We start from the raw sequence: 51,393 nt of genomic DNA, 5'->3' as shown, positions 1-51,393 counted from the left end.
GTTTTGATTACTAAATTAAGCTGTTCAGCACCCAAAATGGCGGCTTTGTTAAGCGAGCAGAAGACATCTACAGCTATTACTTGGCCTGCGAAAGATTTAACATGAAAGTCAGTCGAGATTTCGTTAAACATCGGAAGCGAGAGACCCTCATTTAAGTCATATTTCCATATCTACAATGCGTGGAGATGTTTGCCGTTCGGCTATCAGATGAAAATGAGCTCTGGCGAAAATTCCTCCCGGCACGCTTTTCAAGTCGTGTTCAATACCACCTGGACTAACAGTTGCATTTCCTCCATTTTAAGAACAATCTTTAACTTGTTAATGCAAATTCAACGGGACTTAAATCGGGTGAAAATGTTGTCGAGCACGCGACGTCGATACCCATTGTATCCAGCCACTGCCCCAAAACGAGGCGGTTTTTATTTAAAACCAATAACCAGATTTGGCAATGTAAATGGAGCGGCTAGTCCAAATTCGCGTGCCAATTTTGATGCCAAAGTTTGTGTTAATAAGGAACCGGAAACAAGATGAAGTATAAAGACTCAGCATACCTTCATATCCTTGAACGCTTTGGAATCGATCAAAGCGAAACTTCATTTCCCCAGGGGACTGGTTTCCTTGAACAGCACCTTGAGGCTCATAAGGCAAAAACTGAAAGTACCACAAAGGAATGCTAGGAAAGTTTCTTAGCATTTCTAACACACTTCACACCAGGTTCCTTCGCCTTGAGCTGGGCAGTGTTATAATCTATTTCACTGTCATCTAAATGTCATTAGACAGTACACCAGATGAAGGGGAATAAAAATGAGGAGAGAGAAATATAAAGCACCAACTAATGCGCGTCATCAAAATGTAATTGACGCGTGCTCTCATTTTACCCACAAAAAAAATAGTTCCTTTATTCGATCAGGCCCTTGTGTGACAGATGATAATAATGATCAAATGAATAAGTCTGAGGCCTTACGCGCCACTTGGCGTGAAGTAGCTAGGTGAAGGTGAATATTTCTGCAGAGACCACTACACGACAGGAAGCGAACGCTGAAGCAATTGGAACTTCAACTGAACAAGGGAAACCTCTTTCGCCTCCTTCAAAACGCCTTTCCTTCTCAAAAGTTTCCAAACAAAACGGGGACGCTTTTATAGTAATCTGAAGTGGAACCGCCTTCAAGAGGAACGACAATTAATTCAGTTTAAACAAAATTGCAATGAAGTTCTGACAGAAACACGTGCGTCCAATGAATGCAACATCGATCTGAGAGATCTAAACCCATAATACCCTGAATACATTTCTCTAGATCCAGCTGGTAGTGGAAGCCACAGACAGTGTTAACGTACCCGCCACCGGCGCATTGATGTGCTAGCAAATGATAGTAACGCCGTGTTACATCGAACAAAGCATTAACCTGCGTGATTATTTCTTTCGCGTTACATCGAACTGTATGAGGTGTGTCAACAGCGGTCCTGACCGACAGAGCATTGAGCTGCGTAACTTGATTTCTTCCGCATTACATCGAACTGTATGAGGTGGGTTACCCACCAGTTCTGATGGCCAAAACATTTAGCTGCGTGATTATTTATTTCGCGTTACATCGAACTTTATGAGGTGTGTCCACCACCAGTTCTGATGAACAAAATATTAAAGGGTGGTTTTCACGGTTCGGCGCATGTCTGTATTATTTGTTCGCCTGTGCTCGCTTTTTGGCACAGACCCAGTTTTTGATTGTTTATGAACCAATCTTAAGCAAGTAACCTAATTTCGCATGGAAATAGCTGTAAAATCATCAACCGTAGAATAAATTCTACGGGCATAGTTAATAGAGGTACGGGTCAGCACTAAATTCAACGGTCGACAGCGTCGGTAAAATCCACTAAAATCATCTGAGAATTTTCGTCACCCGTCATTCTGACACGACTAACTATAGCATGTGATTACTAAACTACATCAGAGAGGGGTTTTTCGTGAAACCCTCCCTTTAAGTTAAGTATCGATGTGAGCATTCTGACAAATTTCTTGCAGCTTTGGCAAGACCTCGGGGCAAAATCGACTGTCTCGTTCCACTAGCTGGCGGTTTCATTACGGTACAACCTAAATCGTTTACCTTTCTGTCATCCACCGGTGTTAATCGGTGTTCACTGGACGCGAATTTGCCAACGTAGTCGAACAATTTTAAACGCGCAAATGCACTATTTTCCGAAGATGACTTCTTTTCTAGCTGTTGGCGTAACAAAAACGCCAGCAAACAAAATGACGAAGCCACAATTTCGAAATATTCATTCATTGTAGGTCTTACAGTCATAACTCACTCGGCGTTTGCATCGGCCAGCCGAAGTGATCTTCTTTCCACTCGCACAAATTCATTGGGGAAACTCGACACTACTGAATTTTTCTTGAAGAACCGACCGGGGCGTGATCTACACATACAGCTACTTATGGCATACCAGTATTTGTCTGGTGCAAGTACAATACATCATCGTTGATGACGCGAGTATTAAAGTGCCACTGAAACGAAATTTTCGTATTCTCTTTTATTATCCCAATCTATAGTTGCAAACGTGCTTAAAGTAATGGTGAACTTTATTTCTGTGAAATCCCAACGGAAAGTGCTTTTTTAAGCTGTTGAAATCGACTTTTTGGAGCAAAACTGTGTCCGGGCTCTGGAACCGAGTTTAAGAACTTTGTGACGTCACTGGTTGTATTCACGCAAGAAGCGCTATAGATTCTCTCTTGTTTTCACTTGATTTATTCAAGTTTATTCTTCATATTGTCGATACCTACTAGTTTTCTACCTTGTAATTTCTGTCCGGCCTTGACAGGAAATACACATCATAAACGTTGGAGGGCGCCAGAGAGTGTAGGTTCACCAAAATAAATGCTACAGATTATAACAGCTCAGTATACTTTTCGAACATCTTGAGTACTCGATTGGAGATTTCGAAGACGAGTGTGGCAACTTTTATACCACGTCCTGAAGCCTAAACACGATATTTCGTCGTCTGTTTTCAGCCTGGTTCTGAAATTTGGATTCTCACGTTTATCTAAGGTCTATTAACAAGGTTCGAATATATCGTCGGCAACTTTACTGCATTAAAAGTCGTAAGCGCATCAGCCATCTGCACAATCATGAAGTTATTAACGGTCCACAAGCTTTGAGTCGAGTACTTCTTTGCACACAGAGGGCATCTTTTTATGATACTAATAAGTGAGAGTTCTTGTGGTAGACAAAATGAATCTTTGAAAATTGTGATCCGCAGCAGGGTTTGCTTAGTCGCCGCGTACGTATCAGCGTAAACAAAGCGGGAATTTCGCTTCTCTTTTACGCGTATCTCCCAATTGCAATATTTCACGGCCGATGGATTACTTTGAGTTCTTTAGCACATACTTATGTCTATGATCTTCATTTAACAATATCCAAGTTCAAAACAATTCGTTAAAACGTCACTAGTTCACACACTTTCGAAGGTTCATTAAACAGAATTTGAACTAATTTGCATATATGACCCTTCGCCGCCGACATTGTCACGCTTTCTCTCGTTTCCTGAAAACATACCTGTAGGGCCATGGCAGCTTAGTTTACCTTTATAGTTTAAATTCACTCCCTCATATAAAAGAAGAGGGTTTCTTAAATTGCTGTTGTGATAACTTGTAGGATGTAGCAGATACAACTGGACTAAAGGTCACTGTGGAACAATCTCGTCCGCTGTGAAACTCACATCGAAGCGTCCGGTTTCCTCGAAGCGAAGCGACTCGAAAACTCGAAGCGTTGTTGCTGCAATTCGTGCAGCAGCAGTTCGGATAATATTTTCAAAAGCCGCTTTCTCTTGTTTTCATGTCTTTTTTACTTTATGAGTGTAGATATTGTTTAATTGAGTGCTGGCCATTTCACCAAGAGTCCCGATCATTTTGGATCTAAGAACTCCCACTCGTTTGCTTGCTTACATAAAATATCCTGCAAATATCCAATTAAATAGACTGGAAAGCCCCAGGATCGACTCTCGACCTCTTCATGTCTAAGGCTATTGTTATTATCTGCTTTACAGCTCTGAGATGTCCTTAAGATGTTTTTTTGGGGGGGCTTCGAACAGTAATCTCTTCTCCCATAATCACTCTAAATTTTCAGCACGGCATGAAAGTAATACAACCAGTGACGTCACTGGGCTGTTTTGACCGCGCCAAAATGGCCGCCAATTTTGGGCTTAACCAGCCAACTTCGAACGGCTGAAAAAGCAGTTTTCGCTTACCGTATGCGAAAAAAAAGTTTGCAGTGTTTCCAAGTAAGGTTGAAACTTTGTTACTAAGCAAAAATCTCACATACAAAAATTTCGTTTCAGTGGCACTTTAAAAAGAGCGCGAACCCTTTCTTTGGCGCTATCGCAATCCTGTTTTTCACCACAATGTCTCGCGACGAGATCTTACGTAATAAATAGATGAGTTGGACACAGATCTGACAAGCAAATCTCAGAGGAAGAGTAAAAACCGACCAACACTTTCTATGTTAGGAACTAACGCCATCGCTAACCGCAGACAAAACTGTCTGCATAAGTATAAGCGATACTTCTAGTTTTCGCCACTTACATACATACATACATACATACATACATACATGCATACATGCATACATGCATACATGCATACATGCATACATGCATACATGCATACATGCATACACGCATACATGCATACATGCATACATGCATACATGCATACATGCATACATGCATACATACATACATACATACTTTATTGGAACTCCCTTTAACAGGGCTTTTCAGTCACAATAAACTAACTATTAAAAAATACTAGGAATTAAAAAACTTATTTACTTACGTCCCCTCATGGGGCACTCATACTGTACTTCTCAGCTAGGGCCCTTTTAAGGCCGCATTGGTCGCAGAAAACTTGGTTGCAACTCAACGTCCGTGAGTTGGTCGACGTGGCAAGACAAATAGGACAAGATTCTGTGACAAAAGGGGGAAGAACCAACTAATCTCAAGCCAAAGCTCAACAGCCCCCCTTACGCAGACGTTCTTATGGCTCGTCATGCAGCCCTCCTAACCCGGGGGGTACTTCCTTGTATAGGTTATATAGGTGTGTGCGGCCCGAAAGGGTATGGTTTTTCAGCAGCTCTGGTCATAAATAGAGTATCGTATTTTGGCCATTTTGGTCATAAATAAGCTATATTATTAAAAGCCTAAATTTTTATTCCCTCATATCCAGAATATGATATCGGATTTGACAAACCGACGAGCGCGACGGTCGATTTGACACGGCTAAAACTAGGGACTCGTCAAAAATGTAAAACTGTGGCAGTTTCTCTGCTGGTAATATAAACCCTGCTATCGATCATCTTTGGTTAAACTGGTGAGTCAATTTATTTTGGAAAACGATTTCGATCCCTTGGGCCGGTAGACTGGTTTGGTGATCGAAAGACCTTGAACTGGTTGACGACAATAAATTCAAATGTGTTTGTCTGTTGAAATAACTGCTACACAGTTAACACTCGAACTTTCGCCTTTCCTTCCCAATAAGGTATGGTTTTCGTTTTCTAGTCTTAATGTGTGTATGTTTTTAAGAAAAAGCTACTTTCTCATCATTATCGAAAAGAACATCAACATTCGACATCACTTTTCTATCAAAATAATGGTGGTCAGGCGTGACAATCGATTTAGAGCGGATCGTACGTGCTTGAGTAATTCAACTTCCGTTCGTGCTTGTGAAAAGAGTTTTTCATGTTAAAAATCGTCCAAATTCTCTTCCTCGTTTTGACCTCCCGCCCCCCTTCGCTAGTGTTGAAATACGATGGATCAGCAATGATCTAAATTCGTGCAGCAGAGCTCAGCTGCGGAACAACTTACCTATAGACCTAAGACAAGTATCTTCACTGATCGATTTCAAATCTAAATTAAGTCGCCACAGTTTAAAGTAATATCTTAATTTTAAGTAAATTTTTAAACACGGCCTCCATGAAAAGCAGTTTTAGTTTTAGTTTTTTCTTTTTTAATTTAAATCGTTATTAATTTTTATTGTAGTTAGGCAGATAGGTAGATAGTCCAGTAATTTTGCTGACTGATGGAAAAACCTGTATAACTCAGAATGAAATTATCTTATCTTATCTTATCTTCCTGGATAACAAAGAATGGACGAGTTTTGACCGATGGGCCTGATTTATCAGTCAGTTTGAATAAATCGCTTGTGATTTGGTTATAAAACAATAAACACTCTACAGACATATTTTACGTTGTCACGGTTTTATGAATTGGACAGTGATCATGTAATCCCGACATGATCTTCAAACGAACCTCTGATTCCAAGTTGCCAGGGAAGGCGGAGCTGGGGAGACTGGGGGGGGGGGGGGGGGAGGGGTTGCCCTCCCATCTCCAATTTCAAGCAAAAATACATAAAACAATAATTTTACATCCTACAAGTTAGCGCTTGTAGCCCCCTCCCCAATCCAAAATACGCTCCACCATCCCTGAAAGCTATAAGAATTGTTATCCTCAGTATTAGTTTTTCTTTCAAGTTCTCTGAATATTCTTTCCAGGTTACTGTCCCAGTAAGGGAAAAAAAACTGAACATTCTTTCTAGTCCGAAATCCTTTAGATACTAATTTCAATGAGCTGCGGATCTAGTCTTATTAAAACCATGCCTCTCCTTTGTTTTTCATTCAACAGGATGCTGATCTTCGATTCATTCTTAGCTTGCTCTTTATTTACTTAATTTCTGATATTTTTGCTACTTCCTCACTACTTACTTTTGTAGGTAATTCCGAGTCTTTTCACTGTCAGTATAAATGGGCTGCCCAAGATTGAGGTTCCTGTTACTTTGACAGACACCGTGAACTCCCCAGCAGTACTTGGTCTATAAGAAACAGTGTAACGGCCGTTCTTAGAGTCCTTAATAACAGGTATGATGTCGTGTGTTCCTTGTGACACAGATTTGATTTCAACGCCGACTTTATCGATTTCGCTGTAAGTTGTCCGTCCTCCTGAATCATTTGTTATAACTGTGAAAGTACAGTCTTCGCCTTGCAAACCTTCTGTCAGGCCTTTTCCTTCTGCTAATGATAACGAAGGCTCAGTCTTTGACGTTGCTAACTTTCCAGGTGCGTCCCTTAGAAACGAAACATCGTTTGGAATGTATTTGACCTCAGAATAATCCAGTGTCGGCATAAATTTGAAAGTGGTTGATAGTTCCTCGAGCCTCTGTTCAATCATTTCTTTGACGTTCAGAATTTCAGGTAGATTTCTTCGATCAAGAATTTCTTTGCTAAAAGTCACACTGCTTTCTATTTCCGCTTGCTTTCCATCCAAACCAGACAACTGGATTGCAAATGCATCTTGAATAGCTGCTTTGTCCTTCGCTAGCTTCTCAGTCACGCTTGCTTCGTGTTGGCGCATCAGTAAGATGCAATGTTCGGTGACTCTGTGAACTTCATTTATCGCCTCGTCAATGCTGTTGTTTACCTTTTGTTTCCGTTTTTCCACATCTTCTTTGTGATTTTTCAAACGAAGGCCGTTTGCCTGAGCCCTAAGCATTTTGGTCTCAATTTCGGATTTCTTCTTATCGACTCCTTGATCAATCGATATAATGTTATGGTCTACACCTCTGTGCTCCAGAAATGCACAGTCACGACAAAGGCAAACGACGCATTGTTCGCAGTAAAACCGAAGCTCATCGTTGTGTTGATTACAAACGTTTGCGGCTCTCCGAGCGTAGTCTTGTGCATCGCTTGACTCGAAGTTTCTTATTTCTTTGACGTGGTGGCCTCTAAAATCTTTCCAGTTCTTGTGAAGTCCCGCGCAGTCTTCGCATAAGAAGCAATTACAATCGGAACAATAATACTTCAATGGCTTCCCTTCATCGCAATTTCCACAGTGTGCTGTATCTTCTTGTCCTTGTCCGCTGTAAGCCTCCACGATTTCCACTATGTGCTTGAGATGAAAGTTCGGTTGAAGTCTGTCAACATTATTGTCAGGACATTTAGTTATTTTATGACAGCGGTTTGGGCAGCTGATCACTCCTTCCCGATTCTTTTGCAACCAATTCTTCAGGCAGGGTTTGCAAAACGTATGAAAACAGTCGAGTATTTTAGGCTCCTTGATTTCACTGAATTGTTCCTCGCATAACGAACATTCAATTTCTTTCTTAATATCATCAAAAAAGCCCTTACTCTGAGCCATGATCTCTAACAAAGAAGTAACATTCAACAACAGCAACACCGCGATAGTAATTCTCGGAAAAATCGATAACATTTAATCAACATCGAGCAGAAATCTGGGTGCGAGCGTAGCCTCGACATAAATGGTGTCGGCCAGAAGGGAGGGGGCGTCTCTAAACAGAACGTTGATTGAGTCAGCACTGCCAGTGTGACGTCACGTTTGGCTTGGATGAAATTCAAAATGGCGCCCAATGGGTGAAGTTGAAGAGGTTCATAAAAATGCAGAATTTCGCTCGGATATTCTGCCCCATTTGCTTAGATTCGTTGATATTGTGGTTTATGTTATATTGAGGAATCTTTATTTGGTACTTTTTGTAAGCCAAAATATTCAACAGGTAGATAATTTGAGCGAGAACGTTCTGTTTTGAAGCAAATTTGTCGAGCAAAACTGTTAGCAGATTGACCTTTCGAGGGCCAATGTATGGCGAAGCAGAGTCCTTTTGACACACCAATAGGAGGTTCGACAGAGGGTATATCTGGTTTCGTGTATGCCGGTGGAATTTCAGTTTTTCAGTGCTCGTGGTTCATCACATCAATCCCTTCAAAGTGCAAAGAGTGGTTGTGTGGAAAGAACGGCCATGTACTTTCCATGTTTTGGATATCCAGATTAGGTAAGTTTTCACCTTTGTCGTACTACAGTTTACATTTAGAGCAATGTACAGAATGTGGTTAATATTTATGGATTGATTAGTGATTCGGTTCTGTTTTATTTTGTTTTATTTGTGAAAAGAGAAGTCTCTTTCTATATGTTAGGTCTGCAACAAACATTATACTTATAGTTGTGTCATTCACATGAAAAACCCAGCCTAGTTCCTGGCCGGCGGCCTAACTGTGATCATGACTAGCTTTTCCCTGATTTCCAGTTTGGAACTGGATATTTTAAAAATTGATGAACGCTGTTAATCCAAAGGATCCGTCACAATCTATCGATTTGCAAGGTCATAATCAGCTAATACTTCTCTTTTGGTCATCGAAAAAAATGTATCCCACTGAAAACAGGTTATTAATTAATTAATTTATTTAGTTAGTTAGTTAGTTATTTATTTTTGTGTTTCTTTTGCAGGGAATGTGACTGGAAGGAACAGTCATATCATAATGCACAGATTCCCTTTCACAATGACACACTGGGAATCACTTAGGGATTCTGATGAACATTTACCCTTTGAAGGCTTTTGCCCCCTCCCCCCCCCCCCCCCCCCCCATAGATGATAAACCGGCATGGTGTTTATAACTCACCTTAGTTTAGATTTTTAAAAATTTCTTTATCACCTGTCAATACATGCATATGAGAACTATATATATATTTTTTTCATACATTGTTCAATCATGCTGTCAAATGTACAGATTCTTGCTTCATTTTTGCGCCCCTTAAGAGGCCCTGCGCCTAAGAAACGACCGATGATTTCCGGCTAAAAAATAAAATCGGCCGATTTTTATCTCCCAAGCAGAGGTTACCGAATACTATTTAAAAATGAATTTCTTTTGTTTCAGTTTCGCTTTAAACCAAAAATATTGAGCCGCAAACTTTTTCCGTCTGATAGCAGCAAAATCAGGCGTGACAAATGACGTCAATGGCCGCTGTCACGCCACGACATTTTCCAGATTCAACTTTCGTTAGCAGATGGTAATTTCGAGTTATTTTCTTTTTCTGCGTATTTTTCATCTTCCTTTCTCTTTTAATTCTACGTTCTTCTACTCAGGGTGGTCTTTGAATGCCTAGCAAGGTTTAAAGTGGCGTTTACCACGCTATCCACGGCCGTATTGGCAAAAGAGAAGTGCTTCGCCGAAGTAGCAGGATAACGGTAAACACGGTAACTTTGAACGCTTTGTACAAAGTCAATATACTTTGGCCGAAAAATGTTTTTCTAGAAACGTGATGTATATCCCTCCAATGTCTGATTCATCACTGTGATTCCTTTCAAAAGCGTTGAACTTTTGAGAAATAATTATTTTAAAATCAGTTCCAACACTCCATCTAATTTAGTATGCAATATTTGAAACTTTATTTTTTAATCGCTTCGGCAGTTTTTTTATGTTTATCGAATGATATTGCATTAAAAGGCCTTTTTCTTCAACACTGTGTAGTTTTCTCATTATTTTGCGTTGCGATAGTAATTTCTGAACAGTTTTTTGCGGGGGCTTATTTTCAGCCTGATTTTGCTGCTATCAAACGGAAAAAGTTTGCGGCTCAATATTTTTGGTTTAAAGCGAAACTGAAACAAAAGAAATTCATTTTTAAATAGTATTCGGTAACCTCTGCTTGGGAGATAAAAATCGGCCGATTTTATTTTTTAGCCGGAAATCATCGGTCGTTTCTTAGGCGCAGGGCCTCTTAATTAAGCACCCTCCCACACCTCCAGTTACAGTAGACTCCCCCTCATTGATTATGGAAGCCCGACATATTTCCTTTAAAGGCACAATTAAAGTCATGCAAAGGCTTACCTCAGCTTGATTGCCAGTAAAAATCAATTGACAAGTTTAATAATTTGAGATCTGAAATCTAAGACAGTTACACTTTGGTGTGAAGGTAAAAAATGTTAAGTTTCTGTTACATGAACAACTAAAATAGATGTCACCAACCTTGTTGACTTAAATACCATACTGAAGAGAAAGCTAGCGTGGTGAAATTCAATCATTTTTACACAAGGATAGAGGGTTGTCCAATACACACAAGCAGAGTCCAATGGAATGGCACTCAGTCCATTGGTAATCCATTGGTGAAATGTCTCCACATGGGGATTTATAAAGACTTGGAAAATTTCCGATGGCTTCAGGTTGAGAAGGGGTCCATTCTACTCGTGTGGAATGATGATGGAATGGAATGAATGATTCTACTCGTCCATTGGTACCAGTGGTACGATTGCTACCAATGGAATTGCACTTATTCGATTGGTGTTCCATTGGCGAAATGCATCTCATTATAAAGTCGTAGAATATTTCATATTGTTTCTGGCTGAGTAGGGGTGCATTCTACTCGTCCATTGGTACCAATGGTACGATTGGTACCAATGGAATTGCATTATTCGATTGGTATTCCATTGGTGAAGCGCATGTCATTATAAAGACTTAGAATATTTCCGATGGCTTCAGGTTAAGTAAGGGTCCATTCTACTCATCCATTGGTACCAATGGTACGATTGGTACCAATGGAATTGCACTTATTCGATTGGTGTTCCATTGGCGAAATGCATCTCATTATAAAGTCGTCGAATATTTCCAATTGTTTCTGGCTGAGTAGGGGTGCATTCTACTCGTCCATTGGTACCAATGGTACGATTGCTACTAATGGAATTGCACTTATTCGATTGGTGTTCCATTGGTGAAATGCATCTCATTATCAAGTCGTAGAATATTTCATATTGTTTTTGGCTGAGTAGGGGTGCATTCTACTCGTCCGTTGGTACCGATGGTACGATTGGTACCAATGGAATTGCATTATTCGATTGGTATTCCATTGGTGAAGCGCATGTCATTATAAAGACTTAGAATATTTCCGATGGCTTCAGGCTGAGTAGGGGTCCATTCTACTCATCCATTGGTACCATTGGTACGACTGGTACCAATGGAATTACACTTATTCGATTGGTGTTCCATTGGTGAAATGCATCTCATTATAAAGACGTAGAATATTTTTTGTATATTCTTTGTTCTTAAAGCGTGCGAGCCCAAACACACGCTAAATGCAATGCCCTACATACAATATAAGAAAGAAAAGGCCGCGCGAAATCCTCGCCTCCAGAATTTCGCGCGGCCATTTCTTTCTCGAGGTTTTCTTTCCAGTCAAGCACGACGGACTAAGCGAAAGAGGGACTACTCATAGTCGGCTAATACAAATCAGGAACGTATAATAAGATATCTTGTATTTAGGGTGTGTTTGGGCCCGCTTTAAGTACGAAGATTATACATTGTATTTAGCGTGTGTTTGAGCTCGAACGCTTCAAGAACAAATAATATACATTGTTTTAAGCGTGTGTTTCGGCTCGCTTTAATAACAAAGAATATACATGGTATTTAGTGTGTGCTTGGCTCGCACTCTTAAAGAACGAAGAATATACACATTGTATTTAGTGTGTGCTTGGGCTCGCACGCTTTAAGAACGAAGAATATACATATTGTATGTAGGGCATTGTATTTAGCGTGTGTTTGGTCTCGCACTGCTTTAAAAACGAAGAATATACATTGTATTTAGCGGGTGTTTGGGCTCGCACACTTTAAGAACGAAGAATATACATATTGCATTCATTTAGCGCTTTCGGGATCGCACGCTTTATGCAAATACAAATGGCATACTGATCGGCTGTCTACTTTTCCATTGGTACCATTGGTACCAATGGTACCAATCGACAAGTAGTTTACGCGCGGCCCTCGGTTGTTAATATGTGCAGTTTACAAATGGTGTACCAATCGACCAACTACTTTTCCGTTGGAATCGATTTGTACCAATGGTATCAATGGCACCAATCGACAAGGCTACTTTGACGAATAGTGATCATTTACCGATGGTACGATTCGTGAGGGTGTTTTGACGATTGGTATCTGTTTGTGTATATTGGACATGTATGCAAGGATAACTGAACATCGACCAATGAAGACACAAATCAGGGTAACTAGGGGAAATTCTCTGGAGCTAACATCAAGGTTTTCAGCACTGACTGCTATCACACTAACCACAAATAAAACCACTGACAATGGATCAGGCAGGGCATGTATGGTCAGATATGGTCAGAATGAGAGCGTAGCAGGACCCCATTAATAACAGTGCTTTGTACTGAAGGTTTATCCTGGGTAAATATCCAATTATTATTATTATTATTATTATTATTATTATTATTATTATTATTAATAGAATGAGGAACCTTATCACATTACTATTACTTGGATTAGAACATTGCTTTCCTTTGAGATTTTATGGTCGGTACACACGTGTGAGAGGTTCCAGAACACCTTTCCACAAAGTTCTACAAGGGGATTTCATTGATGACTGCCGCTTAAATGTTAGTCAAGCGTGTGTGTGCTAATTTTAGAGCACACTTTTATTTTAATTTAGGAGAAAGTACTTCTCGCGTACAATCGATGACACAAACTGCAAATACTTTCACTACGTTTCTATGACATTTTAAGTCATTCCAATTCTAAGGTTTTCTCAATTATATTGATTTCTGTAACTGCATTTTGCCTCCTTTTTAACAATTTTTATACAATTATTATTGCAAATAGTTTTGTGCTGTAAATAATTATCATGTTAAGTTTTCGTGAAGAACTTTAATGAGCTCAATAAAATTTTTATTTTGATCATCATCATCATCATTATTATTATTATTAGCTGCTAAGCACACTGAAGGAGAATAAAGCTTATGGATCTTCAGAGTCTGAGGGAGAAATTGATTCAGTCAATCAATCATTCTCAGTCAATCAATCATTCTTTTATTTGGTAATGCAGGTTTTATGAAAAGTAGCCTTCATTCGGTGTCCAAAAAATGGCATATTTATATAATATTTTTCCATGGACATTATCTGTTCCATGAAGAGCAGGAGATGATCATAAAAGCACAATAAATAAAAATAACTAATAGGCATAGAACTTGTTTAAAGTAATAAATATAATAATATTATTAAGAATAAATGTCTGATTATCTTAACAGTATTTCAGCACTCTAACACATTTCTTAGCATTTGCTGTCATTTATTTTGAGTGCTATGCAGCAAATATCTATCTGGTGACATTTAGTGAAGGATTATTTTTTAGTTGGAATATGATGAGAACTTTAAGGTATGAAAAGACTACAATGCAGCCTTGAAAATCTTGGAGGCTTAAGAAATAGGAGTCATTACAACATGGCAATGCAGGACAGTTGCAGCATCATTCAAGTTGTGGCGTATGACAATCAAGAGATAAATCATAAAGCAAAATTGATGTCACCATAAAAGTAATTATTTAAATGCTAGAGTTTACACCAAAATTGTACACCAAAATTGTACACCAAAATGTAAGTGGCAAAAAGAAAACCAAAAACAGCTTACTCAGGCAAACTCTAGTTTGAATTTTTTTGTAAATTTGAAAAACACAACACTGAACACCACAATTAAATAAAACTGGACGCTTTGCTGCGTGTACCCAGGCAGTCGTTATACTTAGAAGCGCTAGCTATATTGCAATTGAGCTAAATGTTCTGCATTTGAAGTTGTACGAAATTCAATCGAATAGATGTGCTTAAGCTCTTCTGCTTTTGATTGCATTTCTTGGAATCGATTAATAGCTTATTACACGTCTGCAGGTCTTTAGGGCGTGAAAAGAGTCAAGGTCTTTATATCAGCCTATAAACGTTTAATTTCAGTTTATTTTCCTCAGCCTTTGTCGTTATTTGCGTTTCTCAAGCAAGCGAGACATTTTGAATTTCCGAGTTATGGCGGTGCGTGACATAGACCTACGAACGCGTTTGTCGAAAAACATATACTTATGTCGTGATTTTTAGCCCAATCAGCAGTTAAAGTACTAGGAAAAGTGCTAATGTAAATGCTTGCTTGTTCAGTACAGATAATCAGTCGCCTAAATAGCCAAAGTAAGATAGCCAAAGTAAGCTCCAGATGTTTACACTATTTTCCGGCCGCAATGTTGGCGTACCGCGGAGGTACTGGTCTCTGTAAATTTGTGCAAAATATTTCGACGAATATCTGAGCTTGGGAAAACGCACAGACTTAAAAATTAGCGAAGTGTTATCTTTATTACTCTCCTATAACATCATAATTTCTTGAATTAATCCACTAAATGGTTGTCGAATAAATTTTTTATTGCGTCAGGATTGCGTGACAGTGCAAGCCAAGAATTGTTTTGCTGGGGTCAACATACATGTACATTAGTTTCTTTCAGCTTAAATGTACAATAATTCGCTACATGGGTTTCACTCTTGTAAAGACACATAACTCTGTTACAAGAAAATAAAGAGAAAATATCGTTTAGTTCGAGATTTTATCTTTATTATACTTAACGAAGTTTCTCGGAGCGTTTCACTTAGGTGTACTCGAACAGATACATTCGTAAACAAATTTTCTAACCTTTCTGCTCTTGTTGCCCAGACGTTCTTGAGTTCGTGCTGGGATTCTACTTGGTTCACGATCATACGATGACGCTTCTGAAGATGCTTTTTATCAAGTTGAAGAGTTGATAGCCCCGGTTGATGGCTCCTTTGGTATAACATGATTCTTGATAAATTCACTCAAAATGTTCGCTCGTAGATTGATCTCTCGTAAGGCTTGCAGACCGACCCGTTCCGAAAACGCTTAATGTCCTTTAGTGTTGGTCTACCTCGAACGGTGTGTTCGTTTGTATATGATTTCATTGCCCCAGAAACCATGGAATCAGTGCTAACTTTTCACGACGACAACTTCTGTAAATCTCATGTGCTGTACGCATGCACAGGTGACGCGTGCGCTTTAGAGACCAGACGGCGATTTGTGACTGAACGAGGAAAAAAAAAACGGAGCCGAAATTTAAACCCAGGCCTCACTACCTGGGTAAAAAGCGTTATTTAAAACTGAAAGACCGATCAGCGAGGTCCGGGAGGAAGACGCTGGTATAAACCGATGATCAGTATCTATAAATTACTTGGTAAAAAACGATAATCAATCAAACAATACTAAAAAAAGAAAATTGCAGTGGACAGCAATAACGGTTGCGCCTAGACAGGAAAAAAAGCCAAGAAACCTTCACAACGTAACAAAGGCAAACAAATATAAAAGCTGCTGTAAATTTCACCATACAGTGGACACAATTACAACACAAAAGGCAAACGAAGTTTAAACACAAAGAATTGAATTCAAAGGCCTGATAACTACCAACAAAGGTGCTCCAAAATAGACAAAAACCGATCACATCGCAGGGAAATGTTGGTGGAAATCAAGCAATAAACAACATCCCAACACTCAAACGGATTGATGAGAGGAACGGTTGGCTCAGTCGACACAGAAAGACACGCGGATTAAACGTTCATGTATATTATCAATGCATAAAACATCCTATTAGCAAGACTATTAGTAAGACATTTAAGAGAGAAAACGCGAACGTTCTTACGTTGACTTCTCTCGTCCCATTTTCAAGATGGCGGTCCCGCCACTTACCTGCGACAAAATTCAACAAGAATACACGATTACGAGCGCACAACAAAACTAAAACAGCTAATGCACACAGACAAAAAGCAACAACAAACTGTACACACCTACACTTAGTTGGCGAACAAAAACGATATTAGGCCTGTTTTGTTTTGTCTTTCTTTTCTGTTGTCCTTCTTCAATGGCGTAATAGGCTACTAGAAGCGCTCACTCGTTGCTATGTGACGTCACACTAGCAGTGATGAGTCGGTCACGAATCATTACCGGAAAACAATAGAGTCAGCCACTCCCTCCTGGCGTCGACATAGATTCGAAAAAATTCCAAAATTCCCCAAGACACTCTGTAAGAACTTAAAGGTGGTGCTACATGGGATAACATGCAAAATTGTACTTCGAGTGAAGGTGACAGCATCGGATTGATGGCCGGGGCATACCATAGGGGAAGATACTAGAAGATTACCAGTCCAGATCCTCACCATATCCCCAACATACCAACGTTAACTGACTGACAATAAATTGAAAGCCCATAATACCCATAAGTAGAAATTAACAAATTTCAGTTTTATTTTGTTAAGATCCATGATAAAAATCTCCTGAATTTGCACTCACTGCAAAATTCAGCATTTAGAAATTCAAATGCCTTTACACAAGACAATATGGAGGGTCCATAATAGGTTTGGCGGGATGCGGGATTTGGCATATTTTCGCCGTGATATGCAGGATTTGAGCTGAAAACAGGGGCGGGAAGCGGAAATTACAGTTACGAGCGGGAGCGGGATTTCGTGTTTTTGTGGGGTTGGGATGCGGGATTCGCAAGGGGAACAGAGCGAGATACGGGATTTCACTTCTTACGTGACCACATAAATACCGCAAGCTGGCAGAAACGAACCTATTGTGCGTATGGCTGTAACAGGTTTCAAGTAATGAATAGCAACGGCTCTGTACCCTGTCAGGTTCTGTCAAACATATCCACTATCGATAGACTACATAGTATCATGGGATTGTATGAGGTATTTGAGTCCTATACAGTCAAACCTGTATATAACGGCCCTGTATATAGCGGTCACCCTGTGTATAACGGTCACTGAACAACTTCCCAAAAATCGTCCCTTATATTTACTGTTGAGTTGACCTGCATATAGCGGTCACCTGTGTATAACGGACACGGTCACCCTTTAGACTTCCTGAATCCACAATTTCATTATCTTTTACCTGTATATAACGGTCACGAAATGAATGAGTTGCCAGTGATCGGATACCCGTGTTTGCGCAAAGAACTCTGGAATCGTCAGGGGGCAAACATTGCTAGTCGCTAGAAGGAGATGTATGGTGAAAAGTTGTTTCAACGCCCCAAAACATGGTTTTTGAGAGAGATCAACGCTTTTTCGCCGTTGTTTTATCGCAAATGGATTTTGACAATGTTGATACATGGAAAATGTAAGTTTTTGTTTGATTAACCGTGAAATAAGTGATAAAATTTACCGATAAACTCCCTTTTGCTTGTGTGAGGTTTATTGTGAAACTGACATTGAAGAGAATATTGAAAATCTCAATACACGCCTGATCTCGAGAGGCTAACCGGAGCAAATGGTAGAAAAAAACCTCCGAGAAGTTAAATATAAAGACAGAAAAGAAGCTCTTAAACAAATCGAAAATTGCAGAAGGAACTACCTTTGTGTCGGGCAATTTCACTCAACAGTCAATACCAAACTTTGGAAAACATAATCACGCACAAATGGCACTTTTAAATACAAATACTCAGAGATATATTCAAGGAGCCACCCTTGATCTGTTATGGAAAAGGAAAATCACTGAAATACGTGCTTGTAAAAGCAAAATAAAGGCTTTGAACAACACAGTAGCTACATAGCATGAGTCGCGCGGACTCATTTGTCATTAAATCAACCCCAGACAGTACACTGATCACCGCCGGGCTTATTTCCAATATTATTTGTATGACTGAGCTTTCAAATAAGCCAAAAGTAGCCCGTACACAACTTAAAAGGCTTTACTGGGTTATTTCCTCTCGATTTATACCTATTTAATTTTGTAATATTTTCAGACCATTACGCGATGTAAATTTCACAATAAACCTCACGCAAGCAACGGAGTTTATCGGTAGATTTTGTCACATATTTCACGGTTATTCAAACAAAAACTTGCATATTCCACGTATCAACATTGCCCAAATTCATTCGCGATAAAAACGACGGCGAAAGAGCCTTGATCTATCTCAAAAATCGTTTTCTTGTACCTCGAAAAAACTTTTCGCCATACATTTCCTTCTAGCGACTAGCAATGTTTGCCCCCTGACGATCCCAGAGTTCTTCGCGCAAACACGGGTATCCGATTACTGGCAACTCATTCATTGAGTTACGATTAACAAATAATAACAAGCTTCATTCTTCAGCTCGTTAAATAGCAGCCACCAAGGCAGGGTTCTCACAAAAATACAAATATTAGTACCAAACACAACTACTTATACAGGTCATGGCCCACGTCCGACACCTGCTTGCGGCAGGTAACATTAAAGTGCCGACACTTTCAAACAATAGTTATTGTAACTGTAACAACACAACATTGGACCAAGACAGCGCTCGGCATCGGCTCGGCTGAAAGACTATGGACATCAAGAACTTGCTTTCGCACTGAGTAAAGTCAAAGACATACTACATGAAATCAAGCTTCGAGCTCCGAAATATCAGAAAACTATAACCGCTTTCTTTTCTTCTTGAAATCCATATAGCTGGTTTTCACATGACGTCACTAAAATTTACACTACAAAACTACTGATCTTCCTTAGATTTTACTTTAATGATGTATAAGAGCAGCTGAAAACTAATATTCATACAAATTTTCGCTCTGATTGGGTTCTTGGTTTTGTGATACACTACGCTTGAATTTCTAAGCTTTTGCGTGACGCGGCATTTACATGACGGCCTAGAGAGCTGTCATGATGGTTAAAAAAGTGACTCATTTCGGAGAATTTGGCTATTTGAACAGTTCATGTCTTAGAAAAAGTATTATTCTAATGTTTTAGAGTTCCTCGAGGGATAAATTCACGCTTTTGTAGCAAAACTCAGTGACAGATGTTTATGTGGGTTTCCGGCCGCCATGTTGGTGCCCATTTGGATGGGCACCAGCATGGCGTCTCCATAAAAATCTCTATAAATTTGGGTACAAAATTTCTCCGTATATCTGGCATAAGAAAAATTGCTGTGACCAGAATCTTGGCGAGAGTCTGCATATTTACCTTCTTTTATTTCCCAGATTCTGGACTTTATCTATTGAACGGTTTTGATTTTTCTTTTGATCTATTTTGAATGGCGTGACACTGAAAACCAGCAATAATACATCATTCGGCCTTGATCACTCATATAAAATAGTTAGATACGAGACGTCAGACAACTCCAAATCCCCTCCCCAGGGGAAAAAATATCAATAACCAATTTTCAGACCTATAAAATTAGTAAGCGGCTCTAATATATGACCGCCGCAAACCAGAAAAAGGCCCCATCTGTGTAAACATTTGAGAAGGGCTACAAATTTGCCAATGTTAATGCGGAAATAATCGGTTCTTTGTAAACAAAATACTCAATGCCAAGCCAGAGTGAAAAACACACCCTATTTCAGTCTAATGTGGTCAAATTTTACACCTTTTTCAGACTAAAACAGTTCAAAAAACATATCCTTTGGGGCCGCACATACCTCTGATAGCCCATACAGGTGAGTAATCCCAGCCTCTCCCCCTCCCGAGCCCAAAACACATAAAAACGCAGCTTCTCTGCGAGGGAAATTTCCGCGCGATGTTTACGGCTCGCGTTTGGATACTCTTGGCTTTTAGAATAAACATTTTTTGGCTTTTAACGTCTTATTAAATCTGTCTATTTATTATTCTTTTATCCATTTTTGGCAACGCGTGACAAAATCCTATCAATTGACCATCGCGTGACGGACAATTCGACATCGGACGCCATATTTACATTTCAGCGTGCAGCATGAGCAAGTAGAACAGCACATAAGCATTTCGCTTTAGCAAGCAAGGGACTGACGCTGGCAGGCTTCGTTACTTTTATGGTTGCTGTTTAAGAACAAGGGATAGGAACGTGGTGGATTATCTCGGAGCCATTAGTTGAATGTCAATGAGGAGATGATGTACTTTGCCGAGCTCCACGCGTCGCAATGGTTATCGTGTAGGATTCTGAATATACCAGTACTTAATGTTTGAATGTAATATCTTACAGAGAGTGAACTAAGCATGACTTTTCTGCCATAGTTTAAGCCCAAATACCGGAGAAATCAAATACAAGAAGACATTTCTACGCTCCTTTTGATTATCTGGTCACAGGCACTTGCCAATTGTTTTCGTTGCTAGCAGGTTATTGTTGTGATTATCACGATTTTAAGAGCGTTAGTACTCAGCGCTGATAGAAAGCCCGAAAATAATTTTTATACCAGGTTTTACACTGACATTTCCTCTTTCAAAATGTCAGAATCGTAATGAATTTGTCGATTGAAAAAGTGTACATAATTAAAAATTTTGACGAAGCGAATTTTAGTGATTTTAAGCGGCTCGTCGTGACCTTGGAAATTAACCCACAGAAGTATTATTGGCCTCAAAAGACCTGTTAAACCCCTCAACATAATATTTCCAGGCTCAGACTGAAGTGTTATTGTGATGCGGATTGAACAGAGCGAAGTTTATGATAATGTATTAGTCACTAAATTTCGCGTGTTTTTGACCAGACGTGGGACCGTAACGAAGTTTTGATTTTTGGCGGGTTTAAAAAATATTTTCAAGAAAAAAATCCAACCACATTTCTAGGCTTACCATAGACTATCTCTGGGAGGAATATGAAAAAAAAATTGATTTTTCATCATTTGCAACGACTGGCTTTACGTTAGTGGACATTCCCTCTTGAGGTAAAATAAAGTATATAAAAAAAAAGCTACTAAATATGAAAAAAAAAAACCTATACACTATATTTGTGTTGTGCCTTATCTTACTCTATTAAAAAGTAAAAGGTTTTAATTCTAAAAACTCTTAGCGTGTCAAAAGCACGCAGGTCTTTGGGGAGGTCATTCCATTCCTTTGCAGCAGCATACTAAAGGTTGACTGCCCCATAGCTGTTTTGTATCTCGGGAGATGAAGTTCCCTTCTGTCTCTCAGGGCCTTACAACGAAGTTCTGATCTCGGCACAAAATACCCTCGAAGTTGCCTGGGACAGTGATAATCATTTACGATTTTTTGCACTAATTGCACACTTAAATAACGGCACCTGTTAGATATAGTTAACAGGCGAAGTCTCTCTCTCATTGACTGTGTGCACGTTAAGTGATTTTTTCTTAAAATTATTCGCATTGCCTTATTTTGCAACCTTTCCAGAAATTCGGAGTTCATCTTACTGCAAAAACCCCGTACGGTGCAGCCATAGTCTAAATAACTTCATAATATTTAATTAATAAAATAAATAAAAATGAAATGCAGAATCATTTTAGGCAATAGCACCATATTAAAATCATCTTCAACTTGGATGCGTCTGATACTTGGTTGTGTTTCTCCCGGAGTATAATTTTGACAGTAAAGCAAAAATGCTGTTTGAAACATAATAAATATTTGTTTGAACCTTTTTCCAGGCATTCGGTTCGTGGAGAGTGTCAAGATTAAGATTACAGCAGTAGACAATTTTACCAACACCCCCCCCTTAAAAAAAAAAAAAAAAAAAGACAAGACAACAACAACAACAAATTCAGGGGACTTCACCCCCCCCCCCCCCAAAAAAAAAATCCTGCAAAGGCAGTGGACGTGAAAAAAAAATTCGTGCAAGCTGAAAAAGTACTAACCCACGCACTCCCCCCCTCCACTCAGATATCGTCCGCCAGATATCGTCAACTTTCGTAATCTTTGTTGGTAATAACTTTAGCAAAGAGTCAACACATGTGGTCTCTTGACCCTTTTGACACAGGAGAATGAGGAAAACGCACTCACGTTCGATTGTTTTTGATTCTGGACAAGACGCGCAAATGTAATCTGAGACACCAGTTGCAAGTCACGCCACTCATCACTTTTGGCGCGAATCGCAAATGAAAACTCTGCTAGTGAGACTGGTTGACTTCTCGCGACTTCGTCGCTCGCTCGGTCACTTCGCATCCTAAACATCGAAGCTCGCTTTGCTCACTTACCTATTCTACCCTGAAACTCATTAGATCGACTTGTGGCAAGTCTAGCAAATGTACTGAATAATGATTCATATCAAGCTATTAAGTCCTAAAAAGGCAAGATTGTAAAATTGAAGTGCATGTACCTATGTAGTTATTGAAGCACATCAATTGAGATGTTTCTCTACAAAATCATTTTTATTTGTTTTAAAGAATCAATTAGTTGGAAAGTAAGCAATTTGTGACATTTCTGTTTTATGCAGTTTTGAATTGCACAAGTCACAACCAAAAAGAACAACATAAAAGATTTTGCTCACCCCACTACTCCTCTCTTCTTAGAAGGCAAACTTAAAATGCAAAGAATGTTTCGATTTCAAGCAACATATATATTTCTAGCTTTACTCGACGCACATGCGGAACAGATTGTTATAGGCTTAGTGCTTAAGCCGTCCTGATGAATGTGCCAATTAGGATATGCACTCCACTTCAACAGACTTTCTCAGTAATTCTAACGATCTATAAATGCTATTTAGGTCCAGTTTCTATCTTTAATCTTAACTGCCCTATACGTCATGATCACCCAGCTGAACTGCACAGCAAAACAAGAGAAACCTAATATAGTAAAGTCTGGATACGAAATAAGTGGCCCATCCCGCAAGCCGGCACTTATCTCCGGTTTCTGTAGCGTGAAGCGACTAGGACACACAGTACGTTTGGCCAGTGTGAAGGAAGTCAGAATAAAAAAAAAACTCAGATAATACTTTTTGGTGCGCGGATTCCTTTAGCAGCCAATTCTCTTTTAACGTCCCGCAGGTAGTTTGGGTCGGGATATCCAGACCTTAAAAGCAAGAAGAGAAGTATGTAATTAAGGGTACAATTGGATTGCGGAGACAACGTCGATTTATGACAAGTTCGCCCAAGAAACGTCATATCGTAATGTGGCTCGAAAGGTTTCTTACCGACGTAACGTGTAACGTAACCTATTCGAAATTAGTGCTGTCAAAAATGCAAATAAATTTGATACATGTATGCAATTCTTGCAATCTATCCCTACACTACACCCTCAAGCAATTTGTCAGGTCGCCTTGGCAGTTTCTAGTGCTCATTTCTGCTATAATTTTGGAAGAAAAAAATACATTGTAAAGAAGATAACGCCTTCTGCAAGAACACAGCACACAGCACGACGAACTAGACCCAGCTTCAAATCCAGAGCCCTATTTCCTCAGACCAATGGAAAAACCTTGGACCATCTTGTCTCCCTACTCCCCATTAACACGAAAAACGCAGGGTCCGAAATTGCGCTTTCCTGGTCGCCAAAGCAACTAAAAGTCTTGCACTGGCGACCAGAATTTCACAACTGGTCGCCAGCGGGCGATTGACTATTTCATGCCACGATAATTACACAAACAACAACTTTGATTTTCAGCCAAATCGATTAAAATAAATTTCAAAGCCGCCCGCAATTGGTCGCTTCCTTTTTACCTTTCCGCCGCTTTTGAAGCATAAAACCGATATTCCTGTTATTATAAATCTACCACAACGTTTTACAGCTACGATCAGTGCGAAGCTTCGCCGCCATGTTTTTTTTTTAGCGGTTTCCCATAACATACGTATTGCGGGCGCAAGAGGCCCCATGCTTTCTTTGGCCATGAATATTTATTCAGGCGATGTGGTGTCCAAAGGTGTGCTAAAATCTTTCCGTAATTTATTACAAAGTGGAGACGGAACATCCGCGAAGAAATTAGATGAAGATTTAGATATTCTCTGGCCGTCAAAAGGTGGAAATGTAGATCTGTTAAAGTGGTCAAAAGATGATTCCAGCACTGGTTTGATTCCTGATTACATCGATTGCAAATATTTTGCCGGCAAGCACGTGGCGACCAGAAATTTTGGTTTGTGTTTCGCTGCAAAGGAAAAATTTTATTGACACTTTTTGGCGACCACATTTTTCCATATATGGTGACTGAAAAAAAAAATTCAGTCGCCAGTAAGCGCCTGCCAAAAAAAGTTAATTTCGGACCCTGAAACGACAAAATTTTTAACAGTTATTGTTATATTTCGTTGCTTTCGACTGTATTCCTGATGTTACAGTAACAATAATTGAAATGTCACGGTATTTAAAAAGCGCTGTTGTTCAAATAGAGGACACATAAACCATCAAATACGAACAGACATTCTCAAATAGTGGAAGACTGGCAATAACATCTCAGGAGAAATTGAACTCCAGACTACCGAAAAGACCAGCTAGTGGCAATGTGATAACAATTATACGTGATCATTAGGATTTGTACAAGAGACCAATAACTAAACAAAAACTTGCGAAATGCATCCCAATGTAAACTTGATGTATTAACTTCTTACCCAGAAAGACCTCCTTTTATGCAAGTCTTGAGATGAATGTCATTCCATATTATTTGATTTGAATTTCGTCCCACCGTAAACACCAAGCGAGCATCAAAGGCCCTCTTTAATAGTTGCAGCACCTCTCTTCCTTCCTGAGTATCTGGAAGGTAAGCAGTGTGTTTTGTGCCTTTAAAACGCACACCAGGATTAGGATGATCCTGGTCTTGAATTCCAGATGGAAAGTTATACTTGATGATGATTGTGCCGTAATCTGCAAATAGAATACTGGACAATTACATTATTTGGTAACTCAGGTCGTCATACATACAGTTATAATATTTGAAACTATAACTATGCTAGGCAGCCAAAGGTTGATTTGGATCTGCGGAGAGTAGGAGATGTTTATAGAAACAAACTAAATACAAACCGCCAATAGGCATAACTTCGTTCCCGAACGAGGTTGCATTCTTAGATAACAAATAACAGAAGTTTTGTTCCACGAAAAATAAGCATAATTCATTTCCCTTTCCCAGGCGAATTTCATTTAAAACTAAGTAACGTACCAGATTTGGGCAATGTAAATGGAGCGGCTCGCCCAAATTCACTTGCCAATTTTGGTGCCAAAGTATACGTTCATAAGGAACCGGAAACAAGATGGAGTATAGAGAAACACACAATAAGAATACCTTCATATCCTGGGACGCTTTGAAATCGATCAAAGCAATGCGTCATTTCCCCAGGAGGCTGGTTCCCCTGAACAACACCTTGAGGCTCATAGCATACAGGGCACTCATACTTCACAGCTAAGGCCTTTTTAAGGCATTGGTCGCAGAATACGTGCTTACACCTCAAAGTTCGTGGGTTTGTCAGTTGGTCAAGACAAATAGGACAAGTTTCTGTGAAAAAAAAGAGGGAAGAATCAAATAATCTCAAGCCAAAGCTTCCCAGTCCCCCTTAAGTAGACGTTCTTATGGCTCGTCACGTAGCTTAGTCTTAAGCAAACCACCATGGCAACGGCAACGAAACCGTCACCAAACAAAAGGTTAAATGAGTAGAACAATGGCTGTGCACGTGCGTTATAAACCTTTGTACATTTCGTAGCCGTCCTCTGCAAAACAACGTGGTAAAATGACCAAGTTCTGCGTATTTTGCAGAACGTAGGCCACGATGACAAATTTTTATGCATTTCTTTTTGGAATTGACCGCTGGCATTACATATTTAATTTGAGCATGTTTTCAGACCGATTGGCGTTCTCAGCAGATTCAGATAGTTACGAACTCGAAGGTAAAATATAAATCCATTTTTATTAGGCGCCTTCCTGGCGTCGATGTCGTTATCATTTAAAGGAGCCAATATATATATATATTTTTTTTTATTTTTTTTTTTTTTTTCACAACGCTAATAAAAACCGCGCACAAAGTTTAGCTTCCCACGGAAGCTTCAACCTCTAAATTGAAGGTTTTCCTTATGAAATTCGTCTCCAAGGAAGCCCAAAATGCGGCATTTGTTGCTGCCTTTTTTAACAGTACTCCGCTGCTAGGCCGCGTTGTCGTGACGTTATTCCGTCCAAAGGATTTTGTCCAAATTGCTTCCGACAAGCCTTTTAACTAACACTCTGGGTTATGGCTGCTCTCGAGCCGCATTATTTCCAGCCAAACGTACTCCTAAACCCGGAAATGATAGCAGTGAGGATAACGAACAATACACTGAACCACACTTTGTACTAATAGCCTTATCGATTATTCTGTTTACACGAAAAACAGAACTACAATCGTGGACAAAAGTCCTTTGGACACTCACGTAATGTAACGGATTATCTGTGTTTTAGAACTGAAGTATGAAGAAAACGCCGCTATGTCCTTTATAAATGGGTTGCTGTGCCCCCTCCCCACCCAACACAATGTTGAAAATCAGGTGAAATTGCACGTACTAGTTGTCAACATTGTATGGGGGGGTGGGGGGCGAGGTTAGGCAAAAATAGGCAAAATGGTTGCTCCCAGAGCTCTCGTTTTCCGACGGCTGGTCAAGGAGAACGAAGACTCTGGGAACGAGATTGCACAACAAAAGGATCGAAGTCTGTCTTGAGAATTAAAGTTGTAAATGATACTGAGAATGAAAAATACAATGCTTTGTTTTACCTGACGGATTGTTTGCCATAAGAAGATCTTTCCCTGTTATATGCTATGATTGAAACGCTTTGTCGACAATCGTTAACTATCTGCTCACCCCGGGAAGAGAAATCTTACGCCGCCACAAACGGATATATCTCTCATCTTGACCTCGGTTACCAACTGTGACCATGCCTGATCACGAGGTAATTACAACTTTTACCTCAGTGAAATTTCTTTTGTCTTTTGCGGCATTTAGCAAAGTATCAGTTGGCGTTTACACACGGAAAATGTTTATATAGGTAAGTAAACTTTGGTACCTCGGTAAACCGTTCAAGTCCAAACACAAATATAACGCGCACTGTTTGCAGTTCATGCCGAAATCAACGGCTCCACATTGAAAATAAATAAGCAATTTTCTTTGTCCAGTCTTGCGCAATTTCAGTTCACTGCGAAATACACTATAGCTTCTCGCAGAGGATTTTAACAGACTATTTTAAATTCTCATCCAATGTTCTCACACACTCGTTGAAAAGCCACGATTGGTGTCTTGCGATCATTTCCCATTTTTTTCGGCGGCTGCCAGCATTTGAGAGGAACTAGCTAAAAAAAATATCTGCCTACGAACACTTCACGGGCCAAAATTGCTCAAGGTCGAAAGTTCGCGTCACTGCTCTAAAAGAGCCCTCTGACTGGTCTTCGTAAATAGCCGTCTGTTTCTGAAGATGTTTGTGACGAAGAAGATCGAGATTGCGTGACGAAAAAGCATATGCGAAGCTGGTTAGTGACTTCGGCTTAGTTATGTTATCTGATTTTCAGGAGAATTTCCTGATTCCCTTTCTCAAGATCACGTTCCCTTTGATCAGTCGTTCTTACCGTTCTCGTTTTTAGCCCGCTTGAGATCGTTGGTGGTAAAAGGAGCCACTAAATCAGCACCAGAACCTGAGGCACCCGATGTCCTTCTTTGAGCGTAACTCAAAAGCCCTGCTGTACTGTAGGACCAACTTTGTCTTGATTTCTCTGAAGCAATAACAAGCAACACTTAATTTGACGTAAAGTGCATAGAGGCAGCCGTATCAGCCCTTTCAACACTTTTGTACAATTTAACCAAACACTGTCTTACACCAGTTTAGAGTTTGTAAGCCTGGAGAATTGGGGGAGGGGAACAAAATGCCTCTCTCCCCCCCCCCCCCCCCACCCTCGCTCATGTATGTCCAAAAGAATTCAATCTGTAGTTTTTCAATTTATACGGTGTGTAAAGTATCCTAACTTATTTATTCAGGTGACAATCACGTGTCAATCACATCATGACATCGAAGAATCTAAAATGACGTAAAATATTTCAAAATCTCCGCCATCTTGAATTTCAAACAAAATTTCAAAAAAATCAGAACAGTTTCAAAATGTGATTCAAGAAATCAGTAAAAATATGAGAAGATAAGAAATTTAAATAATTTAGACCAAAATTGTCGTAAAAAATGAAATGCGAACTTAAATAGAAATTTAAGCTTTGAAAAATGGTTCATGGAAACGTCCAGTGACATGACCGAGTCACCTAGTTCTAAGACCAATATATCCTAAATGCTGTTTTTGCAAGAAAATATTGAAATCCGCATGGCATTTTTACGCCCCTGCCCCATCACCACCACCACCACCACCCCAGGCTGAATAGGGTAAAGCTCATATAGCTTTTCTGTCCGCTAAGATTAAGGATGAAGTGAGTATAAAATGGTAGTTAAGTCAAAACATGAAAATGGCAAGAGCTAAATGATATATATTTTTTCTTATTTTGATTGCGTTCATGAAGTGTAACGCAATCCAAATTCAGTCTGTATCGAGATTTTTTGGGATGGCCGTGTTCACCGATTTGACCTTCCCGCAGCAGGGGCAAATTACGTTATGCGTGCATGCATGTACGCAGTAACGTTTATAGATTCGAGGCAAGTGTTCAAAGCTGCAGTCTGGAACTTCTGGAACATGTAGGTAACTCAACCCTCGTCATAAAGAGTGAATATTTTGTAGCTCGGCGACGGCAAGTGGCCATGAATTGTGGTCAGAAAACAAATTTTTCGGGTTGTGTAGCTTGGAAAATCTGAAATTGAAGTTTGAGCTTCGCGAAGGGTTAAATAAAGTGCCTTTCTTAGAAAATATTTTGTCCAGCACAAGTTAAAACTTTATCAAAAACATTTTTACGGGTCGCTGCTGCGGGATATGTTATTCATCGCTAGTTCAACTTCACGTAATAATCGATATTTGTCATTTGATAAAACTTTGTTGACCAAATATGCAAATGTGTACACGCGTTAACGCAGCGCTGATCTTTGGTTACTACTGGTGTACTTGCTAAAAATACAGAGAACGATAAGCGAACTCAAGATGGAACACCTCTGTGAAGGTTTTACTATAGCTGGTTTTCACATGACGTCACTAAAATTCAAATTACAAAACTATTGATCTTCCTGAGATTTTACTTTAATGATGTATAAGAGCAGCTGAAACTAACATTCATACAAATTTTCGCTCCGAATGGGTTCTTGGTTTTGTGATACACTACGCTTGAATTTCTAAGCTTTTGCGTGACGCGGCATTTACATGACGGCCTAGAGAGCTGACACGATGCTTAAAAAACTGACTTATTTCGGGGAATTTGGCTATCTGAACAGTTCATGTCTTAGAAAAAGTATTATTTTAATGTTTTAGAGTTACTCGAGGGATAAATTTACGCTTTTGTAGCAAAACTCATGGACAGATGTTTCTGTTGGTTTCCGGCCGCCATGTTGGTGCCCATACGGATGGGCACCAGCATCAACCTCGTTCCCAGGGTCCTCTCTCTTCCTCTCTCGAGAAAGTACCCTGGTTGCGGCTGGTCACGTGTCTACGTATGCCAACCAAAGCCGCACAGAGGGTGGGTCCTCAACTTAAATTTTAGTCAACACTGTCTAGGGAGGTGAATGTTGCGCTACTATACAGACGTTATTTATTTTGAAGGTGAAGCAAGTTGTTTGTCAGAGATCCTGCCTGACCAATGCTTCGTCGCTATGATCTGAACTTCTATGAGTATGAGATGCTAATTGAGAGGGAACTTTGCTAATTTTTCACTGCTTTTTAAAAAACCGTCAAAAACCTGCGTCGGATTAGTTTAATCCTTTTTCCACAGCAAAGGAATTAAGTAACCGTCAAATTTTCGACGGGATGCATTCAGCTAAATGAAAAGCTAGTTTCTTGGCCGAAAATTGGACTTACGGCTAAAACAGTTTTAAAATGAGAGCCGTTGGATTTTGCAAACGCGCGACCGATGTCGCTGTTGTCAAGTTCTTCATAAAATTTCTCACGGCAAGAGAACCGAATGACCGTCAAACTGTCGATTGGATGAATTTAACCAAATTCAAAGCTAGTCTCTTGGCCAAGCACTGGACGTATCAAACTCTACACGAAGGCATCAATCTCCGTTGTGATTTTTCCGATCGAAAAATATAAGCTGCTTAATCAAGTTATTGGTATTCAACACTCAGTCGTTGTTGATGTCAAGTTCTTCGTAATTTTTTTTTTTCGCCGCAAGAGAATGGAATGACCGTCAAACTGTCGATGAGAGTACTTCAATGAAATGCAAAACTACCTTTGTAGGCGAACAAACGACGTATTTAACTCTAAACGAATGAGTAAATACCTGCGTTGTGATTTTGCCGAATGAAAAATGAAATTTAATTCACCGCGCGGTTCATTTATTGTTGTGGTCGTCATTTCCAAGTTCTTTGCCAATTATTTTCACCAGCACACATTCCAAAGACCGTCCAACTATTGATGGGAAAATTCAGCCAAATGCAGAGTTTATCTTTGAGCCGAACTTTGATGCATTGTACTCCAATATCGAATGTGTCAATGTTCGGCCGAGGTTACAAATTCCACTCCCTACTGGGCTCAGTAGGTGAGCTCAGTGGAGACAAACTTTTACTTTCCTGCCCCTCCCTTCAATCATTTTTCTGGAATATGCAAAAATCTAGCAGACACGTGACCAGCCGCAACCAGGGTACTTCCTCGAGGGAGGAAGAGAGAGGACCCTGGGAGCGAGGTTGCACCAGCATGGCGTCTCCATACAAATTTCTGTAAATTTGGGTAAAAAATTTCTCTGCATATCTCGCATAAGAAAAATTGCTGTGACCAGAATTTTGGCGAGAGTCTTTGCATATTTACCTTCTTTCATTTCCAAGATTCTGGAATTTATCTATTGACCGGTTTTGTATTTTTTATATTTTGATCTATTTTGAATTGCGTGACACTGAAAACCAGCAATAGAAACCCTAAACACCTTAAAATATGTCTGAAATGTTTATTGTGTTATAATCAATCGCAAGCGAGATTCAGACCACAGAAACCACACAATTCGGAAGGGTTCCAACTGCTTTTGGTTTTCCCTTTGTCTCAAGATACACCCCCTCTCCCCCTGTGTCTATGTGTTACTGAAAGTCTAAATTCGTATTTCGTTATATCGAGAGTGTGATTTGACACGCCGATGCGCGCGACGGCTGATTTGACACACGTCTATGTCGATGTGTTGTATTTTTAATTATGATTTCTTTAGCCCAGCGCCCCTCTGGATGTCAGCCTCGTCGCTGAATGGGCCACCCTGGCTAAATAAAGTTTACCTTTACCTTTACCTTTACCTATAAATAGGGACTCGTAGACCTTGCAAAATTTTGGCTGTTTCCCTACTGATAGCGTAAACTGGTGAGTCAATTTATTTTTGCAAACGATTTCAATCCCTTGAGTCGCTAGACAGTTGGTTCGGTAATCGACAGACCTTGAAAAGGTTGACGACGGTAAATTAAAATATTTTCTTATGTGTTAAAATAAGTCTAGGCCCCGCGGTCTAGGTTTACAGTAAACGCTGCATCTTTCAAAATCCTTTCCCAAATAAATTTGCACTCGATATTTTTAACTTTATTGCAGGACTTCCGGTAAAATCAATATTCGACATCGCTTTCCGTTGTTATCAAAGTAAAAATGATCAGGCGTGACAACCGATTTGGAGCGAATCGTACGTACTTGAGTAATTCAACTGCCGTTCGCGCTTGTGAGAATAGTTTTTCGTGTTAAAATCGCCCAACTTCCCTTCCTAGTTTTGTCCTCCTACCCCTTCGCTAGTGTTAAAATAGGATGGATGAGCAATGATCAAAATTCCTGTATAACGAAAACAGGACGAGTTTTGCCACAAAACAAATTTGTTTCGTGTCGGCCCGGTTTATCAGATTTCTGTGGCTTTTGTTGTCTGAAGATCTCGCTTGTGATTGGTTTTAAAACAATAAACATTTTCCAAACAAATTTTAGGTTTTCACGGCTTAATGAATTGGTCCATAGTAATCCTGACATGATCTTCAAATGAACCTCTGATTCCACGTTGCTATATGAATTGTTCTCTTAAATATGTTCGATGATTTTATTATTATTATTATCATTATTATTTTCAGGTTACTGTCCCGATAGGGGAAAAAGACTAAAGATTATTTCTATCCTGAAATCCTTTACATATCTTAGATAGTAATTTAAATTAGCTGCAGATCTAGTTTTATTAAAACCATGCCTCTCATTTGTTTTCAATTCCACAGGATGCGCTGATCTTCGATTTATTCTTAGCTTGCTCTTTATTTACCTTAATTTCTCTCTATTGTCGCTACTTCCTCACTACTTACTTTTGGTACTTCCTCTTTTCACTGTCAGTTTAAACGGGCTGCCCAAGATTGAGGTTCCTGTTACTTTGACTGACACCGTGAACTCCCCAGCAGTACTTGGTCTATACGAAATAGTGTAACGGCCGTTCTTAGAGTCCTTAATAACAGGTATGATGTCGTGGCTTCCTTGTAACACAGATTTGATTTCAACGTCGACTTTATCGACTTCGCTGTGAGTTGTCCGTCCTCTTGAATCCTTTGTTGTAACTGTGAAAGTACAGTCTTCGTCTTGCAAACTTTCTGTTAGGCCTTTTCCTTCTACTAATGATAACGTAGGCTCAGTCTTAGACGTCGCTAACTTTCCAGGTGCGTCCCTTAGGAACGAAACATCGTTTGGAATGTACTTGACCTGAGAATAATCCAGCGTCGGCATAAATTCGCAAGGGGTTGACAGTTCTTGGAGCCTCTGTTCAATCATTGCTTTAACGTTCAAAATTTCAGGTAGATTTCTTCGATCAAGAACTTCTTTGCTAAATGCCACACTACTTTCAATTTCCGCCAGCTTCCCATCCAAACCAGACAGCTGAATTGCAAATGCATCTTGGATAGCTGTTTTGTCCTTCCTTAGCATTTCAGTCACGGCTGCGTCGTGTTGACGTATCAATGATAAACACTGTTCAGTGACTCTGTGAACCTCGTTTGACGCTTCGTCAATGCTTTTATTTACTTTTAGTCTTCGTTCCTCCATGTCTTCTTTGTGTTTCCTCAAACGCGAACCGTTTACCTGAACAACATGCAGTTTGGTCTCAATTTCAGATTTCATTTTTTCGATTCCTCTCTCAATGGAGATGACGTTATGGTCTACGTCTCGATGCTCCAAAAATGCGCAGTCACGGCAAAGACAAGCAGTGCACTGTTCGCAGTAGTATCGAAGTTCATCGTTGTGTTGATCACAGACGTTTACAGCTCTCCGAACGTAGTCTTGTACATCGCTTGACTCGAAGGTTCTAATTTCTTTGAAACGGTGGCCTCCAAAATCCTTCCATTTCCTGTGAAGTCCAGCGCAGTCTTCACAGAGAAAGCAGTTGCAATCGTAACAGTAATACTTCTTTGATCTCCTTTCGTCGCAGTTTCCACAGTGTGGTAAATTGTCTTGTCCTTGTGGGCCGCTGTAGGCTTCTACAATATCTGCCATCTGCTTATAAAACAGGTTGGATGGAAGACTGCTGATGGTGTTGTTCGGGCATTCGGTGATTTGACGACAAGTCGGGCAACTTAACTTTCCTCCACCTTGCTGTCGCAGCCAACCTTCCAAACATGATTTGCAAAACGTATGTAAGCATTTTAAAATTTTCGGATCTTTGGTTTCACTAAACTGCTCGTGACAAACTGGGCATTCTATTTCCTTCTTTACATCATCAAAAAAACTTTTACTCTGAGCCATGTCTCCAGCAAGGAAAACAAATTTAACAGCGGAAGAACGATAACTCTCGACGTCGCATGCTTTGTCACGTTTCACTAACACGGGACATCTCACTTCACATGCTCTGGTCCTGCGCATACACGGCGCTAGCCATGACGTGCATTTGTGAGCCCTCTCAATTCGATTGTTTAGAAACCAATTGGATGCGGGTGGAAAACTTTTGCGTGCACCATAGCCTGTTCCAGGCTCTCGGTCAGTGGGGGCAATCAAAACAGCGGGACGGGATCAGCGACTAGCGGGATCGCTCTGTAGCGTTGCGCTTTTGTCCTGCGTGGCAGACATGTCTAACACCTTTTGACCAATTGTATGTGTTGTTGTTTCTTCCAATGAAAATGCGTTGTGACCGTGTCTTCTGAGATTATTTTACTAGGGGACGGGACGGTGTCTGCCAGGCGAACGCTCGAAACCTATCGATTGTGATTTTTATAGTGAGGGTGTTTTGTCGGATCTTTCTGCATGTTCCGATACACATTTACAGCTGCCTTGAAGCTTAATATTGTTGGTAAGAAGCTTTGTGAAGTGTAATGTACTGTATATTATTATATGGCTGTGTCTCACAAGGACTGGGAACTACCGAATTCACGAATTTGATTGGCTGAAATCGATATTGACCGCGGTCTAGATTTTCCCATCCAGACCGGCATCTAGACCGGTTTCATTTTGCGTTGAAAAAGTAGCAAACTAAAATACAAAAATATTCACCATTTTTATTTTCTTTCTTCTCAATCATTTATGGAAGTGCCAAAAAGCCTGATGACAAAAAAAAAGTAAAGAGGACGAGCAAATTTCGGCAGGTTTAAGTTAAGTTCATCGCCGTTCGCAAGCAAAATGTCAGCAAACCATTTACATTAAACGAATTTAAGTTTTCTTCTTTGCCATATAATAAACATCTTATTAACCGAGCTAAGTCGTTCTGTATGGGAGAATCTTGACCGAGGTCGTGTGTACAGACCTCACTGCGTTCGGTCTGTACTCACGACCTCGGTCAAGATTCTCCCATACAGACCTCCAGCTCGGTTAATAAGAGCTAAACGTTGTCTGTAGTAATGGAGTGAGTAATTAATGGGTCAATTTTTCGAAGCCATTTCGACAGGTTCATCTGCAATCTAAGTATTGTTGATCGTGTTGCTTTCAAGCGGCACGAACTAAGCTGGCACTAGTTTGTACAGTCCACACTTAACTGTTGTGTTTTGCATGTTGCAATTAGGATCTATCGTGCTATTAAACTGCGTTGTATCATTTGCCTTCGTCACGGGCATAAAGAAACGCTGTCATGCCGTCAGAGCAAAATTTCACTCAGCTTATTTCCACCTTGTATCGCCAAATGCTACCAAATATACAGCTTAGTTGGATAGAAAATTCTGTAGAGCAAAGCCAAAGCAGTAGTTTCGAAATAAAGTGCAGGATTGCAAGGATTGAAATTGGTTACAGTTCAAGAAATTTGAGTTTAGTTCAGGATGTCAAGAAATCAAGTTTACCATTCCTGTGACAGTTTGAACTTTCGAGCCTTTATTTTGTCTGATTTTTTTTCTTCTATCAGTATTGGCAATGCTTTCTACCGCTTTTAGAGTAAGCTTAAAGTAAACCCCTAGGTACAATCATGAAAACAAATATACAATACATTTCCCTAAATGTTCCCTACCAAGCACAGACTCTAAACAAAAATTAAAATAGGTTACCATGCTTGCAAAAGAGATATGATGTACCAGTACAGTATCGCCCTATTTTGCCAGTTCTAGTACTATTCCGGCATTTATTTCATCACTCCACATTACATTTTGCGGTGGCTGGAAGGTACTTTTTAATTTTTTGATGAGCTTTGATAGACATACATGAAGTTTTGAGCTTAAGGAACAACGTAATAAACAACTTACGGTAAAGAATCTAAAATAATCCAAATGATGTAGAATCAAAACTTTCCTCAAATTGTTGGATTTTAAAGTCATAATTTGTGTCCATGAGTAATGATTTTGTTTTTCATGCTATTGAATATTAGTGTAAAATTCTGCACTTGAAGGGCTCGCAATGTTGTACTAAGGAATCACTTTAGTTAAGCAGTAAAGCGTAGGGTTGTTTGTCCTTCTTTTCTTCTGTTCTTGACTGGCATCCTTTAAGCGTTTTGTTAGGGGAAGCAATATGTTTTGTAGACACGTAATGTATATAGTCATCATGACACTACTTCAAGAAGTGCTTGCCCAGGTTTCCATTTCTATGCAGCTAGTCCATTAATTAGTACATAATAGGGATACATACCAATGGCTTTTCATGTCTTCATTAGGTGGCATTGCCATTATCTCTTTGTGCCAGCTCTTGTGTGAGGAACATTACCATTCTTATTATCTTCTGGAGAATCTATTCATATTTTTGGATACTTGGGTTGGTTGTCCTTTTAATGTGTAAAAACAATTAAAGAAGGAGAAAACGGTTTGTTTATCTACTTGTATTTTTAGTCTCAAGGATGTCTTTTATCACTTGGTTAATATGATGTAGTTCTCACCAGCCAAACTTTGCCACTAGAGATTCATTCTGCTCTGTTTTGGCTTCATTGTCAGTTGAAATAGAATTTAAAAACCTAGGTCTTGATAAGATAGTCTTACTCTTGCAGTTGTTTCTGATTGAATTTTGTTTAATTCTTTTAAATTTCCCTTTACCGAGGAACAGCTGTTATTCTACAAGCCTGTATGTTATTTTAAAACAGTCAATCTAACTTAAAATATAATTGCATTTGTATGATTTTGTGTTTATTAATAATGCTTTGAATTTCTATTTTTGCAGTAATGGATGATCATCATGGGTTAGATGAGGGAAAACATGCACAAACTGAAGAAAGTCTTAGTAGAGAAGGGACTAGGGATGGTGAGCATCAGCCCTTACTATTATATGTATCAGTTGCCATGTGTTGATAGCTTTTTAGAGTTGTGTCTTGCCAAAATAATTCATTTTTTTGTTACCTGTACATAAATGGGTCTTAACTGTAATGGCAGCACTTTCTCAAGAATTTTAGGGTTTGTGTCTTTATATTATGCTTCAATATCTGGTTAGCTTATGAGTTTTTTCTCGTACATTAAATAATCCAGCAATACTAAGAAGAACATTTCAAACCAGATGTGTTAGAGAAAACAAACTTATAGTTTTGGCTATTATTTTTCAAAGCACATCTTTTCTGAACCTGGATAAATTAACCAGTTTCTAATTTTTAATTCCTTTTCATCCCTGCTATGAAGGCTTAAAATTTAGCACAGGGAGTGTTTAGTAGATGGAGTTTCAAAATCTTAAGAAAGAAGTGATTGTACAGTACCACTTTAATGCATAGCTTAATAACCTTGTGTAGCAATTAAACTAGTCAACAACCCATTGTCCCCACTAGAACAAAATAATTTTGTTTTTAAAATTGATATGAAATGAAATTATCAATTTACCTGTAGTTTGGGAGGTTCTGTGGTGTATTATAGGTTACTGTACAGATGTATGGCAGTGATACAAGCAATTTTTGCTGCATGTTACTCAGAAGATATTTGCATATCATATGTAGTTACTTAAGTATTTGTCGCAGTGCACATATTTTTTCTATTCTTTGTTGTGACTCTTACTTAAAACCTTAAAAGCTGTGAACAAGACAGCCTGTAGGAAGTTGAGCTTTCTGTATTAGCAAATAACAACCTCAACTTTTGAAGTGCCATTTACAAAGTAACCAACAGCACTTAAATGACAATACTGGTAAACCATACATGTATAATTGCCCCTACTGTATTCTACATGTACACTTACAGCCTGCAAAGCACTCATTTTCTTTCCTGCAATGGTTTGGGGCACAACAAACATAAATGAATTAAGAGAGGTTGAGGAGTCGAGGGGGCAGAGTAAAGAAAACTTTTGGATGCCGCAAAGTTCTTAGAATGAGCTTGACGGCTATTAATGCAGTGTTCGGCACTAACTTTCTTGCTAATTCGCCCTTTGGGTAACTAGTTCTGTTTTTGTTGGTTCCCCATGCGTCTTTTTAGTTGCCTACCTAGTAGACTTTTGTTGCCCATTAGCACTCATTAGAAAATTTCAACTTGCAGAAATGCTCAACTTTTATAAACTTGCCTTCTTGTTTTGGTGTTGCAACAGTGATTCATTGGGTGATTAATCAGTCATAGAGCACATCCCTCACAAGATTTTAAACATCCATAAACTGTGTCCACTCATTTTGATGAGACTCCACTTTTCTCACAAATAGACCCACTGAAGCACTTTTATTGGTCAAATACGATGAACCAACTGTCATGAATGAAAACACAATTCATGCCCTGCCGATGCACATGGTTATCAATATTATTGTAATTATTTTTGTTGCCATCATTGTTGTTGTTTTTATTATTGCTATTTTTATTTATTATTATTGTTATTATTAATAATTGTCTTTAACTATACAAGGAACTGCAAAAAGGTGGCTCACCCTGTACATGTAGTACCCATTTTGTATTTGTAATCATAGAAAAACAAAACTGCTTCTCTGCCTCACCAGACATCAGTCGAGGAGTAGCTTACAATCCTGGCAACAGTTCCCCATTTCTTTTTGAGTCACAACAGTAAAAATTGTAGCTGAAATATTGCAGTACGGTGCAGTTTGTGTGGAAAGACTTTAACACAAAAGTTATTTCTAAATACTGTTGCAAAATGCATCTTTGAAAATTCAAGGAGGTAACATCAAGCATTTTATTGTGTTTTCATAACTAGGGATTAATGCTTTTCATGGTTCGCACGATCACTAATTGACTAGCCACTTTGATTTATCTTCTCACAAAATTTGGGTTCATGGCTTGTTTCGGAATTGAGAGTCAATTATATAGAAACTTTGGGTGAATGTTAGAGTTAAATTTACATGACCTTAATACTTCTGAACTTCTCCTCAGATAAATGACTTCCCCGAAACCTGGGCATGGTTTTTATTAAGTCAAGATAAGCTGGTTCTAGAAACTGAGCAAAACAATGTGAGCAAACCTTTTTCACTGGTATTGTTGTTGTCAAAACAATGGGGTCCAGTTAAACACCAGTAAGTCAAAATAAAAAATATTGTCACTGAGTGAGAGTCAAAATATTTCCCAAAATTTCTTAGCCATTACACTTCAAAGCCCCAAAATTTATGTTGCAAACTTTGACATGGGTGAGTGTGCCCAGAATAACTGCAGAGCCACCTTAAGTAATGATGAAATGAAATCACTAGAAAAACCATGATAAGAATGGTGTTATCCTTTTGATACAATATTAATAACAAACAGTGGGGCTTAAATTTTCAAAATTACAGAAAAACTCAAATTGCATCCAGGGCCATCCAGATCACAGTTTTCATGCAACATACATTTAAATAGAAAGGAATTGTTAGCCAAATTAACTTTAACTAAAAATGCCAGACGCTTTTTAAAAATAAAGTGGTTTGCTATTAAACAGTTAAAAAACAGTCCCTTTATATTGCTTATATGTGAACATAAAAAATAAAAAGGGTTTGTCAAACACAACTACCACCACCACCACACACACATGGTACTCTCCCATGTAGATGCGGAAGGAAAATAACTTGTTTTCACTCTAAGAGGAATTGGAGTTTGCAGGCCCTGACAGCAAGCCCTGACAGTTGTTCAGATTGTTTTCTTTGGAGTTAATGAAGATAAATTGATTAACACCAAATTAATTAAGAGGGCACTCAACAAGCAAAGTGATGGCATTTCGTTGGGTTCTTCATTAGGCCGTTGTTGTTGTTGTTGTTGTTTTTATAGTGACAGAACTCTAAAATGATATCGTTCGTAAAATGCTTGACAGTGGCCTTATTAATGAGTAGTTTTATGGACTTAATCGTATCTCTAACAAAATTCTCGATCGTGATTGGTTCTCCACGCACCTATTTGTCACGTAATCGGCGTGCAATCACGTGGGTGTCCAATTACAGCTATCCAATTTGAACTTTTGTAATTGGATACCTATAATTGGATACCCACATGATTTTCACGTCAATTACGCGCGCTTTAATGGCTTCTTTCGTAATGTTTCCTACAGTTTTCAACACTTATGAAAAGCGCTACAGACCTTTTTGCTCAAAAAAACTTCCTCATCGGGTAGAATGCCTGGACATTATTAATTATTCATGACTCATGCGAAGACTCGTGTCAATCGGTCAGATTTTTTTGAGAAACTCGGCTTTCAAGACCAGATCTTTAGCAAAGAAACAATTATTTTTATTCCTAGCAAAGTTTTAGGGGATTTCAAGGCGAATAAAGTAAGGTAAACATCGCCAATTACTGAAAAACTTCCAGGAGGCCAGCGAGTTATTGTGTGACAACAACAGCGTGAAGACTCGTGTCAATCGGTCAGATTTTTTTGAGAAACTCGGCTTTCAAGCCCAGATCTTTAGCAAAGAAACAATTATTTTTATTCCTAGCAAAGTTTTAGGGGATTTCAAGGCGAATAAAGTAAGGTACACATCGCCAATTACTGAAAAACTTCCAGGAGGCCAGCGAGTTATTGTGTGACAACAACAGCGCGAAGGCTCGTGTCAATCGGTCAGATTTTTTTGAGAAACTCGGCTTTCAAGCCCAGATCTTTAGCAAAGAAACAATTTTTTTTATTCCTTGCAAAGTTTTAGGGGATTTCAAGGCGAATAAAGTAAGGTAAACATCGCCAATTACTGAAAAGCTTCAAAGAGGCCAGCGAGTTATTATGTGACAACAACAGCGTGAAGACTGGTGTCATCAGTCAGATATTTTTGAGAAGCTCGGCTTTCAAGACCAGATCTTTAGCAAAGAAACAATTCTTTTTATTCCTTGCAAAGTTTTAGGGGATTTCAAGGCGAATAAAGTAAGGGAAACATCGCCAATTACTGAAAAATTTCGAAGAGGCGAACGAGTTATTGTGTGACAACAATCTTCGAAGTTTTTGTCACAGAATAATTCGCTCGCGTGAAGATAAGAGTGTTATTCCGTGGATAATTATTCTCCGGAACTTCTTCTGTGATATCCTTTACGTAAAGAAATCACACCAAAACCATGCTATACATCAGTCATACATAGTCTAAATGAGATTTTAGTAAAATCTCATTTAGACTATCAGATGGTCTAAATCTGTGCTATTTGGAATGTATGTTTATGTGGTACGAACATGTACGAACGTGTATGTAGGTGGTACGAAAATGGGTGGTACGAAAAGACGTTGGTACGAAAAACCCGGATACATGTAATGGCCTATGGTAAAAATCGGATGCAAATATCCATTACAAGTCCAACGCTTGAAATAGCCAGCTTGAAATACGCGATATCGGAAACAATAGAATAAAGAATAACTTTCGAGGCCTTTGTTTCTTAGCCCCGCCTTGACAAGTTAATGAGCTAAGGCAGTATTCCCTTCGGAGGAAAGCGTACGTGATCTTTGACCAATCAGAGCGTCCCTGTTTACGCTTCGCTGCTAATATTACAGACCTATAATTTTTATTCGACTGCAAGTAAATGTCCCGAGAACAATAGGCATTCTACGCGATGGAAAGACATTTTTAATTCCGAAATTTGTTATAGATACGACTAATTAGTAATTGGACCTCGTGTGTACAATTCAGGGAGTAATCATGCTCGTAATTTTAAATCGACCTCACACTTCGCACTCATCCTATTTTGAAATTACTCGCGCGAGTACTTCCTGAATTGTTCTCCACTAGGTCCAATTACTATTACTTATTTTGACGATATGCTGTTGATGGACAAACCAAATAAATCCGACATGTTTTACGGTCAACAAATTTGAAGATGGCATGGTCCATTTCCTGGACATTTCTCTGAAAAGAACATCCATTGACATTTATAGGAAGCACACAAACACTGGACAGTATGTCTTGTTTTCTAGTCATGAGCGTTGGCCTCGCAAAATTGCTTGGGTCAGAGCCTTGTTGCACCGGGCTTCTCGTATATGTGAAATAGACTCTCTCTTTCAGAAACAAATAACAATGATTAAAACGTTCCTGTCAGGCAATGGCTTTCCTAAATCTGTGGCTTCTAATCTTGTAAGGTGTTTCAGACACAGTGGTTCAGAACCTAGAACATCTTATCCCAATAAAAACAAGACTGAGTTTTAAGGATTTTAAATTCTAATATGGGGTTTGGAACTAGCACTAGTTTTACTAGCCCAATGATATAATTTTTAAAGCAGGTAGGAGCTCCTCTGGGGGCCGGTCCAGGAATACCCATCAATGTCCCAGACCAAAAATGACATGTACTTTATTACTCCATCTCAGGCAGGAAGTAAGTGATATCTAAACAGTTTTCGTTGAAATGCCTTGAAACCAGAACCAGAGCATTAACAATATCACAAACAACACAACAAAGAAAGTACAGGATGCAAAACAGAGCAGAGCGATGCAAACCCAAATGCAAGTTAATTTTCAAACAAAATTAAAAATTGCTATATAGAATGAGACGGGCAACTGCAATCACAACTGGTGGTTTGCTATTTGCATGAAAAATTAACAGACATTAAGTTGAAGGATGTGAGTTTATAGAGAAGGCCATTTGCATCATATTAATCAAAAACTGGTTTTCTTATTTAGGTATAGAAATAAAGTATAGAAATACAGTACAATCTATTTCCGTAGAGCGCCCTACATTAATTACGTATGCAACTATCTCAAACTATCACACTATACTCAAACAGCAATCGTGAAAAAAACGAGTCAGTCAAAAAATTGCATGCATAATTAATGTAAGGGGTGGTGCGAAAATCTTGCCAACCTCCCTGTCAAAATAAGAGAGCCCCTCTGCCAGTTTTGTCCGCATAGTATAACTTCCACTGACAGAATCACTATGATAACGATGACGACCACAAAGCGCTTTGTGTTGCTTTGAATAGGCCACAAAGCGCTTTGTGGTGTGAAAAATTGGAAAACCAAATTATTTCAGAAAATAGCTGTGAGATATTTGCGAGTGAACGAGCCATCCAGTTTTCAATGTTAAATCCCAAAATAAAACACCGCATAGCGCTCTGTGGTGTTTTGAATAGGCCACAAAGCGCTCTGTGGTACGTGTTTTGAATAGGCCACAAAGTGCTCAGTGGTTTTTTGACTACTACTGCTGTTTTATAAAGCAAAGCGAACTGGGAGCAGTTAGAAAGCACTCCAGGCCATAAAATCTACTGGACAAGAAACTTTCTGTGATAAATGTTCAATGCTACAGGAGACGGCTTACCCAAAAAGGTTCAGTCAGCCTCAACAAACTTATACTGAGAAGAGGGCTTTCGCGAAGCGGCTTTCGTGTGAGTGACAAGATTGGGTATAGGGAAATATTGCGCAGATTGAGTGGTAGTTTTACAGCACCGAAACTAAAATTGGTTACACTGCTTCTCAGAGATTTTGTTTTGCCTCTGTAATATCATTAAACGATCTGAACGATTTGAGGATAATCGAAGCGCGGAGTTTAACATTGGCTGGCCGCGAACACGCAGTTCACAGACCGGAAAGCAACCACTGTTTAAATCTTCGATTAAACTTTCATGTTAAATTTGAAACTGAAAATACACCAAGCGGTCAATTTCCGATAGTAATCTTGTAAGGTAAATGCAATTATTGCAAATAGTCGCTGCATATTTACGTTCGGAGTCACTCTGGTTCAGAGTAAAGACATACAAAGTCAAATACTGCTTCCGTACGCTGCCCCTCGAAAAATCAATTTTGCTCAAAGACCGAACTGCAACGGAGTTTAGTTACCAGTCTTATGCTGCGTGTTGTTAGATAGAACTCATGATATGATTGGTTCCGTATATCACATTACGTCAGAGGACGTCTCCACATAGGACATAACTGCAACGGTACAGGGGGGTTAAGAGGAATGACGCTTTAGCGTAAGGGGGAGTGGGACGAGACATGGGCGCGGCACCTCTCGTCTAGCCTTCTTCCCCATTCGACCCCCGCCATACTGCCCTTTTGCGTTCGCGATGACTAAACACTCCTTAGAGAAAAAACCGGCTGCCAGCAGACTAGACTAGACTAGACGAGACGAGACGAGACGAGACGAGTCCAGCCCAGCCCAGCCCAGCCCAGCCCAGCCCAACCCAGCCCAGACCAGACCAGACCAGACCGGGGGTCGTGTCATAAGTTTACTTAAAATTAAGATACTTTGCTGTGGCGACTTAATTTAGACTTGAAATCGGTCAGTGAAGGTGTTTTTCAACATGGCACTCCCAGTTTATATTTCGATCGGCATAAACTCCAAGGGATTTAGCGGAGGTTACTTGTTCTACTGCGTTCTCCTTTATAGTAAGAGAGGGACTTTCCATAAATTGTGATAACTTCTGCCTTGATAAAATAAGTGTAAACTCAGTTTTTGTCATATTTAAGGTAAGCTTGTTATCTGAAGGCCTTCCACTTTGGTAGGCACCTTTGGTAGGCACCGTTGTAGACACGACCTGTAGACTGACCCTTTTAATAAGTCTCGGCGCCATTTTCAGTATTTAAAATTATGACGTCATTCGCGGAAAGTAACCTATCATCTGTGCGCTGATTTCATTACGCTGGTCGTTGGATATGAAATGCCATCGTCAAAAGATGAGTCCAAGAAAGTTCAGTATCTTTCCTAGTACCTCATATATATTTCATGAAATAAAACTCAGAAAATAACCTTTTTAATAGGCTCAAATGGTCGCAATTGCGCCCTTCCTTTGTGTCTTCGTATGGGGATGTGTTCGACAAGAGCCGCAAGAGAAATGTGACTTATCACAACAGCGTCACAAGATACCAAGCGCACCAGAACTGAAGAAATTGTGACTTCAACGAACAAGAAGAGAGGAAAATTCAGGTTTTGAGGTGTGTACTCGATTTTTATAGAAGTACATGAGTGTACATACATTTTATTTCGACTAACCGCCTTGTCACTTGCTATCTCTTTTAGGTCCATATACCTCCATTTTTGCACATGCAAGACCAAATGCGTGTTAATGAAGTTCTGCAGACACAACAAATAGCGGCTGAAACGTGATACACGTGAAGAGAGATCATTCCAATATCCCTGGCCGGTTCTATCAATCAGATATGGACAGTGTGTGGATAATTGACTCTGTTCCAAAACCTATTATGTAAGCAATAGAGCACGTTTTCCGTGGTTACATAGCCTCACCTCAACACGAGGGGAGTTCGGAGAATTTGAGACAGTCATGCAAACCCGAGACTGCGTCTCGGGTTTGCATAACTTTCGAGAACTCTCCCAACCCCCGAGTGTTTAGATGCTGGTTATGTTAACAAGGAAAAAGTCCTCTATTACTTTTATAAAATACTTTTCAAAAATACGCGCGAATCTAAAACGTCACAACCGTGTTTACACACTCATAATTATTATCACACCTACCGACCAATGAGAGCGCGCGTAGTGTACCAGTTATTTTATAATTCTTGAATGTATCAGGGCTTACATATCTTTTACATCATGCCTAGCTTGTTAGCCTCCCGTGGGTAATTACAATACCTATGATTGTTGCTGTGACATTAGAGGTTTACAACAGAGAGGAAGCATTTTTGTGTTTTTACATACATACATACATTTTATTTTTGTTTTCAAATTAAAATTACAATTATAACATGCCCGTGGATAGCTGAGCTAATTTAGGCGGGTCAAGTTTACACGAATTATTAATATACAACAAGGTACAACTAAATACAACTGTAGCAACAAGAGAACTAAAATTGACAACAATGACTAGAGACAACCAATAAACTAACGGTATTACAAATAATAATTAGCAACAGAATTTAGAAAACGTTCATGAAGTGTTAAATTTGAATTCGTGGTAGCAACAAATATTTACATCATATTTTTTTCTCATCTTGAAGTACAACATTAGGTCATATAATGAGCAATCCATCCTATTAAATGAACTGATGAAAATAACATTTATTATAATTAACGGTGAACATTTATTACATTTATTGTAATTTACATTGAAATTAACATTGAAAATAACGAAATGCTACTTAGAGTACTAGAATGCTACTCATAAATGAGCCTATATGTTGATGTTACAGCTCAATGGCCTCAAGCATTACTGAGGGTGGTAAGGGGGGGGGGGGTTATAGATCACGTTTCACGGAAAATAAAGCAGCCCTTTCACAATTCACGAAAAATACAACATTGGCATTTCACGCTTCACGGAAAATAAAAGAGAACGTTTTGGAAAATCACGGTTCACGGCGACTATGGAAATCACGATTCACGAGGAAAAAATTAGCCATTTCACATTTAATTTTCACGGGAAAAAAAAAAAGGCCGATCACGAGTCACGAAAATACCCTTTACCACCCTCATTACTTGTTGTTGGTCGAACTTTGTCAATTTGCCAATCATAGACTTCCAAAACAACTCATCAAATTTTATTCGCTGTATGATAAGTCCTTTCTGAAAAAAAAACAAAAAAAGAAAAGAAAAAAAAAAACACAAAGTCACACCATTTCAATCCAGTGAGACCAAGCTGACCTTGTACTTGGTATTAGTTCACCACTAAATTTCCTCCGATTCTTACTGGTTTAAAATGATCACGTGTTCATCCACGGAGAGGCACTATCAGCCCAATTAGTGCCCGTCCGAGGAAAATACCTGGATGAAGTGGTCGTATGGTAAGTTTTTTCTGTAAACAAGCGGGCTTATAGAAAATAAACAATTGAAATTGTGTTAAGTGGGATTTTGTTTGTCTTCTGTTTCAAACTTTACATTTGACTTTAACGGTTTTCATGTAAAAAAGCTGAAAATAATTCAATATGAATTTTGACCTGGCGTGCGGAAGAAAATTTAGTAGTGAACAATAAAGACAATAGAGTGTTTATGTCCCGGAACCATTGGTCTGATAGCTTCCCCTTGGAAATTTGATATTCTTAAAATTAGCATATTTACCCTCGAAGCTTCGCTTTTACGAACATCGAATTTCCTCGGGGCAACTATCAGCCAATAAGTTCTTCGACAGAAACACTCTATTGTTTAAAGAGTAAGGATGGTCCTTTTTAAGTTGAGGTTTACCATTGACAAGGTGACAATAAAAAGTTGGGTCAGCACAAGCTTTTTCAGGTGTCAAATTTCTTGATTAAAGTGAAAGGAAACGTTTTCTCCCCTAGTTCATAACCAAATTTCTTTATTATCTATCACCTTCCCGTCTGGTGAAGCAGCTAGCTATGGCATGGTGTTTGAACTAACAACACCACATGCTAAGGCTTGAACATAGTTACCCCTTTGCTTTCATGTATTCAGCATCTGTTCTGCTGATTTTGATTCATTTGATGCACCATATTTAATAGCCGATACATTGGAAAGATCTGTTTGTGACAAAAGAGTATTCTGGACAAATTTGGTTTGGGATAAATTAAGTTTTTGTTAGCATACTAGGCCAAAATTGCTGCTTGTCAACCTGTATCTTCTGATCTGGAACCATAATGGTCGTTACTTTGCCCTCTGGTTTCTTGTTCAGTTATAGAACGATTAGGGACTTTTAGTTTATTAATTAACTGATCCTCTTCATAAGTAAGAGACATTTGTAATCCCACAACTGGTACATTACTAGCAAGGAAAAGGTCAGGAAAGGACTCATCAACATTTCTTGGTCTTTGGAGGACAGGAAAGTTGGTAATTACATTGAAGTTACCTTCTGTCAGAGATAACTGATAACTTAAAACACTGCCAGATGGAACCACATAACCTTTCACTGACAGTTCAGTTGGAACTGTTGGTGGCTTCTGGGAAAATACTGTACAGAATCTCAGGGAAGGTTTTATTTGCTTATGGGTATCAGACAGCTGAGTTGCCCCTTCATTGTTTTGTACCCTACGCTGTCTGGCTTTATAAAAAGTACACTTCAATCCCTCTGAACATTTTCCCCTCTACTTGGCGTTAATAATGTTATATCCCATGATAGGTTCTGGATGTATACCCCGAGTCATACATACATACATACACACACATACACACACACACATACCTACCTACATACATACATACATACATACATACATAAACTTTATTTGAGTGTCGGAGTATTTAGCTAAAGATAACTAATTGGGGACACTAACATAAATACAAATATAAAATATAAAATACTAATATTATATAAAATATATAGGTAGTTAATAATTAAAAATATGTTTTATAGGTCTAATTAGTTAAAAAATAAGTTCAAGATTGCTTAAATTGGTTGTATTATTATTATCCTAGGTCCTGGGTCTGTGTCACTGTTGAGGATTTTCTGTGTATGTTCCAACTTTGGAGAAAGTAGGAGCCTCTAATTTGATTATATGGTCAATAAGATATAGTAGGCCCATGGTGTGGTTGCAGTAACCATTTTCCCTTGCTGGACAGTAACACCTAGCTTTGTTTGCATTCCCAGTTTGTAATATATATAACCATGAGATCATGAGGCCTATCACTCTTTCTCTGAGATCTATAACTCTTCCCCTTAACACGTACTTCACTGCCATTCAATAGGCATAATGCACCAAATAGATAATTCTCATAGAAAAACTTATAGCCCTTTTCAATGGGCTTTTCAACATAACTTTGAGCATTCCTTCCACCTTTTTCAGCATGCTCTACAATGTTAATGAAAGAAAACTGCTCGGGGAGAACTGATGTCTCAGTGCTCCAGGTTTTCCTCAATAAATGCAGCTTGTTCCTTGGGCTATTGGATTTCTGAAGTATTCTGTATGTTCTCAGTACGCCATCATATGTACCCCACATGTAGCCGGGAAGGTCTCATTTAGGGTTTCATACAAAGAAATATAAAAATATATATTTAATATGTTTTAAATATGGTCTCTTTAAGGAGTCAAAAAATCCTGGGCCACACCATGATTGGTCTCTTTTGGGGATTTAATTCAAAATTTTTGACGAGCATCCCCACCCTCTCATATGCGAAGTCCCACCCACCGCCCCCCCCCCCCCCCCCCAAGGAGGACTTCTCCATTGGACTACTCAAATGGACTACCCTAAAATGGACTACATCAAAAATACTATTTCGAATGACTACTATTGAAGGAACTTTATTTTCATCCGAACAGCCACATGCAACTAAATCCAGGAATTGCACCAGTCTCACTTCACTTACATGAAGTAATCAGCCATCACAACAACTATTGAAAGCTAACCTTTTTAAAATGGGTGGTGCTTAGACTTAAAACACTGTTGATCAATGCCATTTAAAATAACTGGTGTTTAGGCTTAAGCACTGTTTGAGACATGGTACTCATTGAAAATAATATCTTTAGGGTAGCCCATGTCCAATGGCAATGTCCCAATTAACACACAGCTATCACAGGCTGGGGCGATTCCTGTAACTAATTCCTGTAGGTAAATTAAATTAAAATCATTAAAAACATTCAGCAGGAAAATGAAAAACTCCCAGCAAGCCCGTGCAATATCTGTTTCATTTTAACTTTTAAATCTCGTCTTGAAACATATCTGTAAGTTAGTTTTAAGCCTTTAGCGCTTAAATTACATTATTGTTAAATTTAGTTTATGTACATATTTAGTATACATTAATATTGTAATGTACTTTTGATCATTGTATGTTAAAAAGCACAAAATAAATTAATAAATGATTATTAATTATTATTATTTATTTCTCTTGACTAAAAGAATCACTTCTCTTTTCCTTTGGATTTTTGTTTCTATTGGATTATTGTTTTTATTTTAAGTACAATGTAGTAAGTAAAGAAACAAAGATAGATCACTGATAATACAGGTGTCTTATCTCAATCATATGGTCATTTTTCTACATGAGAGTGCCCTTGATTACTCAAGTCTTACTCACTCAAGAAACAAAAATTACGTACTGTTTAATAAACGAGCAGAAATGTTTTATCGGGTTTAAAAGCACAAGCTGAGGCCGAGTGCTTTTGTTTTAGACTCAATAAAACAAAACCCGGGAGTTTCTTGAATGGCTATAAAAACATTCCCCCAAAAGCGTGTCCCTCTGGAGTCCAGACAATGGTGCAAAATGTGAGAGGAAGATGCATGTATTGGCATACTAGAAAAACAAGCTGGGCCTCATTACTACATGTATATTCTTTATATAAAGAATTTTAATGAGGAGTGTTCTATCAGGTTTAAAGCTCATGTACATAATGTTTTACTAGTGTTTTGATAAGTTGTTAGGTTCATAAATTATTAAGTTTTTGAATATAAATTCAGCTCACCTGTAAAAATTATTCACTATTCAGGTAGTTGTTTTTAAATTAATAACCTTGGTGTCTGTAACTTCCATCAACTATGAGGCTGGTTTAATGAATGGAGGTCGAACATGTGCAAGCCTTCCCTGTTTTCCTTCTCTAAAGGTAAAGCCACAGGAATCAAAGGAAACTGGAGAGAGATTTAAGTCACTGATTCTCTTTAAGTCCCTGAACCTGAAGCTGAAGAGCTGTACACTAACCATAGGAGGTAGATGTAAATCTGCCTCAGTCTCCTGGTGTTTGTGATACTGGTTGCCGACTACATATAATTCTTAAATAAACAGATTCCTTATTTTCCTTCTAATGAGAATGTCTCATTTTCTGTCTAAGAATCAACAGTTGCACTGTATTTTTTTTTTTTAATTGCATGTGAAAATGGTACCACCCTTGACAAGTTCTTAATGGGTGTCTGCATATTATGGACCTACAACGCCTTTGTACAATCTTAGAAATTGGACACAATCAGGTGCTTATATATTGTACCCTACTGATTTAGAATGGGCCATGGTTTGCATCCTAGACAGCTCAGGGGGCTACACCTGTGCCAAGGAAACTTTAAAAACACAAGTCATAGCCAGCCAGCTCTTGATACAATCATCATTTTCCATGAAATTTGAACTGATGTCATTAAAGACCATGAAAAAATCTTTCAACGCCATGAAAAATCTGGAACACTGCAAAGTTGCTTTTAAAGTGTCATGAAATATCCATGAAATCTGAAGTGATAAAATTTATGATCCATAAAAAGAACTTTCATGGGCATAAAAAATTTAGAACAAATAACAAAGTGGGATTTGATGGGGCATAACATTTCCATGAAATGGAAAGCTACATTTTATGGCCCATGAAGAGCACAAGATTTGAATTTTAAGGGTTATTAATTATATAAGTATTTTCCAATAAATTTTCCAACAAATTATCCATGAATTGTGGGTCATGAAAATTAAGGTAAGAAATACTTAGCATACATACAGAGTAAATGTAAAGAACTATGGTACTTGAGAGTGATTTTGTGTAACCTGTTCGAATAATATTATTTTGCTATTCTACATAACCTTTCTTCGCATGAAAAAGCCAAATTAAAAATAACCTATAAAACTCTGC

At 38.9% G+C, this 51,393-nt stretch overlaps 3 protein-coding genes across 3 annotated transcripts; 1 reads left to right on the top strand and 2 right to left on the bottom strand.

Annotated features, from left to right (window-relative positions):
- Positions 1-6,354: 6,354 nt before the first annotated feature.
- Positions 6,355-9,396, bottom strand: LOC145466363 (E3 ubiquitin-protein ligase TRIM71-like). The gene has a single exon (XM_081450079.1). The coding sequence runs from the start codon at positions 8,248-8,250 to the stop codon at positions 6,742-6,744; it is 1,509 nt and encodes a 502-aa protein (XP_081306205.1). The 5' UTR covers positions 8,251-9,396; the 3' UTR covers positions 6,355-6,741.
- LOC145466251 (uncharacterized) lies at positions 8,638-9,425 on the top strand. The gene is made up of 2 exons (XM_081449974.1): positions 8,638-8,827; positions 9,280-9,425. The coding sequence occupies exons 1-2, from the start codon at positions 8,638-8,640 to the stop codon at positions 9,423-9,425; spliced, it is 336 nt and encodes a 111-aa protein (XP_081306100.1).
- Positions 9,426-22,630: 13,205 nt separating this feature from the next.
- Positions 22,631-34,522, bottom strand: LOC145466353 (E3 ubiquitin-protein ligase TRIM45-like). Its single transcript, XM_081450067.1, has 5 exons — positions 32,621-34,522; positions 27,810-27,953; positions 25,511-25,720; positions 24,843-25,095; positions 22,631-23,319 (listed from the first exon to the last, which is right to left on the bottom strand). Exons 1-5 carry the CDS (start codon positions 34,158-34,160, stop codon positions 23,232-23,234), a joined length of 2,235 nt encoding a protein of 744 aa, XP_081306193.1. The 5' UTR covers positions 34,161-34,522; the 3' UTR covers positions 22,631-23,231.
- Between the last annotated feature and the right edge of the window lie 16,871 nt (positions 34,523-51,393).

The sequence above is a fragment of the Orbicella franksi genome, chromosome 13 (genome assembly GCF_964199315.1).
Source record: "Orbicella franksi chromosome 13, jaOrbFran1.1, whole genome shotgun sequence".
Taxonomy (NCBI): Eukaryota; Metazoa; Cnidaria; class Anthozoa; order Scleractinia; family Merulinidae; genus Orbicella; species Orbicella franksi.
The sequence above is the reverse complement of the archived record's forward strand: the minus strand, read 5'-3'. Positions and strand labels throughout refer to the sequence as shown.

Coding starts and splice junctions, on each gene's coding strand:
- LOC145466353 (XM_081450067.1), bottom strand. CDS start 34,160: ATGCGCAGGACCAGAGCATGTGAAGTGAGATGTCCCGTGTTAGTGAAA. Junction 25,721..27,809: donor GCGGGCTAAAAACGAGAACG/GTAAGAACGACT, acceptor TTTTTTTCACAG/AAACTTGTCCTATTTGTCTT. Junction 25,096..25,510: donor AAGCGTCCCAGGATATGAAG/GTATTCTTATTG, acceptor TTCTATTTGCAG/ATTACGGCACAATCATCATC.
- LOC145466363 (XM_081450079.1), bottom strand. CDS start 8,250: ATGTTATCGATTTTTCCGAGAATTACTATCGCGGTGTTGCTGTTGTTG.
- LOC145466251 (XM_081449974.1), top strand. CDS start 8,638: ATGGCGAAGCAGAGTCCTTTTGACACACCAATAGGAGGTTCGACAGAG. Junction 8,828..9,279: donor GTTTTGGATATCCAGATTAG/GTAAGTTTTCAC, acceptor TTTCTTTTGCAG/GGAATGTGACTGGAAGGAAC.